The following is a 72,089-nucleotide window of genomic DNA, read 5'->3' on the forward strand; positions in this document are numbered from 1 at the left end:
GCTCAAACATCTTGGGGAGATCGGAGTCAGAGACGGTGCGCTTGCCTGGTTTGCTTCATTTCTATCGGACCGCTCCTTCCAGGTTCACGCCCCTCCCTACTCATCCAGCAGGCTTCCTCTCAACTGCGGGGTCCCGCAGGGCTCTGCCCTCAGCCTCGCGCTGTTTAATGTGTACGTCCGCCCCCTGGCCCTTCTGGCCAGGGAACGTAAGATTAAGATGATCTCTTATGCGGACGACACGCAGCTTATCTTCACGTTCTCCAATGACACCTCGCCTGACCAGGCCAAATTTCAGGAAGATGTAATGACCATCTCAAACTGGATGTCTGATAATTATCTCCAGCTTAACTCCTCCAAAACTGAGGTGCTCCTGCTGGGACGCAACGTACAGAAGTGGGACCACCAGTGGTGGCCCCCGGTTATGGGTCCGCCCCCTAAACCTAAGGAGGTTGTAAAGAATCTGGGTGTCCTAATGGACAGCGCATTCTCTTTTGAATCGCACGCAAAGAAGGTTGCTGGTACTTGCTTTGGCCCCCTACGCTGCATCAAACCTATACTGGGCTTCTTCGAGCCACCGACCCGGCAAGTTATAGTCCAATCCCTGGTCTTATCCCATCTAGACTATTGTATCGGACTACTACTGGGTACTAATAAGTCAGTCGTCAAAAGACTACAGAGGGCTCAGAACACAGCTGCTTGCACCCTCTTTGCACTACCCAAACATAGCCACACCTCTCATCTCCTTGACCGACTCCACTGACTTCCAGTGAAACAGAGAATTGAATTAAAGTCTCCCTGTTTAACTCATAAAATTCTCAACGGCCAGGGCCCTCAAATACTGCAAGGACTCTGCACCCCCTATACTCCCACCCGGGCTTTGCGCTCTGCTGATCGCCATCCAGCCTGCACTATCAGGGTTCGCAGGAGCAGAGCGGGTGGCCGCTCTTTCAGGTCTTTGGCCCCTGCTCTCTGGAATTCCATCCCCATTGAAGCACGTGCCATACAAGACCATTGACTTTTCCTTAAATTTATCAAAACCTGGTTGTTCGCTTCCATCTAGACAGCCGACTCCTCGGCTTCTCAGTATTCCCTCTGTTGTTTTCCGCTGCCACCCATGGTTCGTTTTTCCGCAAGCGCTGGGATGCCCTGCTGTTGGGGCAGCCATGCGCTATATAAGAAAAATTAACATAACATAACATAACATTCCCTGGTTGAGCGTCAAACCAGGACGCTCAAAACCAAACACTGCTGCAGTGTTGTGATTGTTCAGGGGCCTACTTCCAGTTCCTCAATGTGCTTGAGGAGAGCAGGAGCAGAGATGCGGAACCCGGCCTTCGGCAAGGTAAGTTTGTTTATTTATTTATTTAATATAATGTACCCCCACCCTACGTGATCCCCCCACGCCCACCATGCCACCCACGAGCCATGCCGGCCGCCCCTGTCCGCAGGTCATACAAAGGTTTCAAGCTTTAGCAATTAATGACCTAAGCCATCATGGGCCTTATTTAGAGTTTAACCAGCACTACAATTTGGGAGGATATTCTGTCCGCCATTTTACAAGTGGCATCGTCTACAATACAAATGTAAAATGGCGGATGGGACCTCAGCCATGTTTGTGATGGAGAGTCAATAAGAAAATAGGGCCCAGAGACTGAAGAATGCGTATGTCCACCTTAGAATGCAGCACCTCAAGTACTGAAAGAACGTAACTCACCAGAAAGGAACAAGGGTCTTTTTAAAGCTGAGTGAGGGAACAAGTGTCTCTACGAAGCAGAGTAGACATATAGCCTAATTAGAGCTCAGCTTTAAACAGAGCCCGGCAACACCCACATTCTAATTCAGTTTGTGAGGGGTATTAGGTAAGTTTTTACCCTGTTCTAAACATTGTTGAAGAATAATGTATGTAAAAAATACTTCTGCTAGCTAAACCTCTGCTATCACATTTTGCATGCAGTGTGACAAGCAAGGCGGTATTATTCCATAATTAGAGTGACCAGACGTCCCCGTTTTTCCAGGACGGTCCCCGTTTTTGGAGAAGTGTCCCAACACTTTTCTCCAAGTGACTCAAATGTCCCTGTTTTCAAACAGTGTCTGGGTTAAACACAGAAATGTCCCTGTTTTTCATTGTTGCGGTTGAGCATGCGCGCGCATGCTCTCTTTGCACTGGTTACGGCGTGTGTCGTCACTAGGGTGAGCACTGTAGCAGGAAGGGAAATCCTTTGAATAGAGACATTTTCTTTAGGGATTTCCCTTCTCTTTTTACACGCAGCGCCACCTACGTCATCGTGCCAGCCATATTTGAACAATTGCTTATCAACAAAACTGAATCTTCGCTAGAGGAGGAAATAGTGATATTAAGGTGCAACCCCAGTTTATGAATTTTCTGAATTTCTGTGATTTGTTGAGGCTGTGTGTTTGCTGCTCCCCCAGATGTCCTACCTAGAAGTACATGAAGCAGAAACTTTTAAGTATTTCTGAATGTTAGGATGAGTGTCCGATAACACATGTGGTGATGACGTCCCCAACGTCCTTCTCAAGCTCCAACCATTCATTTCTACCAGTTCCAAGATCAGAACAGAAATCCTGTGTTCTCCATATCGAAGCTATGACTTGACCTTTTGACTGACCTTTCAGATCACGGTAAACTGTTTAGCTGGAAAGGACTTAAAGGAGCAGTATTAACGCCTGTGGAAGAGGCGAGCAACGCTGCTCGAGCTTTTTGCTCAGGTCTTCACACTATTGCGCTATAAGATTATACCAATTGCTAGAGTGCACTATACATACCCCAATAAGGTAACATGACATCCCAGCAGTGACCACGCAAATGTGGAAGGACTGTGTGGTGGCCAGCCTTTGCGACCCTTAAGACCCTAAGGCAGTAATACCTGGAGAGAAGTGTTTTTCTTACATTGGTCCATGTCTGCCCTTTAGCAATTTAGCATTCTGCAGTTTACCTCCCATGCTTTTCGGTCATGAGCAACTAAGCAACATTAGTGAGTTGTACTTTACGTGGTCTGATGCGCAGCTATAGAAACGAGCATTGATAAAGCTAGTAAATCTGGTGTTTCCTAGCCTGTGATATTTTATTGATTTTTGGCAAATATATGCTACAGTCCTTAAAAGTGTAAATGTAATAAAAAGTACTAATGCTGCTGCGTAAAGGAGAGGGGTGCCAATAAAAGACCTCAGATTTGTTGTCTGTAATGCTTCATCTCGGTCTGTGGAGGAAGCTGTCATTGTAGTCCTTTTTCTGTGTCAATGACCGCTGTCAAATAGTTCTACTTTTATGTCGATGGTTACTGCAAACCGTAGTCCTACGTCTATGTCTATGACCTGTCCATGTTTTTTTGTTTTGAGAATCTAGTCACCCTATCCATAATGAGGTGGCATGGATGCAAGACGGTTTTGTTCCCTCGCTTTATTGAGGCCAATCCCCCCCCCCATGCACATGAGACAACCCTCTTTAAATAGTGTGGGGACAAAATGTGATCCCGCATGATGGGTATTATAGCAAGCGTCTGTTCATGCCATGGGGAATAAAATCAGGAGCATGCACAGAAGGGCCCAATGCACACCAAATTATTGGGCGGGCACAGCCCCCGTCATATGATCAGTTAATTGAAAAGGGATGAGTTTTGTGGCCCTGATTTGTAACGTTAAAAAAGGTGATTTTTCAAAGGGCAAAACAAATGCCCTGGTTACTTACCGGTATTCTTCATTACTCCGAGGATTGTCTTCCTCGCCACATGAGTTCACCACATAACTCTGGTGGCGAGGACGACTTACTAGGAGGTAATGTTCTGTGCGTATTGTGCTAACATTAGGACAATAATGTCTTAAAATGGTAGCCTTATGTGTGTCTCTGACACCCTCCAGCATCCTTTACACATCGCTCTAACAACTGGTAAATCAGAAATAAATTAACTGGCACTGGAGCGGAAGCTCACCTGTATTATTTGACCAGGTCTGGTGGCTCAGAGGACTAATGCATCCACTGCAGGGGCCTGTATTTGACCTCATGGTCACAGGTTCAAATCCCGGTGGGTCCACTCAGCCTTTCATCCATTTGTGGTCGATAAAATGAGTACCATTGAGTTTGGTAACAATATACATCTGTAATTTCAGCGCCAAGATACCCAGTTGCTGGGGTGAACGTGCGCCTTACAAAATGCTCCTGTTATGTTATTTAACTGCCCAATTCCCTCGGTTGCAGGTAAAAATTAGACAATGACATCTCTACTTCCACCTTTAGCCAGATCCAGCCAGAATAAACAACGTGAAGGCCCAGGACTGGCCATTGGGTCCAGTCCTAAATTATTGCTGGTGCTGGGGTTCCCTGGGCCATCATAACTCGTTGCCCATGCATGCATCTATTACACCCACCAGGACACTTCTGTAATCAGCAGCCACTGGTGTCCTAATGGACTGAACACTAGAGTGCATTTAGTAATTAGAGAGCTCACTTTATAAGTTTGAGAGTCGTTCGAGCGCCCATGCCCATGCTAGTTGGCATGAGGTGGTCCCCTGGTGCCCACGAAACAAAGGCATATGGTTTGCTGTTTATTTTTATGTCCTTATTTTGTTATCTTAAAAAGCTTCAGAATAAATGAATGCACTTAGCACCAATCAAACAGCTTGTCCAGTTCTCAAATGTTCTTTTAATCAAGTCTTGTAGTCCTGCGTAATTTACATGATAGAATGGCCATAAAGGCAAAGTAACTATCCTGGACTGGATGAGCTAGAGATGCATTGGTCTGTGAGGCTTGAGATCTTTGCATCACATAGTTAGTGTACACATTTGACTCTGCAGTCTAGGTGATGGCTGAGTCATGTGTGGGGTAAGGGGATGTGGCCGGGCCCATGGACAGGCACAGCAGAGGTACTTTCTGCATGTTATTGGAAGACTGGAAGTCCTGGCTGAGTCGGAGGGACCAATGCAAGAGGTGCCGGCTTGAGCTTTGCCGCCAGCTTCAGTTAGGAGATAGGGGCGCAGGCAAATCACAGACCATCTTGTAAAGTGTGGAAAAGGCTGCTTTATTGAAACAGATGCAGCTTATTCCTGGGCAAACCACCTTACAAAACTACCACCCGCTCACCCTTCAATTAACTGACCAATGTCCTACCCCTACAGTCCTACCTAAAATACCCCACTCCTCAAGTATCTCATTACTATTGAAGCGTATTTTTGCCTTCTTAACTTTAACTTACCCCTCCAGCCCAAGACTGCAAGTATTAAACTCTAAGCCACTAAACGTCTTAACCTTAAACTTCCTGCCTACTTTTCTTTCCCCTGTGTGCCACTTTAACCTCCTGGAAAACTTTCCAGGCCACCGCTATACTTCTGCCACAAGTAACAACATTTACAATCATGTCTTTCCCATGTGCACCTGTCAGAACAATGAGACCCAGGAAAATATAAAATATCATAACCTAACAACTCCAAAATGTTGTTAAAAAGGGGGATTGATGGGCGGAGGAAAAAGACTAACAGGGCTCTCTGCCACCAGGTCACCAAAAACCTAAAATGGTTGAAAGGAACCCAAAAGAATCCCCATGTATAACTTTATTGGGCTGCAATGGGCTCTGATGGGGCCCAAGTGAGGGAAGGGCAGTCAATTTTGACTGCACCCACTTCCAAAAACCCCAGGGGGCAGATCTCCCTGCAGTTGGCTACCCCCCAAATTCCCATTGGGAGATAGGGGCGCACACAAATCACTGACCATCCTGCAAACTGGGGGAAAGGCCCCTTCCTTGAAACATGCACGTTAACAGCTCATTTTTGGGCAAAACGCCTTACAAAACTACCACGTTGCTGAAGATCTAATTAACAAACCAATGTCCTACCCCCACACCTACTGTCCCACCCATAATACCCCACTCCTCAAGTATCTCATCACAATTAAAGCGCATTTCAACATTTTCAACTTTAACTTACCCCTTCAGCATAAGACTGCAAGTATTAAACTCAAAGCAAGCAAACTTCATTACATTGAACTTCCTGCCAACCCTCCCTTTCCCCGTCTTTCACCAATGGCAACACCACTCCAACCTCTATAACCTAATGTACAACTTTCCAGACCACCACCAGCCAGAAAATGGCTGCACACTGACTTTTTCTGTCCCCCACCAAACACTGTGGCTGACCTTCCCAGGGCTCCCTAAGTATCTACGGATATTCAGCGCTTGTTCCACTACTTCTTTCCATTCCAATAGGTACAACTCCATCCCAACCCGGGAAAGATGAACAACATTGCTATGAAAAAACTCAATGTTGTCATACCGAATATATGATTGGCAAATGCGGCGAAAACCGAAGTTCCTGCAAAACCAACTCAACTCCCTGTTAATCTACCAGTGTGCCCTGTCCACTGCTGCTGGCTTCTCAGCTCCCTTCCGCTGCTTGTTGGGAACAAACTCTGTCCAAATTACAAAGCAACCAGACTATTGCACCTTTCACTGCCGTAAGTCATGTTTCAGGCCCTCATCAAGACCACACCCTTCTCCGGAGCATGATCATTTCCCCCTAAATGAAGAACCAGCACATCCTGGCATCTTCCCACACCAGCATACCATTTAAACACCTGATCAATTTACGCCATCTCATGCTCCCTTTTGACCGCCAGGTAATGGGAAACAGGCAGTGGGTGAATCCCAAGTTGGTTCCGTAGCCCCTCTGAGCCACCTGATGCTCCGTCCATTTGATGAAGAAATGTCCTACAACCCTGATGGATACATCCTCCACCGCAGGTCCTGGAAATGAATCTGAAACAAAAACAGAAGTAAATATTCACATGTAAAGCCCTGAAGTGCTGCACTACCTGTGAGCACCTTGTGTAAAACAGAAAGGAGCTGGAAGGTTGAAAGCTTTTGCCCCAGACGGCACCCGAAAACTACCCCTGGTAACCTTGCATTGAGCAACCCACATGTCAAACCATGCCTCTAAGCAGAGCCCTGAAGCCAGGAGGGCCTGTAACACTGTGGACTTACCTTGTGTTCCCTGGTCTGTCTTGGAGCTGTTCAGCCACACCGCCAATCTGCTCTCGCTCCTCATGACATCCTCCCAAGTCACCCCTCCCCTGCCCCTATAGTCCAGCAAATCAGACATTCAAAAAGCACCAAAGTACATCCAGGACATCAGGACGGAAGAAACATACACCTCCTTGTCACCCTCGCAAACCAACGGCAAGTGCCGCAGCACCAAGCAGAAGAAATTCTGAGATAAGGGCCTCCGAGGTCTAACCAAGTGACCTTGCTCCCTCGTCCAGCCCTCAAGCATCCTTTGCCCAAGTTGCCCAGCTGACAGGGCATAACACGACAGCAATTTGCCCATGAAAGGAATACCCACTAGCCTCCTTGCGATTGTCACACACTACAAGGCCTTTGCCGTCAAATCCAGGATAAATTGAACCACATCTTCTGTCCTGCGCCACCCTGCCTCCATGCGCTGCACCCCTGAAGCCAAAAATTCCTACCAAGCCTGACTATAAATTCTCCTAGTCGATACAGCTAGGGATCTTACCTCCAATTGCACCATCCTGTGTTGCCTACTGACCACAGCTCCACTGTATAGGCATCTCGCATCTGCCTGCTTCCTTGGCAAACCCACGGAATCTCTCCCACTGAAAATGAGACAAAGCATCTACAATGTAATTTTATACCCCAGCACATGCTGCGCCCTGAAAGACAGATCATTCCCAGCCAATCCAGCAAGAAGACATGCAACAATTTTAGCAACTGCACATCACTTGCCAACTGTCTTTTTACTACCGACACAACAGCCATGTTGTCCACCCAGCATAGAACCCACTGGTGCACCAACTCTGCTGCCCACAGTGTAATCGCTGCCACTAGCAGGAAGAGTTCCAGGAACGCAATGCTTCTTCCTCCTGCCTTCCACTGGGTCCACCATTCCTAGGCACACCAACAACCCGGCCAAAACAATAGAAGCCCGGACCTCCAGCTGCGTTTGAGAATATCTGCACATTCCAGTCAAGCTCATCCTGTCAGGCCAACTGAGTTCCCTTGAGGGATTTCAAGAACAATACCCACACCCTACAGCCCTCTTGAACCCCAGCCGCTATGCGCACATAATGGAGTGGCAATGATCCCCCTGCAAAAGCCAAACCTAATCTCCTACAGAATGACCTCTCTGCCCTGTCCACCCAACAGGTGAAATTGAGGTGAACCAAAAGGAACTGCAATTCCCTCATCCTTCACCTTATCTCATGTTTGTCAATAATGTCTGCATAGCTTCCTTTTTTCCTGTGGCAGCCTTGTCTCCATTTCTTTGTCATCCAGATCAATTCCCAAAAAGAACAAACCCATACGTGGGGCAACTGGTTTTTCAGGGGCAAGCAGAACACACAGGTCACCCATGAGCTCCTGTAATCTTACCAACGCATGCTGGCAGTCCGCCGAGCCGGGTGCCCCCACGAAAAAAGTCACTGAGGTAGTGTGTCACCGATCCATGGCCCGTCTGTCATGTGAAGAGCCACTGCAGAAAGGAACTGCAACACTTAAAAAGTGCACATGAAATAGAACATCCCATCAACAAAGCCTTGTCCAGATACAATTTTCCTTCAAAGTGCATACCCAACAGTCAAAAGTTATTTGGATGAACCGGAAGCAGCCAAAAAGCTGAATTGACATCACATTTTGCCATCTGTGCCCCGTGCCCTTCTAACAACACGAGGGACAGGGCCACGTCCTTTGATGAATAGGACACCAAAACCATTTCTTCTGGAATTAACTCATTTACTGACACGCCTTCAGGCAAGAACAAGTGCTGAATTAGGCAAAACTGCTGGCTCCTTTTTGGTCACCATATAGGTGACACAACCAAGTCTGTCATTGGCCAATCCTCAAAGGGCTTGCCATTCTCCCCTCTGAAATTTCCTTTTCAAGTTCGTCCTGCACTGCATGTTTGTGTTCTTTTGCAGACCCCAAATTATCTGCCCACTTCCATATTGGGGGCCCTCATACCCCAGTCAGAAATTCACTCTGAAACCATCCCCCAAGAACCCCGCCTCTTCTGGCTGATCATAGAACGATTCAAAAGGGGGTGGTGATGGACAGAGTATCTGAATTAAGCAGAACACTCCTACCCAGTCAAAAGATCAGGGCTTGATCCATCACCGTTTTTTAGCTCACTGCACCATCCCAGTTCAGAACCTGGCTACATGCAAATTAGTCTGGCCCTGGCCCAGTACATCATGGGAACAGGGCAGACCAAACTACCAAGCCAATTCTTTACTGGAAAGGAAACAAGCTTCCGGGGACCGGTTTCTGGCATTACAGCCGTCTTCGGCCCGGCTTGTTTAAATCCTGATGGTGCAGTGAGCAAGGGACTCACATCTGAGCATACCCTTCCACACTTGTGGTGGCCAAAACGATTCAAAAGGGGGTGGTGATGAACAGAGTATCTGAATTAAGCAGAACACTCCTACCCAGTCAAAAGATCAGGGCTTGATCCATCACCGTTTTTTAGCTCACTGCACCATCCCAGTTCAGAACCTGGCTACATGCAAATTAGTCTGACCCTGGCCCAGTGCATCATGGGAACAGGGCAGACCAAACTACCAAGCCAATTCTTTACTGGAAAGGAAACAAGCTTCCGGGGACCGGTTTCTGGCATTACAGCCGTCTTCGGCCGGCTTGCTTGAATCCTGATGGTGCAGTGAGCAAGGGACTCACATCTGAGCATACCCTTCCACACTTGTGGTGGCCAAAACGATTCAAAAGGGGGTGGTGATGGACAGAGTATCTGAATTAAGCAGAACACTCCTACCCAGTCAAAAGATCAGAGCTTGATCCATCACCGTTTTTTAGCTCACTGCACCATCCCAGTTCAGAACCTGGCTACATGCAAATTAATCTGACCCTGGCCCAGTGCATCATGGGAACATGGCAGACCAAACTACCAAGCCAATTCTTTACTGGAAAGGAAACAAGATTCCGGGGACCGGTTTCTGGCATTACAGCCGTCTTCGGCCCGGCTTGCTTGAATCCTGATGGTGCAGTGAGCAAGGGACTCACATCTGAGCATACCCTTCCACACTTGTGGTGGCCAAAACGATTCAAAAGGGGGTGGTGATGGACAGAGTATCTGAATTAAGCAGAACACTCCTACCTAGTCAAAAGATCAGGGCTTGATCCATCACCGTTTTTTAGCTCACTGCACCATCCCAGTTCAGAACCTGGCTACATACAAATTAGTCTGGCCCTGGCCCAGTACATCATGGGAACAGGGCAGACCAAACTACCAAGCCAATTCTTTACTGGAAAGGAAACAAGCTTCCGGGGACCGGTTTCTGGCATTACAGCCGTCTTCGGCCCGGCTTGCTTGAATCCTGATGGTGCAGTGAGCAAGAGACTCACATCTGAGCATACCCTTCCACACTTGTGGTGGCCAAAACTATTCAAAAGGGGGTGGTGATGGACAGAGTATCTGAATTAAGCAGAACACTCCTACCCAGTCAAAAGATCAGGGCTTGATCCATCACCGTTTTTTAGCTCACTGCACCATCCCAGTTCAGAACCTGGCTACATGCAAATTAGTCTGACCCTGGCCCAGTGCATCATGGGAACAGAGCAGACCAAACTACCAAGCCAATTCTTTACTGGAAAGGAAACAAGCTTCCGGGGACCGGTTTCTGGCATTACAGCCGTCTTCGGCCCGGCTTGCTTGTATCCTGATGGTGCAGCGAGCAAGGGACTCACATCTGAGCATACCCTTCCACACTTGTGGTGGCCAAAACGATTCAAAAGGGTGTGGTGATGGACAGAGTATCTGAATTAAGCAGAACACTCCTACCCAGTCAAAAGATCAGGTCTTGATCCATCACCGTTTTTTAGCTCACTGCACCATCCCAGTTCAGAACCTGGCTACATGCAAATTAGTCTGACCCTGGCCCAGTGCATCATGGGAACAGGGCAGACCAAACTACCAAGCCAATTCTTTACTAGTTTGGTCTGCCCTGTTCCCATGATGCACTGGGCCAGGGTCAGACTAATTTGCATATAGCCAGGTTCTGAGCTGGGATGGTGCAGTGAGCTAAAAAACGGTGATGGATCAAGCCCTGATCTTTTGACTGGGTATAAGTGTTCTGTTTAACTCAGATGCTCTGTCCATCACCACCCCCTTTTCTGAATCGTTTTGGCCACTATAGGAGTGGCAGGGTATGCTCAGACATGAGTCCCTTGCTCACTGCACCATCAGGATTCAAGCAAGCCGGGCCGAAGACGGCTGCAATGTCAGAAACCGGTCCCCGGAAGCTTGTTTCCTTTCCAGTAAAGAATTGGCTTGGTAGTTTGGTCTGCCCTGTTCCCATGATGCACTGGGCCAGGGTCAGACTAATTTGCATATAGCCAGGTTCTGAGCTAGGATGGTGCAGTGAGCTAAAAAACGGTGATGGATCAAGCCCTGATCTTTTGACTGGGTATGAGTGTTCTGTTTAACTCAGATGCTCTGTCCATCACCACCCCCTTTTCTGAATCGTTTTGACCACTATAGGAGTGGCAGGGTATGCTCAGACATGAGTCCCTTGCTCACTGCACCATCAGGATTCAAGCAAGCCGGGCCGAAGACGGCTGCAATGCCAGAAACCGGTCCCCGGAAGCTTGTTTCCTTTCCAGTAAAGAATTGGCTTGGTAGTTTGGTCTGCCCTGCTCCCATGATGCACTGGGCCAGGGTCAGACTAATTTGCATATAGCCAGGTTCTGAGCTGGGATGGTGCAGTGAGCTAAAAAACGGTGATGGATCAAACCCTGATCTTTTGACTGGGTATGAGTGTTCTGTTTAACTCAGATGCTCTGTCCGTCACTACCCCCTTTTCTGAATCATTTTGGCCACTATAGGAGTGGCAGGGTATGCTCAGACATGAGTCCCTTGCTCACTGCACCATCAGGATTCAAGCAAGCCGGGCCGAAGACGGCTGCAGTGCCAGAAACCTGTCCCCGGAAGCTTGTTTCCTTTCCAGTAAAGAATTGGCTTGGTAGTTTGGTCTGCCCTGTTCCCATGATGCACTGGGCCAGGGTCAGACTAATTTGCATATAGCCAGGTTCTGAGCTGGGATGGTGCAGTGAGCTAAAAAACGGTGATGGATCAAGCCCTGATCTTTTGACTGGGTATGAGTGTTCTGTTTAACTCAGATGCTCTGTCCATCACCACCCCCTTTTCTGAATCGATCATAGAACCCCAGCCAGTATTCCAACCTGCCCAGTTTAACTGGAGTACAAGCCTTTCGCTCCAGGTGCTTGTGCCTCTCTCCCCCCTCTATTGCTGAATTGCTGTTGCTGCTGGTGTGGTCCCTGACTGCCTGCATAAGGTTACCACTGTCCAGTATTCTCTCCCTGGTACCCACTTGTGTTCCCGAAGCAGGGGATAAGCACATTTGGAGCAATCATGCCAAAATTAGCAGTACTTACGACTACACATTCCCTTGTTGTAGTCTCAACATGCTCCCCCTGAAACTCCCTATCCTTTGGATGTCTGTTGCCCACTCCCAACCTGGGTGGGACACCCTTGAAAGGGCTTGTAAACTATAGGCAGGCTGCAATGTGCCCAGGTATATCTGGCCTTATATATGACATCCATATATTTGAAGAGGGCAACACAGCAGTCAGGAAACTTTTCACAGCGGTGACTGGCGTAAATTAAAAACGCTGCTGTCCAAATCTCTATAGTCAGGCGGACCCTCGCCCTCTTGACCAACTCATACTCCTCCTCCTTTGACCCGTCCTTGGAGCACAGTTCCCTATGGAGGAGTTTAAACATCTAAACACACAAAAAGAAAGTAAGGTAACTTGAAGTCGCGATTTATGTCAAGTTGCAAATTATAGAACAGTGTATCAGGAGCACCATCACTTTGAAACAACTACCCTCACCCACAACATGTTGTGGCATGCTTCATCAAAAGGTTGCTGCAAAATACCTCTACACACTCCAACGCTAGAGGCAGAGCAATAGGGAGGGATAGACAATACAAACAAATAAAAAAGGAAAAGAAAAGAATCCAAAAAGGTTGAAGATTATAAGTTTTAAAACTAACTAAGGGATATCCTAATAACAATTCTATTCCTGGATTCCACTGTCAGGATTAAAAAAGGTAATAAAATGCCCCTGTATGGTAATGAGTAGAGTGTGTTATGCACTCTCCACCCCTCTGTTCTGCATAGAGGTCAACATGTTTCTGCCGGATCCGGGAACTCTGCCGTCATTCGTCAGGACAAAAGGATCCCTATGCTAGCTTTCCTTTGTGTCAAATATACCCCTAATCTCTAACTGCATAAAGTGTTACTCCACCTGTTATATATGGAGCAGTTCAGTACACTTACTCTCAAATAGAGATCTGTAAATGAAAAGAAACCGGTTTGTACATAGGAAATTAGAAAAACAACACTGGTAATACAAGTGTAAAAAGTGCTGTCTGTGATACCTTATGACTTAAACCAAGTATGGTGCGACTCAGGCGTTCTTTTGAATTAAATTATATGCCTCCTTCTATAGGGTAATAATTACCCTTTAACTCAAGTCAAGTCAAGTCAAAGACTGCTTTATTCGATTTTGATTAAAAACCATAAAAGCACAGTAAAAAAACAATGTGTGTTATAAAAAATGTACTATAAAATTGCATGAACATTACTATAAATCATTATAATACAATAGAAAAAGCAGCTCGTATTAAATACATCAACATTTTGGGCTGCCTCAGACAGATAATTATAAATTAATTCATTGTAATCCTATGTCTGATTACAGCTTTTAAAAAAGACGACATAAGCAACATGATCAGTTCATCCTCCAGTATTTGAAGCCTCAAAAGTGCTGCTCTACATTGTCTAAATCCCCACTTTTTCAGAATAAATATTAAGAATCTTCTCCTTGGCAAGTCATAAAATTTACAGAAAAGTATGCAAGTATGCAATGCAACATTGATTGAACAGAAGTATCGTCGCATGGACACGGTAACACATTTTTAGACCAAGAGTTTGCCTCTGGGAATGTAACCAGTCTAAAAAAAGTCCCCCCTCGAAAACGTGTCAGTAACATGCGTGAGTAGCAGCTTTGGATCTGTATTAGATAAGGTTGAATTCCCTGGCCTTGGAGCATCAAGTGGTTCTCCATAACTGAGATCTTACATTTCTCTATAAGCCAGCGCTTATTCTCTAGGAAGTTTAAACAGGTCTCTTTCAAGCTCTTCCTTGATACAGTTTCTAGACAGTTTGGGGAGTCAAAATATTCTGGATACCCAATGTCATAAAATAGTTTCTTTACATACTTAATCCAGGAGATCCTGGTAACCCCCTCTAAATTGAGGCAATCCTTGATTATATCTTTGTTAAGGCCAGTCTCATCAGTGGACCACACCTTATGCCATAAATGGAGGGGTTTAAGTTTAATAAGGTCCGAAATATATGGCAGGCCAAGTTCCTTATGGTATGCATAAGTAGAGGTGGAAGCCCGGGCGGCAAGGAGATAGCGCAAAAACACATTCTCACAAAGTTGTATATTGTGAACTTCTGCTATTCCCCAAATCCCCGCTCCATATATCAATGTGGATACACATTTAGATTTATATATGTCCAAAAGCACTGGAACTGGTTGTCCAACCAACTTGTTGGAAAAGTTACGAACAGCACCTATGGCTCTGGAGAAAGCCAATTTTCTTGCGTGTGCCGCAGATGACCAAGTACCCGATTTCTCAAAGTTAATACCCAGATACGAGAATTTATCAATCGTATCTATTTTCGTTTTTGAAATAAAAGTTTTACATGTGGTGGTTTTACTTGTAGTACAGCACATAGTAAATGTTTTGCTTATATTTATTTTTAGGCCTCTATCATTCATGTAATTTGAGAATTTGGTGATAGCTCTTTGGAGGCCTATCTGGGTCCGTGCCATGATTACTGCGTCATCCGCGTATAATAAAATGGGGACTGGGGCGTTTCTAATCTGAGGGTAATCCTGCTTATCCTGGACCAGGTGGGAGCCTACACTCTTTATATATAAATTAAACAAGAACAGTGCGAGTATGCATCCTTGTCTGACTCCTTTATTTATACTAAACTTAGCTGTGCACTCGCCTTGCTTCCCGTACCGCACCCTCGCCCCCGCCCCCCGATATAACTCCTTAATAAATATGAGCAAATTTGGGTCCACACCCATTTGTGACAAGGTGCTCCAAAGTTTGTCATGGTTTAACAATCGAAGGCTGAACTTAGATAGACAAACGTTAAAAACAAGTTTTGGCTGATAAATATTTAGCAATGATCAGCGCCAAGTTTAATCCTTTTTCTGTCGTTCCGAGTCCTGCCCTAAAACCGTATTGGAACTTTGAAAGTATGCCTCTTTCTTCCACCCAGAGTTTTAATTTATTTAATATGACACTCCCAGCAACTTTCATAAGTGAGTCCAATAATGATATTGGACGATAACACTTTGGTTCATTTCGGTCACCCTTTTTATAAATTGGAATCACTATTGCCTCTGGCCAGGTGGGAAAGAACCTATATTTATTACTGCTGTTTCAAACATTAGTTAAGAGTGGGGCCCATAACTCAGTGTTAGATTTATATATATCCACTGGCACGCCGTCGGGTCCTGGGGCTTCCCTGCAGCACTCTCATTTATAGCAGCTAAAACTTCTGCAAGTGAGAATTCGATGTTCAGGGGAAAAGGCGCGTTATTCACATTTTCATCTTGTTAAATTATGCCAGTTCCCTCGCTCTCAATTAAATCATCTGCCTGATAGAGATTCTTAAAATAGTTAACCCATCTGTCTTCCGTGATTGCCACTTCAATTGTATCAGCTACCCTATCCACAAAAAAAGGAGCATTTACAGCCTTCCAGAAGCCCGTATTGTCCTTGATTAAGCAGGCTTGGTGTAGTGCCTGCCATGCTTCCAGTTTCAACTGACTCTTGCGCTTTTTAACTGCTCGTTGATAGTCAGTTCTAGCCAGCCTCACGTCATCCCTGCTTCTCGGCTCACACTTTAATACCTTCAATAAGTGTGCATGGGTCTTGCTGCAATCCCTGTCAAACCACCCCTGTGCCTTAGTCATGCCCGGTTTCTGTGTCCCTGTGAGGGGTTTTCGAATTTCCTCAATAATTCTAAGGAAAGCCTCAGTGACTAGGGCATTTTCGCCTGTCCCGGATAGACAAGTTTCGAATTCCTTATATTCCTTATATTTGTTTTTTACAAGGGTTTCAAAAAAGGCCGCAGGTTCAACTTTATTCCATTTTATGGCATATCCATTAGTCCTTGCAAGTTTTGGTTTATAATTATATGAGTGTTCTATTACTTAAGATGTTTTTTTACTCCCTGCAAGAGAAAAAAGTAGCCTATATGGAAGGTGGTCACTCGTCACTATATCACAAGTTTCACAAGTAGAAACATGACGAGAATACCGATTTGACATGAGAACGAAGTCAATTACTGATTTGCACCCCCTCCCAATAAAAGTTGGCTCAAAGGGGACTGGGGGGATGCATAATTCATTTGCAAAGCCCAGGTCAAATTGAAAAGTTAGTTCTTTCAACCAGTTACCCAGAGTAGTATGGAAAATGTGTTAGGGAGTCCTCTTTATCTGTGCCCAACCCACAGATGCCCAGATGGCTATATGGGCATAGAGAACTGTTAAAATCGCCAACCCATATTACGCACATGTAATAATCACCCTTTAACTCAAATATGAACACTAAGTGCAAGTGTAATTAATTTAAACATTCTGTGTCGATGTCCAATAGCGAGAATAAACGCACCTATAAAAAATTGATAATGCTGGTAATCATGCCCCAACAGTACTCATAACATAAGCTCTATCCATTAACGTGCTGGAGATCACGCATTACACAACACTCCGCAAATCGTACCAAGTTTATTGAGTAGAGCACTAGGAATGAAACAGGAGTAGAGGACGACCCCCTGTAGTCACACACTGTTAGGAGAAATGGCTGTCAGGTAAGTATAATAAGAAAATACCAACAGTAGCATCTAAATTCCCACCGGAGGAGAAGCTTACTGCGACCAAGGTTTAGCCTGTGGAGTAGTCGGTCCGGTAAGGCATCAATACACCTACTCGGTCCGTGCATAGACCTGTTGAGACCATGGACCACATGATAGCTCCCCCCGGGTCATGGTACTTAAATAAAGGCAGCCATATGTGTGCTCGTACCCCCGCTTCCCTCTCCTTACTCTTTCAAGGGTGGTGCCCCGCAACCAAGTAGGTCCATCCAAGTGCCGTGTAGGTATGCAACTGGAGGGCTGCACCAGCACAGATAAGGCGAGTGATTTCCCGTCACGTGTATCCCCTCCCATAAGGCCTGGGAATGTGACATACTGCATCATACGCCTAGGATTTTCCCGACGTGTTCAAAGGTTAGAGCATAAACCCACGCTCTAGTCTTCACCTTATATAATCACTATACGGAGTCCCTACGATGTGTCAAAATGATTAACTCTACCGGAGTTTGAAGCATATGCCAAAGTGTGTAAGATTTATTGATAAAATCTACTGATGGTGCTGATTATCTTCTGTGGTATCCTCAGGGTGTCATAGAACACGAGGGTACACCAGAAAGTCACACGTATTATTCAATGGCTGGATGATGTTCAATGCAACTTTATTGAGACCATGAGCAAAACATTTTGGGGGACAGAATAAGCCCGATAGTGCTATTTATCTTCCGTGGTATCCTAAGGGTGTCAGAGAACACGAGGGTACATCAGAGAGTCACCCGTACTGGTCACTGGCTGAATGCTATTTAATGCATGGACCTACTTCTGCTGGCTGCGATGGGATTGCCCGCAGATGTACGGCAAACTGCTCAGGACCCAGCCATCTCTTCATCTCTGTGCCTGTGAGCCACACCAAGCTCTTTTGAGTCCAGAAAATCGCAAACTTCCACCGCCTGCAAAGAAGTGGACAGGACTGATGTGCTGGTGTCCCTAGCTGTCCTGTCTCCCCTTACGTCTACCTCAGGTACCCAAGAGCACTGGCCCTGCCCAACTCTCCCATCCGCACCAACTGTGTAGTACACCAACCTAGCCATGTCCTCTCCTCTCTTCTCCTCCTCACCCCAAACCCCTTCTCCCATCCTGGCCCACAACATCTCCTGGTCATCATACTCTGCCACTTCCTCCTCACCACTCCAATCCATTATGGCCACCACAAATGCATTGGACGGGCGCCTGAGTCACAGAGGGGCCCGCACTCCTCCCTGGACCAGCCTGCCATGGGCCGGCGAGTGACCTTCGCAGCCCCAGCTCCCAGGGGCCACACGCTGCCTAGAATTCCCAGAGTCCATGCAGAATCTCCTGTAGTCAGTTCCAAAGCCCCAGCCAGTGGTCATCCTCCAGTCTCGGGGACAACCCCTCACCCTCCGAGTCTGTACTTGCCTGATGGGGCAACAATATTGCTGGGGCTCCAGAAAATTGCACAGGGACTCCCGCTCCACCCTCTCTGCCCACAATCCTGCCAATCAGGTTTAGCCTAGCGGGTGGCGCTGCAATGGCCTCCAGCTTCCGCCTTACTTATTCATAGCGGGTGACTCATTTGATGCCTCCCGCTGGATTGGTGTTCATTGCAGCAGCCTCCCACCTGACCATTGTTCCTTTGCGGTCCCATACACACAACTGGAATGCGGACGGGCTGCTGCATGGTCCTCAGAGGGAAGCGCCACTTCACCCAGCATGGACGCCTCCCCCGTAGCTGCCACCTCGCCCCACCTGCCCCTCTCCCTACTGGGCACCGATGCAGATCACTGCAGTGCCTGGGCACTGATCTCCTGTTCTTTTCCTGCCCCCCTCAGTGAGACCACACCTCCCTGTGCACCACGCAAGGCCACCCACTGTGGCATAGGAGTGGCCTCGCATTCTCACCTCAGTACATATCACCAGCATCTTGCGGGGCCGTGAACAGGCAATGATGGCCACGTGGTTAGAGAACCGCCACGTTGGTCTCAACGGGCCAGTCGCTCTGCTTCCCACCACAACCACCAGATCCATGCTACCTGCTTCGCACAGCAGGCGCATCGCCTCTGCAACTTTTTGGGCGCTAGGAGCCATCTTCTGCCCTACATATACATTTGATACTTTTAAAGGAAAAAGACTAACAGGGCTCCCGGCCACAAGCCACCAGGTCACCAAAAATGGCGGCAGGGAGCCCAAAAATAGCCACATATATAAGTTATTAGACTATATTGGGCTCCAATAGAGCCCAAGCCGAAAGAGGGAAAGGCAGTCAATTTGGACAGCACCCACTCCCAAAAACCAATGGGGCAGACCTCCCTGCGGTCGGCTGCCCTAAAATCCCCAAAGCGCCAAGTCCCAATAGCTGAGATGTTCCCGAGTGGTGCTACCAAAACAGCCTCTTAATTGCCCTTGGAATTGCCTGGATTTAGTGAGTCTTCTCTGTTGAAAGGCTTTGAGCTCTCAGCTCTTCCACTCCGGCTGTACCTCCTGCACCTTGTTGAGTTAGTCACATAGATATCATCTTTAAACAGAGAGTTAGGGACCACTAGCCTCCCCCAGGCTACGGTGCATGGGTATCAATATTTGTGCAGTGGCACCAGGGCCCAGGAGAGTAATTAGACCATCTGCACCTCAATTGTGTTGCATTATACTATCTAAATGGGGGTAGAAGAGCCCATCTCCCCTGTCCCATTGCACCATTACTACACAACTAAGCCCGGCCTCTCTCAGACACCCTCTGCACAGACTGCAGCAGCAGTCCCCCTAGAAGCTGCCCAGTGAGCACATCCCTACTTGCTTCATTGTCTAGTTCACCTGATAGCCAAAACAGAAGTATACCAAACAAAATCAACATTTGGCTACTATCCAAATAGAATATTCAGTTGACAGGAAATGATTCCTTGATTACTTAGCAAAAGTCATACTATGTGGATGAAGGTGGGGCTGAGAAGCTGTTCTTTGCACCAACTTGTGGCTCACACTTCAGAAGCAGGAACTAGTTGCACATACATCATCAGCATATCTAGCCCTGTCATTGGCCTCACATCCCCACTTGCACTTGTACCAATAACCTCACCTGCATCTGAACTCAAACCTACACTGGCAAGTGTACCAGTAACCTCACTTGTGCATGTATGCACACTTGTGCTAAAACTTGCAACAGTAACCTCACTCACACCTGCACTAACACTTGCACTGGTACACGTACCATTAACCTCATTCACAATTACAGTGTCACGCAGTGGGGGTTTCTTCGCGAGGGCAGGGGGCATCAATCCTCCCACCCGCAGGAAGCCGCCAGTGAAAAAATAAAACTACAATGACTGAGTATTCCATGTCTAAGTGAGTTGCTTGTCAAAATGTTTGCGTACGGGAGGGGGGGGGTAAAAGAGTGGAAGTGTTGGTTCAATTTGAAGCTACTTTGGGGTTTGATAACAAGATGTCTAGTGGCACATTATTCATGGCCAATTTTTTGGGATGTAATGAACAGGGTAATTTGGACATAATTCTTGATCCCAATCATGTTGGAAATACACACCAATGTGGTGTGCAATGTGCATGACTGTAGGTGTCCTGGTGTCTTTACAGATTCTCTTGGGAAGCTGAAAGGATCGAAGCACCACATTGGATTAAAGGAAAACGAGGTTCCTAAATTACATAAAGTGAGGCGTGTACCTCTCAGTCTAAGTAACAAGCTCAAGTCTGAATTGGACAAGTTATGCAAATTAGGCATCATTAAATCAATCGAAGGATCAGAGTGGTTGGCCCTTGTCGTTTTAGCATCCAAATCTGACAAGACCTTAAGATTATTGTTGATTTGTGTGACTTGAATTCCAGTATCTGGGTGGATCAGCAATCACTCCCAAATATCAATGAATTGTTGTCCACACTGAAGGGTGCTGCAGTATTTACCACACTAGACATGCCAGCGGCTTACCACCAAGTGGAGTTTTGTGATGATTTGAGGCATCTGACAATGGTGTGGATTATCTGGGACATAATGCTTAGAGTAAAGGGATTGAGCCAAAGATGAAACTTTTAAAGGCAATTGAGAGGGTACCCACACCTATTGACAAGGATAATCTCGGATCTTTTCTAGGCTTTATTATAGCCTTATAGCCCACCGTAGAGGGCTATACCGGGAGAGGGACTTTAATAGCTGGTATAACCCAGCTGCGAAGGGCTATAAGCCTATTAGAACATTCTGCCACTAGAGGGCAGAATGTTCTAACAAAAAAAAACAAAGCCTTGTGGCAGCGTGAGGGGATTGGAATCCCCTCAGGCTCCCTGAAGCCTTTGTTCACAACCAGAGCTGTGAACAAAGAAACATTGGAATGTTGGAGCTCCAGGCTTATACCAGCCATTATAAGCCCGGAACACTCCATTGTTTTCAATGGAGCTCCCAACATTCCAATGTTCTAATGAATATTATGCCAAATGTTGGGTAATTTTCCTAGCAAAACCGTGTGGTGCGTCATTGAAGAAACAAGTTAAATATAAATGGAGTGCTGAGTGTCTGGGTGTTTTTGACCTAATAAAAAAGAAAATTGTCTCTGCCCAGTCTCTCAAGCCATTTGACACTCATGATATGTGTAGCATCACTACTGATGCTAATAACCATGAGCTGGGTGTGGTCTTGATGCAGAAAAGAGGTGACGGCAAGGAAGAAAGTACTGCTTTCACATCAAGGGTACTTTGTGGCTCTGAATCTACTTATTCCACCATTGAAAAGGAGGCCTTGAATTTGTGGGGGTGGGTTCATTACTTTAGAAAATTTGTGTGGGGCAATAAATTCATTCTCCCCACTGATCACAAGTCACTAGTGGAGCTATTCAATATTGGCAATAGAGGGAGAGCAACTCAGCGTACTGCGAAGTGGTAGTGTCGTATGCAAGAGTCTCATTATAAGTTGCAGTTTGTTCCAAGAGTTTGTAATTTTGCAGCCGATTGTTTGTTGTGCCTGCCGGTATAAGAGTAGGCTGATGTGGACATGGACAAAGAGGATGAGCTGGAGTTTGTGTGTTCTGTGAGTATCATCACTGATGGGGTGTTATCTAAAGAGAAGTGGCGTACTGCTGCTAATGATGATGAGGTGTTGCAGAAGGTTGTCAAGTGTGTGATGGGTCGGTAATTTCCTCTAGTCTAATAGCATGAAACACATGAGAACCTCTTTATATCACCCCCGCAGTAATGACCTTGTGGGGAAAGTGAACCGTGTAATCAAAGATCAACCTCAGCTAGCATTATTCAATGGGCTGGATTGGGAAAGAGTTATCCAGAATATGCTATGGGCCATACCAACTGCTCCGCATGTTAGTACAGGGATGTCTCCATTTTCTTTGCTCAGAGGCAGAGTTACATGTACCCGGTTGAACAGAGAGTGGATGGGGAGAAAGACTCTTGACAGCAAGAAGGTGGGAAGTGTGTTGTATGTGTGCAGGCATGCTCAAGAAAAGTATAGCACTAAGAGTAATGTCAGTTCCATCAGAGAGGTTGGAGTGTGTGTCGGTAATTGGATTAGAGTTCTCATTCCTCAGCATATGAGAAAAGGCCATTCTAGATTTTCATCTCTGATGTTAGTGAGAGAGATAAAGGATCGTGTGAACAAGAGTATGGTGGTCATGGTTCCAGGTCCAAAGGCTGGTTTTGTCTGTGAGAAAATGGGAGCTGATTTGTCCAAAAAGGCAAACCAATCTACGAGCATAGGTAAAAGTCATCTTACTTCTGCGGGAAGAAAATGTATACCACAAAGATTTAGGGCCATATTTATCAACATCCCCATTTGTGAATCTCAAATAGCGATTTTTTAGAAATTGCTATTTGAGAATTGCAAAATGGGATGTATGTAAAAAATCGCAAATTTTTAGCGATTTCTTAATATTCCTTAATTGCGATTAGCAAATAGCTAATCGCAATTAAGGAATACTTTCCTATTCATTTCTATGGGCCAGGACGCCCATAGGAATGAAAGGGAAGTAATTCTCAATTTGCGATTCGCAATTTGAGAATTGCAAATTGAGAATAATTTCAAGGGTGCAAGGGTGTCATAAGGACACCCTGATGCACCCCTGAAATTTACATGTGTGCGCATATGGCGCACATACATGCCCTAAGGGGATGTATGTGCGCCAAATGGCACCTTTACGAATGCCAAAAAGTGCATTTGTGAAAGAAATCGCAAATTACCACCAACTTCAAGTTGGTGGTAATTTGCGATTTCTTAATGAGAAATCGCACAACTTGGGTGCTTCACACATAGCATTTAAGGAATGGCAATTTGCGATTCCTTAAATGCTGACGCAAAATTAAGAAATCGCAAATGTTGCGATTCCTTAATTTTGCAATGCGATTTTAATCACACATCGCATTTTCCGAATTTTTTGTCGCAAACGCTGATTTTTTGCGAATCGCAGTGTTTGCGACTAAAAAAAACAGATGATACATATGCCCCTTAGTGAATTTGTTATGTATAAGCAAGTATCCAGTTTACATGCTAGGGGTGGTCTCTATGCATCCATTTGGATCTGTCATGTTAAATATACTTTATTCTATAACATTATAGTTTGTTTTCCTGTTTTTTTTCTTTAAGTATATTGTATTCCAACATCATATTTCTGTTTGTTCTGTTTTCATTTTCTTTTAAAGTTTTTCCCAGGTCCTGTTCCACATTTCAATTAACAATGTCAGGTGTAATTTTGTTATATGCTTAATCTTTGTGCAGTGTAAGTGAATGTAATATGTGGGATTTGTGCTATGCATTTCTGCACATGGTCTTCAGCGCTGGAATACAGGGAGAGTTGAAATGTTAGGGTGGGTTCCGAGGTCACCAGTGGCTGCCTGGTTCTCGTCGGACAAATAAACATACCTCTGGTATATCAACTTCCGTGTACCGCTCTTCTTTTAAAAAATGAATCCTTCCTAGCTTCTTGACACACCCCACCCCTGCCTTTGTTGGAGCTGCACAAACTTAAAAATACTAAAAGAACGTCAAACGTGCTGAGTCCCTCCCACATTTTATGCAGCTCCATCAAATGGTACCAAATTTATTAGGGAGTCAATTATTTTTTTGTTCTTCTGACGTTTAACTTTGTACCACTGGATCTTAATGAAACCTAATATACCTGCCTTGGGTAACACTTGTTAACTACTTGCCACACTTGAAACAGATTGATCAAAAGGTACTAAAATTATACGTAAATTAAGAATTGTTTAATCCCCTTTAACTATGCCCCCTTTAATGAATTGGCATTAAACATGATCAATAGGAAATTAATCATAGCTTCTGTCATGCATCACAGATTCCTCACACAGTGCCATACTTATTAGTAAATTAAGATTTTTTTCACCACCTCCAATTTTCTACAGGCCCCACCCTTTAAGGATATGCACAGCTTCGAAAATACCAATACTAATCTGAACATACAAGGGGGCCTATTGACGAGCTGGGTTGCGTTGTTCTTGCACCACACAATGTGGTGCAAAACCTTAAGTCAGATTGATGAAGCCACGCAAAGCCACTTTGCTCGGCCCTGAGTGGCTCCATAAATCTGGAGTAAGGCAACGCAACGCAAATCGCTGCATCGCCTTACTCTGCCCTGGGAAGGCATTCCATCGGTCTTGCATGGGTGTTCCAGCGCAACTCCCGTGGTTTTTGATGCATTTCTAGATTTACCAGAACTGGTACACATGGGAATGCCCCAGAAACTGTGTGCTCCAACCCACCGCATTGCCAACCTCACTAGTCCCTTATACTAACTAGTCATTTGATATATATTTTGTAATTTTTGTATTTGTCGTTTTTTTTTGCTATGAACAATTTTTCTATGAATGTTTTTGAATGTATTTATTGTAAAATGATATCAACCAATCAAACTATCCATATACCAAATAAGAGAAAAGAAAAAATATGATAAAAATAAAATGAAAACGAATATATTTTTATACAACACATGTTGATATCTTATTTATTTATCAGTGTTCATGCTATATATCTTAGCTTCTAGGTGTTTATATTCATTGTTGCCCCATAGGATATGACAGTCGTTTAGTTCTTTGTTTGCCACAGCCCTTTTTCTCAAAAAATGCCCCAGAAAGATACACCTTCCCAGGAGGGGCGTAACAAAGAGAAATATCTTTATTTCTCCTCGTTATTTCCTCTTTCATGGTGTGCTTCATTATGCAGCACACATAGAAAGAGTAAAATGCCTCTCAGGATTGTTTTTGTGCAGGAAGGTGTCCCTTTCTGCAGAAAATCAATCCTGCATGAAACGCAAGCACCCTTGCACCACGGTGGAAGGATGCCTGCGTTAGCGCTAGGCTGCCAAAAGGGCACAGCGCAGAAGAAAAGGAAGGAATGCGCCGTATTGCCTTAATCACAGTGCATTTGTGCCCTTTTGACGTCAAGCAGTGCAGCGCAGCACGGTGACTTGCTGCACTGTACTGCATAACCTGTTGACAAATAGGCCCCAAAGTGTCTGTCAAATTTCAGGCACATTTATCAAGTTTGTATGGTAATTAGCAAACAGCTATCAACATTTATCAACTTTATATGTCAATTAGCAAACAGCTTTTCAACTGACAACATATACCAAAGTGTTAACTCTTTCAAGCTCACGCAGCACCTTTTTCAAATGTTTATATCTCAAAAACTACTGAACAGATTTAAATAAATCAAAAGAGGCTTCCTTTCTGAAGAAAGTTCTGTGTTTTTGCCAACTTTGGTGTTGAAACGTTCAGCAAATTATGCGATGTATTTAAACAAAATTTCCTATGGGAGCTGAAATGGAAAATAATACACTTTTTTTACAATCCCTGAACCCATTCCCCCGTATTTGTATCTTCACCCGTACTTGTATCTTCACGAAAGGTGGTATACCGAAACCTATCTGACTGAGTAAGTAGATTTCCAAATTTCGTGCAAATTCGTCCACGTAGTCAAAAGTTATAGGTCAATTCAAAATTGCCTCTTTCAGGTGCATACAGATGTGCAGAGTATAATATGCTTGCTATCTGATAGCATTGTTGAGTTTGGAGGGGCTTCTATCATGAGAGGTGAAGTAGTTCCTTTACATTCCCATGCCAGATAATGATCTGGTCAATAACGGTTTGGCAAGGCAATGAAACGGAACTGCTGGAGTATCATCAGCTATTAAACAAGAATCTTTGTAAAGCGAAACCCACTTTAGAGTACAGCAGAAAGAAAATTTAATTTATAGATGTCAAATTGTATGTTCACAATAAATCTTTTAACACTTTACACAGCCGGATGCACAGAAAGCCAACTGCAGTCAACAGTCTTCTCCTCTTTGAATCAGATCATCCTAAATGCCTAAGACACACCGTCCCCTATCAAGAAATTTTAAGAGTCAAATTTGTAATAAACAAAAATATCACTATATAAGAAGTAAAATAATGATTGATAAGTTCATTGGGAAAGGGTATCCAAAGAAAATTGCAGAAAATGCCAAACACAGAGCAACAGAAATGGAAACAGAGTCCTATTTTCAGGAGGTCATCACAAAGCAGATCCAGGCCCTCAGAGGATGTGAGATTCATCAATAAAAATTGCAAAGCACTTGATCAAATATATTGTGGCCCAGATGTACTAAACATTCATGCAATGCAACGCAGTAAGGTAATTTGCTTTGCTGAGTTGTGTGAAAGGGAGAGAGCAGAATGCACCATATTTTCTAAGATATGGTGTACTTCTGCCATCTCAATGCACTGACACAATGCACTGGTGCCCTTATGGCAGCCTAGTACCAATGCAGGCATCCATCCGCCATGACGCAAGGGTGCGTGTGTTGTGGTCAGAATAGTTTTTCTGCAGTAAGGGATATTTTCCTGCACAAAAACTATTCTTAGAGGCTTAGTTCTCTTTGAATATGTACTGCAAAATTCAGCACACATGCAAAAAGGAAGTGATGAGGAGAAATAACAATATTCCTCTTCGTTATGCTAGTCTCAGCAAGGTGCACCATTTTGGTGCAAACACAGGTTAACATACTTTAATAAATCTGCGGATCTGTAAAAATAAATGGGTGGATGCACAGGAACACCCATGCTTCACCCATGTAATGCCTCATAGAGGAAAAGTAATGCAAGGCGCATAACAACAAATTGGGGTATGCGCAGCTTTGTTAATCGGGAAATGCATTTTGCATAGTGGTTGTGCCAAAAAAAGGGGTACATCCAGGACACAAAATATTAGAATATCTGGGCCTGTATTTCTAAGAAAAACTGGCATAATTTGACATAAGACTCATGTCTTAAAATCATACATTGGAGATGATCTTAGAAATTAAATATACCAAAAGTACAACCATTAAAAACATAATAAGCATAAGTGAATGAAAGGGGCAAAGCCCCAAGATGACGGAAATGTAGGATGGAACCTAATTGGCTCTTAGATCCTGTGAAGAAAACCTGCACTGGGTGGTGATCGGATGGTGCCTCCTAAGCCATTGAGGTTTTGAGGAGCTGTACCGATCAATTGGGCACCCCAAAAATGTCAGAAATTCACCAAGACCTTGGCGGAAAACACTAGAAAGTATTGGGTGGTGGTCATGCAGATAAAGCAAGTGCAGACCTAGGCCTACACATAATTAGCACAACAGGGAACAAAGCGGTAGCCGTCCAGGCTTAGGTGACAAGATTTTGAAAGTCAAAAACTGGGTAATTTATCAAAAATAGAAGAAGGACTTGTTGCTGCTCCCTTCATCACCCCCGTGAATCCTCCCCCTCAACCTTCCAGCACACCCAGAGACAGCTATTTATCTAGACCCAAACTGCCACAATCTCCCCATGACAACTCAGACCAATTCTATCTCCTAGAGAGTTACGCAGCTTTATATTCCGCTATGGCCTCCTCCTCTCTTCCCTCAATGAGCTCCCATATTTTCACCAACATCTCAGACCGCAGTCACTCACCAACATCATCCCGGTGAACGATTATCCCCTCTTAACTTGATACAAATCCCAACTTCCCTCCATCAACAGTCAGTCAAAAAGACAACAGCTTCTCCTTGAACTGCATGCTACACAATTGTCGGTCTGCAATCAAAAAAACTGTCTAGAGATATCGGACTTGGTCTTGGCCCATAATCACAAGATCCTGACCCTCACGGAAATGTGATTCAATGATTCTTCTAACCACGCTCCAGACCTTCTACTTCCTCCCAATAAGTCCTTTTGCATTGAGACCGGGAAGATAGACAATATGGAGGTCTTGCACTCATTCACAGAAACTCTCTCAGATGCAGGACCCTCCCAGCGACTCATTTTCAGTCTTTTGAATGCATGTTGGTGGAAATGTTCACATTCACTACCTCCAAAATCAGAATGAATGTGATTTACCATCAATCAGGTCAAAACAACACATTCATTGGAGAATGCACAGATCTCTTCGCCTTTCAACTTATCAGCTCAGACAATACTATCTTCCTTGGAGACATCAACATCCTCTAATAGTATTATTCATGACTAATCCAGCGGACTGTCGAATGCAGACAGCTGCTGAGGCGGTGGCTCTCAGACAACTTGGTAGTGCCTCTGGGGAGATGAGAGTAACAGCTATGTGGACACTTTTACTTCCTTTCTCAAAGGTAATGATCTCCAACACTGCCATAAATCCACGCACCACCATTTTGAACCTGATAATCTCCAATTCCCCCAATTGAGTCGACCCTCACTGAAAACCAGGACCTCAGCCAAAACTGCCGAAATCCGACAGAACAGCAGGTGAATGACCGGAGCTGTGCCGGCAAATCCGAGATGTCTGTCACCCTAGTCCGGGCTGAATACTAAATGTAACTCCTGCCATTATCCTACTAGAGCAGCAATGTGACATAAAGCCCGAGGGCTCCAACAACCAACCAAATGAAATTGATAAAAAAAAGCGAAAGTGAAGGGCCACAAACGAAAACCTTCCACCTGCCACTGTTTAATGATGGAGCTGGGAGACCACAACAGATAATGGGGCATAAGCTAAAAGGAGCAGCGGCTGCAGCCAACAAAACACAGTCCCCCAAATCAAACAGGAAATGTGTTAAGCAAAACATATTGAAATCTTGCATGACTGCAATGCCGTGCTAATTAAGGTGTGTGAATTTAATAACCAAGTTCACGCGGTAACCTCTGATCTACTGGGGGAGAGAAAAATGAGTGATGTGGTAAATGGTGCTACAGGAAGGGCATTCTGAGTCAACACCATCAAGAAATTATGAAATGAATCCTGGTTTTGCAAAGAAAACAAAGCCATGGGGCACAGAGGCTAGTTGGTGGAGAACTGGCAACCATGTATTATGACGAGCTGCTTCTTATCGCAAAAAGTTTAACTCAGAAGGAGGGACCACTACCAAAATGTGGAGAAGTTAGAAATGGAAGCAAATCTAACAACAAATCTTGTAAATATGGCTGAAGTAACACAAGGGATGAGGTACTACTTCTCTGGGAATGACCCACAGCACACCTCACTCTATAATCACTGGGATGCATTCAAATAACATTTAAGGGCTCAGCATTATCTCTGGCTGTGAGACTGCAAAGAGAGGGACACCTATTAGAAACCAAGCTCCACTTTTGAAGGAGTTAAATTATATAATTTGAGATGTCATCAGAGATCAATCAATGATGTCGATGAACATGCCATGAGTAATTTAATATATGTAATATGTAAGGTCATAAGCAGTGCCTGGAATGGGCGCAAGTTATAGTTAGCTCAGTACATTGTATCTGGTGAATTTCAGGTCCTGATTCACAAAGGTAAACTTACAATTTTGTATAAATGTATTATTATTAGGTATCCACAAAGGGATAGACAAGTAGTATCTTTATGTGTGCGGAGTCTCTGCATATAAAAAGATAGGACAGTCCTATCTTTTTATGTTCAATCACCAATTTGACAGTTTTCTTATGACATATGCAGATTGATTGGTCTTCCCTTCCAGTTTCCCAAATTTGTCAACATGGCAAACATTTGTTGGCCATAGTGTCAACAGATGTGACTGAAATATAGCAGCATGTTAGAGGGTCAGAACAGAACCTTGCAAGATTAAGTTTCTTAAACTCTGGGTCTCTACCCCGCAAGTTACTTCTAGGGGGGTAAATGAGTCATGAGTAATATTTTTTCAGAAGTTGATCTTAGCTGTTGTTACACCCTACTTTTCAATTAGATCTATTTTAAGTGTTCCTGTGGCTTTATCTGATTTAATGATTCTCGCCTACTTGTAGTTCGGTTTTAGGGGTTTTCCTTTGCTGTCAACCTAGTTTCAGCCCTCCTTTGCCTTTGTTTTATGATAGAGGTGCCTAATTTGGAGATTACAGTTTTTCTAATGTATGTGAGAGGCCAGTCCATATGAGTTGGATGTACGAGACACAAAATAAAACTCTTCGTCAAAGGTTTTGGTGGAAGAGAAAGAAGACCTTCTTCTAGAATTTCACATTCAAAGGAGTCTTCTATATTAGCGTTTCAAATGGGTTATATCTTGAGCTACATCAAGTCTGCTGTGAATTCGGATTAATCTGAATTCCTAGCAAAGCAAACTTAGCCAGTCATCCTTAAAAGGGCGATAAAGGGAGCATCATACACTTGGGTAATAGTAATGTTAGTGAATTATAATGTCCAAAAGGATAAAGCTGTAGTATTGGTTAATGTAGCAAAATTATTTATTATGATGTCTACTAGAGTTATAATCATCCTCACCAATATATCCACAGCAGGAGCTTATATTTAAATATGTGTTCACATGTTCTAATCCTGATGGGTACACTCACCCCTTTATCCTTCTGAGGTCAATACAATGCGCACTGCTGGGATGAGTTAAAAATAAACATCTGTTACCAGTGCTGAGCAATAACTTTGCAATGAATGAGTGTGCAAAAGTGTGTTTCTGTTGCGGTAACAACTGTAATTTCAAGCACAACTGCATTACCTTGAACAGTCTTGAATGCTGAAAGTATATATATCACGTATGTGTGCCAAGTGCTGCTTGGTTCTAAAATAAGACAGAAGTATACCTTATTTTTATACTTATCAAATTGGTCTGGATTCTGTCTCTGAGTGTGTGTATCAGTCCTTGATTGAGTGAATACAATAAATGCTTAACACACCCTCTAGATAAGTATAACTGCTTGCCCACACTATCACAAAGACAGCTGCCAAATCCCGGGCTCCGTTCCACCACGGCTGAGTGCCGATCGCGTGGAGAGCCTAAGGGGAGGTAGGTAGACCAATCGGGGGCCACCCACCGCGAGCCAGAGGGCGGAGCCATGAGCCCACACTTCCCCCCTATTTACCCCCATGTGCTGGCCGAGGCGCATTGGACGGGCGCAGCGGGAGCGACAATTGCGCGCCGAAGGTGCGCCTAAGGTAAGCCCGTCTGCGCCCGTCCGCGACCGGCCAGGACCAGGGGCCATACCCCCTGCTGGTCTCAGTCGAAACTCGTCCACGCCTATCCGCTACTCTCGTAGCGAGTTGCTTGCCTATGCTGATAAAAAGGGTAATAATGAAAGGCTATGTATTCAAACTGGCCCAGGATCATCCTATGGACCTATTTCCTGCCTCGCTTGTCGTTGGTCTAGTTTGGGTCAATTCCCACTGGGCCATCACACAATCCATGTTAACAATCACATGACTCTCAACTGTTTATATCTTAACGCCAGATCTTTACCTAGACATGCTTTGGATATTTGGGATTTACTTACATCCAAGACCCCGGACCTGGTATTCGTCACCGAAACTTGGTTATCTGATACCAATGCCCCGGACCTAGCAAACGCCCTCCCCTTTAATTATAAAATTATTACGCAAGACAGATCTGGTAAAAGAGAAGGGGGGTTGCTGTAATATTCAGGGAACATTTAACATGCCTTGTGGAATCAATAACTGCCCACTACGAACATCAGACCCTACCCTTCAAAGTACTCCATGAGGGTTTCACCATCTTAGCCGGAGCAGTAATATACAAACCCCCTGGACAACAAGCCAATCTTGGCGCTAAATTACTTAATCAACTCCTGCCACTCTGTTTAAAATATAAAAATTACCTAATTGTGGGCGACTTTAATATCCACTGTGAGAAAATAGATGCTCTGGGAGCTTCTAAATTGGAATATGATATGGAGATCCTTAACCTTAAGCAATGGGTAGTGGGCCCCACTCACATAGCTGGCCATACACTGGATTTACTTTTTACCAACGTTGAATCCACTAACATACGTGAGGTCCAGCCCCTATCCTGGTCGGACCATTCCCTCATATCCTTTACACTCGACCTTCCCTGCAAATCTCTGAAACCAATAACAGTTTCTCAGATCTCTAAACGAGCATGGAGGTCGGTTAATAATCCTAATTTTGATAACCATTTCCAAGAGCTCCATTTTAAATTCCCGGACGATTCCTCCGTTTGTACAGATGTCGCCTTGCAAGACGCTGGAATACTGCAAATATTAAACAAACTAGCCCCGATGGGGGAATCTAGGAAAAAAGCTAAAACAGAGAAAGGGTATACCCCTCATTTAAAAAGTCTTAAAAGGGAGTGTCAAAAAAAACTTGAACATCTTTGGAGACAGTCCAAGGACAGTGTAGACAGACTAAATTATGTCCTTAATCGGAAACTGTATACCCTTGCCATAAAAAATGCAAAGAAAGATCATTTTACCCAGCGCATCCAAGATAATAGTAACTCAGCTAAGGAACTGTTCAAAATAGTGAAGGAGCTTAGCAAACCTTCTAGCATCTCTCAAACACTCACCCCCTCGGTTGAGGTCTGTGACCGTATTAGCACCTTCTTTTCTGAGAAGATTAAGAAAATCTATTCTACCTTTACCCCCCGACACGCTTACAGCAACATAGATAAACCCTCCAACACTGTGATCATAACAGAAGCATCAACAGCCCCGCCACCAGACTCGGAAACTACACCCCTCTTAGCTGGTTTTGAACAACTCTCAGTGGACGAGGTCCTAGCAGCCATGAACACAGTCAAATCCGGTTCCCCCTCGGACCCCTGCCCCCATTTTGTGTTCTCAGAGATTGCGTCCACGCTCTGGCCCCTGATCACACAACTTTTTAATAAATCACTAAGAACTGCCATTTTCCCTGATGCTTGGAAGCATGCTTCGGTAATCCCCCTCTTGAAGAAAGCTGGATCTGACATTCTCAACCCAGAGAATTATAGACCCATCTCCCAGCTTCCCTACCTCTCCAAGGTTTTGGAGAAATTGGTCAATGTACAATTGACAAGGTACCTGGGGCCTCATTTATGAAAAGTGACGCATCGCTGCGTGAAAACAGCGATGTGTCACTTTTCATTGCGCCCTCCTTGCACCACCAATGATGCGTCATATTTATAATATGACGCATCATGGCGCAAGGAGTTACAGATACGTCAGTATTTCTGACGTATCTGTAAGCGCAAAAGTGACGCATTGCTGGAGTGTGTCACAAAAGTGACGCAACTCCAGCAATGCGTCCTTTCACATGGGGCAAGACCCATGTGAAAGGGCCTGCGTCAGTCTTACGCCTGATGTGAGGCAGGCGCAAGATTTTGACGCAACGGCATCCTAGAAGTGACGCAGTGAAATCACATAGATTTCACTGCGTCACTTCTACGACCCTTTCTTGCGTCAATACACCCCCCTTGCATACATTATACCTGGCGCAGGTATAATGTGGCGCAGGGGTTTACAAAGTGACGCATCTACTTAGATACGTCACTTTGTAAATATGGTGCAACAAGGCACATTTTTTACGCTGCTGGTGCGTCACAAAAAGTGACGCACCGGCGACGTAAAAGTGACGCATGGGCTCATAAATGAGGCCCCTGGAAACCAACCTCCTTCTGGATCCCTCTCAGACGGGCTTCAGAGCTAACAACAGCACCGAGGCTACGCTGCTGGCAGTGTCGGACAGTATCAGATCCTCCACCGATCAAGGTGGAGCAGTGGCACTGATACTGCTTGACCTGTCAGCGGTGTTTGACACGATATCCCACAATTGCCTATTGAATATACTTCGGGGCAAAGGAGTTCAATCAACTGCACTGAGCTGGCTGCACTCTTTTTTGAGCGACCGTACTCAGGCAGTACATATGGGTCAGTTCCATTCCAGGCCTAATTCCATCGGCTGCGGGGTCCCCCAGGGTGCCTCGCTAAGCCCCACCCTTTTCAATGTCTATATGCCTTCTCTTGCCGACATTGGAAGGAAGTGGGGCATTGGCATCTGCTCTTATGCGGATGACACGCAACTGATGGTGGCCTTGGATGAGAAGCCTGATATCACTAAAACCAAATTACACGACTGCCTCTCAGAAATGGCCCAGTGGATGCATTCACACTGTCTAAAGTTGAATGCAGGAAAATCTGAGATTCTTCTGTTTGGTGGCGCCAAACATGTGTGGGATGCCTCGTGGTGGCCAACCTCATTGGGCTTTGCCCCCACTCTGAAACAACATACCAGGAACTTGGGGATAATCATGGATGACACCTTGTCCATGAAGGATCATGTGCGATCCCTCTGTGGCAAGGGTTTCGCCATCCTAAAACTTCTCGCTAGGTTATTTCCCTGGATACCCCTGGACTGCAGACGTTCCGTCACACAGGCCCTATTGGTTAGTCGTTTAGACTATGGCAATGCGCTGTTTGTAGGGATGAATGAACATCTGTTCTCTCGCCTACAGGTACTACAGAATTCGGCGGCCAAACTTATTTGCAGCAAAGGCAAGCTAGACTCGGCATCGGAATGTTTGAAGAAACTCCACTGGCTCCCGATGCGCCAGAGGGCTGCCTTTAAATTGCTTAGCCATGCCCATCGGGCTCTGCATAAGACCGGCCCCACTATTCTTCAAGGGAAGATCGAATTCTATGTCCCCACCAGGAGCCTACGATCACTTCAATCTGCACTGGCTAGGACTAAACGCATTTATAAAGTCAGAACAGGTGGCCGTTCCTTTTCTTATTTGGCAGCAAAGAGGTGGAATGAGCTTCCCATCGACTTAAGACATACCACAAACTATCTTCTCTTTCGGAAAAAGCTGAAAACCCACCTCTTCCCCAATTTCTAAAACTCTCCTCAGTATTTGTCATCAGCAGTTTCTGCTTGGTATAAGCGCCGTGATATCCCTCGGGATGAGTGTTGCGCTCTACAAAAACCGAAAATAAATAAGCTGTTAGTACTTACCTAACTTAGCCTCTGCTATATCTCTGGGGACTCACTGGACTCTGTGCACACTATACCTCATTTTGGTATAGTATATTCAGAGCCAGCTTCCTACATTGGCAGATCAGCAGTGGGATTTAAAGCATTGCATTTATTGGACTAACTTAGTCAACCTCTGATCACAAAACAAGAATCCAAAAATTGTCTTTATTACAAATCATTTTTTAAATTGACTATTTTTTTCGAAACTCTAAAAGTCTTGTTAGAGCATTGTGTTAAGTACCTGTAGCATTTTGTTTTTTAGAAAAGTAAAGTCATTGAGGTTAGGGAGGAAGTATCTAGAACTGCTAGTGTAGTTCTTCCAAAAAGAACCCCACTTTAGAAAAATAATGAGCACCCCAGGGAATATGACTGAGGAGCTCAACCTCACCCCTTACTCCAATCTAGAGGTTCAAGACTTAAGGCTTCTCTGTAAGGCTAAGCTAATAAGAACAGGGTTGGTTCAACCCTACCAGAATACAACTCCAGGAGTTTCTGGCAGAGTATGACAAGGACCACCCATCCCCTGAAGAGGAATACTCACAGGGATGTGGGGAAGGTAGTGAAGTGGATGAGATCTTTAAACCTCCACATCCACTACTTAGGGAAGGAGGGAACTTTTAGCTCCCCACCTCCATGCCAGGGAGTAGAGGGTCTAGAACCTACAGTGGTAGGCCAAACTCTGTACAAAACAGTGAGGACAACTTCACTGAAGAGGAAAACCTTTTAGCAAGGTTGGCCAAAAGACTAGAGCTAGAGACTAGGCTCCTGGCTCTAAAAAAAAGAGACAGCAGAGATGGGCCTAGAACCAATCAATGGTGGCAGAAATGTAAAAAGACAAGAGAAGGAAGGCTCCGATGATCCTAAAATCCACAAATGGATTGTCCCTAAATTTGAGAATGATGATGACATCACCAAGTAGTTCACAGACTTTGAGAGGGCTTGTGAGGCCAGTAATGTGAGTGAGACTCACTGGGGGGGCATTCCTATGAACTCATGAAGGGCACCATGATTGAGGGATTTGGACTCACTACGGAGGAGTATAGAATTACATTCAGGGGAGCTCAGAAAACCCAGAGTCAGCCCTGGGTGGAATTTGTAGACTACTTAGTAAAAACACTAGGTGGCTGGTTGACTGGAAGTAAAGTACAAGATTATGATGGTCTTTATAATTTTTTATGAAAGAACACATATTAAGTAACTGCTTTGATGAAAAGGTGCATCAGTATCTTGTAGACCTAGGTCCAATTTCTCCTCAAGAATTGGGAAAGAAGGCAGGCCACTGGGTCAAGACAAGGGTGACTGAGACGTCCACTGGGGGTGACCAAAAGAAAAGGGTTATAAAACCTCCACAGGGGAAAGAGGGTGAGCATCCTAAAGATAAATGTAAGGAGTAAAAACTGGGTACCAAGGTAAGAGTTGGGATCCCAACAAGGGATGGTGTCACAACTGTCAGAAGACAGGACACCACACCAAGGACCCTAGCTGTTCTAAAAACAAAAGCCTCCTAATGTAGCCACTGAGTTGCCAGTGTGGCCTATGGATGTAGTCCTTCAGAGGAGGAAGTCCACATAGCCTTCAACTGAAAAGTGGGCCTGAAAGGTGGGTCAGAGATTCCAGAGGGGAGTAGACGCTTCTATCACCTACTGGTGAATGGAATCCCAACCACTGCCCTCAGAGATACCTGTGCCAGTCACACCGTGGTTCATGAGAGGTTAGTACACTCAAACCAGTATGTCCAGGGGAAACAAAGAGAGTAAGGGCTAGCCCACAGGATGTCACTGTTGGGCCTGTGGCTGTAGTCCCTCTAGAAATAGCTGGGTCCTTAGATGGAGAAAGGTGGTAGTCAATAAAGACCGACCCCTTAATTGTCTTCTTGGGAATGACCACTCAGAGGTTGGTCTGAGCCAAATTGAGGTACTGGTCCAGTGCCAGGCCTCATCCAAGGAACCCGGGGGGGTGGGGCGGGGGGCTGAACCTGCTGTTAGTCCAGATAAGTCCCAAAAGAAAAAGAAGAGACAGTGTAGGGAAGTGAACAACTGTTAGCCACAGTTCCAGTGAATCAGTGAGATTTTATCCCAATAAGTGAGAACTCCAAAGTTGGCCCTGATGAAGTCCCCCATAGCCAAAAAAAGAACTGACTGGTCAGGCAACTGTTCGGCCTGAGTTGATGGCTCCTCAGGTGACAGACCAGAGGGTGGAAGAAGCGTGTTCACTACAAAGTGTAGTTGCCCCCTACCCTAACACAGCAGACAATCCGCCAGAACCCAGAAAAGCCTGTAAGTTAGCCCATTCACCTACCAGTGAAGAGCTAAAGGTGTGTTTCGGGCACTGACAGCTCTCAGTGGCCTTTGCTGGGAGTTTGCCTTCATGGTAGCACTGTCCTTGGCATGATGGACTGGCCCCTTGCCAACTAGCAGGTTAGCCCCCCTGACCCTGTTGGTCATGGCGGGGTACTCAAGCTGTGGGTAACCTTTGTGGTGGGTAAGATAGGGCTTGCCCTAGCTAAGTTAGAATTTGCAGAGGTAGGCACCTCTGAAGTCAAACTAAAAAGATGGCGTAAAGACACTTAAGAGCTAGGAAAGGGACATTGGGAATTAGGTCCTGAAATTGTTGAGGTAGGCCAGCTCCCTAAAGAGACTGACCTGGACAGAAGGATGTAAGGCAGAGTAGATCCTGCAACTTTCAAACCACTACCTCTACTCTTCCTCGCCTGAAAGACTAGGAAGGCTCTCCCTGGCTTGACTGAGTCTCCTGGTTCTTAGGCTGGGGAGGGGGGGGGCTTGTGTAGGAAAATGGGTTTCTGCTGCAGTAATCCCCCCTCCACTTTTTGCCAGATTTCTAATGCACTTTAAATTGATGTGCCCTGGGTCCCTGCCAATCAAGTTCCCAGGACCTGTATTCTTTCCCAAAGCTGTACTATTGTTTCCACAATTGGCACCTATCTGGCCACATGTAAGTCCCTTGTAAAAGGGCACTATGTCCAGGGAATGCCTCTAAGGGGTGCATCACATACTGTAACACCCTTGGAGGTTCTGTACCTTAACCCACACTCTGCCATTGCAGGCTGCGTGTTTTGTTGCAGAGAAAAGTGAAGAGTCGACATGGCACACATACCAGTGTGCCATGCATGCAACCCACTTCCCATGGTATAGATAAGTCATCTCTCTAGAGGGGTGCACCATACCACTGTTGAGGGTACAGTTCCATGAGCACTGTACCCCTACAGTGTCCAGGTCAATTCTTAGACATTGTAAGTGCAGTAAAGCCATAAAGAGCATATGTCTGGAAGTTTGTCATTACGATCTCCACAGCACCATAATGGCTTTACTGGATTCTGGGAAGTTTGGTAGCAAACTTCTCAGCATAATAAACCCACACTGATGCCAGTGTAGGATTTATTAGATAATGCACTCAGAGGGCATCTAAGAGATGCCCCCTGAAAACCAACCAGCCTCTGGTGGATTCCCTGACTGGTAAACACCAGCCTGCCACCATGAGACAATTTTCTGGACCTCTGGGGCAGGAGTCTTTGCTCCCTGGTCCCAGAAACAAAGCCTTTGTGGGTGGAGGTGTTCACACATCCCCACTTCAGGAACAGCCATCTGTGGCAGGGGAGCTTCAAAGGCCTTGCCTCCTTTGCAACACAACCCCCAGTCTCTCCTGCAATCAGGAGAAGGCCCCCTTCCTGTCTCAACCCCGTTTGGGGTGTAAGACAGGCAGGAAAAATTAAAACAGCACAGAAGGTGTGCCCACCTCTGCCAACCCCACCCCTCAGATGGGGGAGGCGAGGTAAAGCCACTCTTCAGTGCCCGCCATACTGCAGATGGCAGTCACTCTCCAATACGGATTAGGGATTGTGCCCACTCCCCCACGTGGGGTGAGCACACCAAGGGTGTAATCACGCTAAGGTCAGTAGCCCATTGGCTACTAACCAAAGACCCCTAAAACGCCCCTAAATACAGTATTTAGGGGGCAGCCCTAAACCCAGAAGATGATTCGAGAAAGAAAGAAGGACCGAAGAGCTGTGGTGACTCACAAAGGAGAAGAGGCCGCCAACTGCCTTGGCCCCAATCCTACCAGCCTGTCCCATTGACGACCTGCCTACAGCAAGAACCCCAGCGATTCCAGCAGCCAGCAACCCCCAGTGCCCGGATTTGTTCCACCAAAGACTCACCTCCAGAATCCGGATTCCGGAAACGCAGCGATTCTGCACCACACACCCCGCACCAGACGCCCACGGCCCGAGTCCGAGTGGCTCCTGATCTCCTTCAAGCCTCAAGCTGATGCCTGCAGGCTCAACCTGAGAGGTCCCCCGACCGCGACCGGAGCTGTTTCTGAATCCAGCCAATCCTGGAGCTGTTTAGCAGCTCCAGGATTGGTCCTGTTTTACAGCCGGCCAATCTGTCAAGCGCACTTGAAGCAGTCATCCTGCAATACGCAGGAATCTGGCTGCCCTGTCCCCAACATCACGCTTGTGCTAGCGGGCCTAGCGGCACACAGAATAATAAAATGATAAGGTAATTAGCATTTTTTAAATCTGTGTGTACCTGCTGTGCTCGCAGCAGGCAGGGCGACGCTCCTCTCCCTTACCTGAAGAGTTTCTGCTGCCTGTCACACAACGCAGCGCAGCAAGTTGTCTTGCTCTGTTGCGTGACTTGTTAGTAAATCTGCCCCCCTATTTCGCTGGAGGATCCTTAAGCAGCCAGTAAAATTTCCTTTCAGTGTTATTCAGTTTTGAGCAAAACTACCGGCCTAAGGAGCTCTGTGTGCACCACTGGACACTAATTACATAGCACTGGTGTTTCAAATCGGCAGGTGATGTCCAGTACTGAGTAACTACACTTCTTTAATTTGAAAAGGAGAGTACCTGCACTTCTCGGCACTGCTGCAATATATTTAATGGTAGAGTACTGGCACTTCTGACTGAGGAGCAAACTGGTACTCTATTTAAAGCATTGCATAGTACCCTTGGGGAGGAAAACCCTAACAACCACCACTGTATTTAGTTAACATTCTGTTTGATTAGCTTTTTATTAACTATTTGTGTCAGATTTTGTAATAAATGTAAAAAATTCATTGAGGGCTTTCAAAGATGACTAACATCACACAATGTTTCCCCAAAATTTCCTGGAGCCTGAAAACACCTCACTAACCGAAAGGCCACCTGTGTGTGTGTTTTTTTGTTTTTTTGTTTGTTGCAGTTACAATAGTGTGAACTTGACCTGAAGGTATTGGAGCGCTTTACATGAACACCAGTTACATTCAGTGGCATAGCAAGGGGGTGGGGCGTTCCGCCCTGGGCAGCAGGAGTTTGGGGGCGCCGGCCTCCCCCTTCTTACCTGACGTCTCAAGGCGGCAATTGCCAGCGCCAACCCCCCAGAGGGATCACGCAGCTCCTCAATGTGGCCATGGGACAGCAAACGCAGGGACCGCCATGGGCGGCCAACGGTCTAGCCACGCCACTGGTTACATTTCTCAAGGACACTGTGTATTTCTATACCCACCCTCAAGCCTGTACTCCTGGTTACGGTGCTGTCTCGCCCTAGTATGGGTGCGAGCTTAAGGAATAGAATAGTCACTTCACTGAACCACGACCTCCCCTTGGACCTCAGAGTCTTACCATCGCTCCAGCAATTCAAGAAAGACCTCAAGACATGGATGTTCAACCAGTAGGAGAACAGGCAGCACTATCGACAACGCCTCGAGACCCTCATGGGTGAAGCAGCCCGCTCTGTAAATCATGATTGATTGATTGAAAAATGTTCTTGAAAATGCTCACTCCAAGTTCCTTTTTAGGTCTCGCCTACGCAGCGCGCATGCGCTTCATAGGAGACCTTTAGCCGTCATGCAGCTCTTTTTCAAAGCACATACTTGTGCTTGTGGCGCCATACCCCTTGCAGAAGTGCACAGCGGTGCGCCACAGGCATGAGTATGTGCTTTTAAAAAGAACACACTGCGAGTGCACGCATACACGCACGCACTGCATTGCTTTAAAATATCAGCCTTATATCCGCAATTTTTAAAATATCAGCACCACTCCAGGGCAAGAAATCTTTTGGGCTCCTTCACTCCCTCTTTATTCTTTCTAATTTCCTGTACCTCCCACCTGACTCCTGCTTGTAGCTCCCTTTAGTGCAGTTTGTCCAATTTTCCCCTTCCGGCTCTCTAAATTCCTTTCATCTTTTCTCTCATTTGTTATTCACAACCTCCCCCTGGTCTCCCTGTCATGTTGTAGCAGCCTTTGCACCCCTCTCTCCTTCGTTTCCATTTCACGCTCCCTCCCAGTAGTTCCTATCATATTATTTCCCTCCCTACTTCCTTTTCAACGTCTTTCCATCTCTTATTTCAGACGGCTGTGCCCCATCCCCTTTTTCAGCATCCATCATGCCCTCCTCACTCTTTGACGTGTGATCTTCGTCCACCCTGTTTTCTCCCCCATGTGCCCTCACTCCTCTCCCTGTTTCTGTATTGGTCCTCTCCTCTATGCTTCCAGTTCACCCGTTTTGTCCCCCTCTCCACCAGCTGCACTCTTAATCCCTGTCTGCCTGACCCTATGACTCTGCATACTTTAGGGGAAGAGAGGGGTAAAGAACTGGCGAACGAGCGCATTGACCTCATCGGACAGAGCCATGGCAGGCTATGCCCAGACATGTGTCCCTTGCTCACTTTGCCACAGGATTCAAGCTAGCCTGGCTGATGACGGCTGATTAGCCAGAAACCGGTCCCAGGACACTTGTTTCCAGTCCAGGGAAGACATGGTTTGGCCGTTCGGGCTGGACTGTTCCCATGAGGCACAGGGTCAGACTGATTTGCATATGGCCATGTCTGACCTGGGGTGGCGGAGTGAGCTAAAGAATGATGATGGATTAAACCCAGATCAGTTAACTGGAGGTGAGTGCTTGGAATGTTCAACACTCCATCCATCATCCCCTTTGGTTTTGCTTTGTTCACCCTAAATTGGCAGGGTATACCCAGACGTGGGTCCCTTGCTCACTTTGCCACTGGATTCAAGCTAGCCTGGCTGATGACGGCTGGTTAGCCAGAAACCGGTCCCAGGATTCTTGTTTCTGGTCCAGGGAAGACATGGCTTGGCGGTTCGGGCTGGGCTGTTTCCATGAAGCACAGGGTCAGACTGATTTGCATATGGTCATTTTTGAACTGGGGTGGGCGGAGTGAGCTAAAGACTGATGATGGATTAAACCCAGAGATGATGGATTAAACCCAGATCAGTTGACTGCGGGTGAGTGCTTGCAATGTTTAACACTCCGTCCATTATCCCCTTTGGTTTTGCTGTGTTCTATTTGACCACATCAGCGCGGTGCAGATTTACCGCGGTGCGCTGAAGATTGCGAAAACCCGTGGTTCATGACGAGCTCAGCTCGTCATGAGTGTACGAGAGGTGTACCTCATGACGAGCTGAGCTCGTCATGAGCGTCGAAGGGGTTAAGGCATTACATTGAGATGAATGACTTCATGATTTAATTAAACTTTCCAGCTTGGAAAAATAATCCTAACTCAAACAAACAGGAATGTTCGAGCATCTGGGAGAAAATATGAATGTTATAGTTGTTGCCCTGGTTACAGCTCTCATGAACTCCTGGGCATTCAACATTCCCAGCATTAATTAGTCTGATATAGAAGTGAACATACGTGTTAACTGGAGGGTAAGTGTAGGGTAGAGTAGGGTGTTCAGTAGTTGGGTGTAATTCTCAGAAAGGATATGCCTGCTTCTTTTTCTACCCTCTTTGCTTAACCCATTCAGCGCTGTGAGTTGGGGCGTCTATGGTAATGTTGCAAATAGCAGTAAACCCTATAAGGAACATTTCTGGTGATTGTTTTCCCTTGGAAATTTGATATTCTGACAATTGCCACCTTCAGCCGCAGGACTTTTTTCTTGAGCCTCTGCCTGGATTTTGGACCACGAAGGAATGGAATCAACTACTTTCAGTATATTTGGGCATGAAGCAGGAGACACCTGTCAATGAAAGAAATAGCTTTTCAGGCGCTGTACTTCGAGAGGCTTACAAAATATCTAATCCGACATGCTCTCTACTTTATTTAATGCCTCCTCCCTCACCATTTCCATAAAGGAGGATTTTGTTTGCCTTGAAAAATAATTGGTCATCAGGGAATGAGTCTTTAAGGAATACTCCGGTCTAGCTCGTATATTAAAGAATCAAGCATACAAGAATCTAGAGAGACCTTAGGATGAACAGAAAAATATGAAACATTCAGTCATTAGCCAGAGTGATTTCTGGATGTTGTGCCATCCACTTCCACAGAACCCTAGAGCTCCTTACAGAAAACATCAGTAGTTCATTAGTACTTGAGCTGCCCTTGTTGACGAGTAGCTCATTGGCCTGATGTGTGATGTGAAGAAAATGTATATAGCGCACAAATGCCCAAGGGCGTCTTGGTGCTAATAGCGGCAGAAAGAGGCCTGAATACCTGGATTGGATCATTTAGATTGAGTAAGTTAGTTTGAGAAAAGCCATGTCTATAATAGCTTTCTGAAACCGATTACAATTTCTCCTTGTAAAAAATTATGGTTTTCTCGTTTCATAGTCTCTTTTTGACCTCCTGTCCATCTTTCCATCATAAAAAAAGACTTTGTTAATGCCTAAGGGCAGAGGCATAATCAACCCTCCAGTTTAGCAGTGGGGTCAGTGGTGGCTGGCATCTATGAGGCAGGGGGCTGGGCACGCGTAAAAATACTATAAAAAACAAGCATTGGCATAGCCAATAGGTCTCGCCTTTGGGACCTTATAAGTATTTAGTTACGCAGCACAATTTCCTCGGTGCGACAATATCAACTGTTGCATGACTAAACACTTTTAAGGATCCAAAGGGGAGACCTATTGGCTATGCTTGTTCCCGTTGTGCCTGTTTCTCGTATGTGCCAAATGCCAGCGCCCTCCCCTCCCCCACACACCGAATTATCTGCGAGGACGCTGCAGCAGCCCACCCAATCTCCACCGTTATATTCCCTGGGCTCAGTGTGAGTGGAAAAATACAGCATTCAAGAGCTCTCTGAATGACAAACGTAATCTTGCAGGGACAGAACACATCGGTGGAGTTCACTTCAGGTGAGGATGCGGATTCCGAGACCCAGAAGGACCTCGGTACACGCAACTGGCGCATTACTGCCACCTAGCGGACAATTGCCACTTTACTGCAATGCTCATGTCAAGCAACGTTTCATTGTTGGAGCTGCTAGTTTTCAATGCCGAAACAGTACTCTTTTGTCATTGAGGCAATACAAGGGATTCAAAATGCTGTACGCATTAAAAACGCCCAGTATACACATACTGAATAGTCGCTTGTATTATAATGATGCACGCATATTAAACAGAAAATGTCATATATCAGGCTGAGCTATGTATACCACATGTTGAGACTAAACTAAAACATTGTACATCTTACGTGTCTCAAGCCGGGAATTTGTATTTATTTTACAGTAAGAAGTGTCTGATATGGAGTTCAATTCAGTATTCCTCATCATCAAAAGTATACAGTGCTTAAAAGAAAAAATCGGGACAACTAAGCACTACTGTTATTCATCTGTTAATGCGACTCTGATCGATGACGTCCAGATTATGCCGAAAATTAATGTTTCCTTGTTCTCCTGATCTCCAAGGCCCTTATTACAAGGGTTTTTTTCCATTCCAGTCCTAGTGAAAACCTCTGTCTGCTCAGCGATTGGAATTCCCAATACTATGGTAAACACTGAACACCCAGCAATTTGCTCCTGGGAAATGTGGCAGCTCTATGGTAGATTCCCGGGAGGGAGGGTTGGGGTTTGAGGGGAGAATGTGTGAGGTGAATCTGATACATGAATAGTTTAGAGCAGAAAACATCATTTCCATATGTAATTTCTCATTTCCAGAGTAAAACTCTGGGGCATATTATCAAGAACAGGCGATAAAATTATCTCCGCTTTATCGGCAGGAAACTGCTGCTAAAGCTGCGCTAATGGGCTTGATAACATGCCCTTGTGAATTCCCATAGCAGCCTAGGTTCTGGTGTTAACCTGCGCTGCTATGGGAATTCACAAGGGCATATTATCAAGCCCATTATCGCCACTTTAGCAGCAGTTTCCTGCCGATAAAGTGACGATAATTTTATCGCCTGTTCTTGATAATATGCCCCTCAGATTTAGAGCTATTTACCACACTTATATATACTGGAGCTACTGTGTTAGTATTCATCAGCCACTTGTTAATAGGGTTTTGGAGTGGGCCTAGATTTTGGGGCAGCTATATATATCTATATCTATCCATCTATCTATCTATATATTCACTGAAAAAACCAAAGGTTTCAGGCACGTTATAGTTAGAAATTAGCATTTAAAAAACCTTAGAAATTCACTGAAAAAACCATAGGTTTCAGGGACGTTATAGTTAGTTGGACATTTCTTTCGTACAAAACCATTGAAATTCCCCCGTTATAGTTAGTTCAGCTAACTATAACTCGGGCGCCCGCAATGCACTGCTGATGATGTCACATATTACATCACTCATGACATGGTCAGTGGCATCACTCATGACATCACTGATGACATCTCAAATGACATCACTGTTGACATCATCCAGTGAATGTGTGTTTTTCTGAAAATTAAATATGTTTTATATATGCACATCACAAGGCCGATGGAAGAATAAATGGATATATAAGTGTCTAAATGGATGATTTTTTTAAAAATTGATTGTATAACTAACTGATTAAGTGTATCTTAGAGAACACATGGGTTAGTGAGTAATGTTTAAAAATGTAAATATCTCTATCAGTCTCTCACTTTGTGTATAAGTGGTTGCATGGGTTGGTGAGTAGCTACATGAGTGTCTATATGGGTTATTAGTTGTCTTTTTTGAGTATCAGTATGAGTGTCTGAGTGTTTGTATGGTTCGGTAGGGGTATTACTTAGTGCATAAATGCATGAATGAGTGACTCACTGTTTGTATGTGTTGAAGACAGTATGTGTGCAGGACTGTATGGGTAGATGAGTGTGTGTATGGGTGTGTTAGTGAGTGAATAACTGTCTCAATAGTGTCTTTAAAAGTAACAACATATATTTTAAACTAGTATATGTGAATATTGGGGTATCTAAGTGAGTATATGTGAGAGTGAGAGATTGGAAGTGTTCCTGTATGAATAAGTATGTGTTTCTATAAGTGATTGTTTAAAAGAGTAAGTATGTGTAAGTTTCTGTAGAAATAAGTGTGGTGGTGTGTGTATAACTGTATATGCAAGTAAATGGATGTTTGATTCTTTGTTAGCATGTGTGACTATGTGTGTGAGTAACTCTATGGATGAGTGGCGGTGTGTAACAGGATGTTTGAGTACATATGATAAGTTAGTACATGTATGAGTGACTGTATAGGACTGTTGGTGAATGAGTGGATGTGTATGTAGATCTTGGAATTACTGAATAGGTTGTTGTAACTGTTATTGGTAAGCCCATTGCTTTGAAAATGTTAGTTTCCATTTTTGAGTGTGTATATCAAAGGTTATATTAGGATGAGAGGAGGTCTGCCACTCTATCACAAGGATGATGTCATCAGTGATGTCACTGACCATGTCATGAGTGATGTAATATGTGACGTCATCATCAGTGCATTGCGGGCGCGCGAGTTATAGTTAGCTGAACTAACTATAAGGGGGAATTTCCATGGTGTTGTACGAGTGAAAGGTCCAACTAACTATAACGTGACTGAAACCTATGGTTTTTTAAGTGAATTTCAAAGGTTTTTTAAATGCTAGTTTCTAACTATGCCTACAGAGGTAGGACATGTGAAGAAAAAAGAAAAAACACAGAAAAAAAAGAGAAATGCAAAAAGAAGCAACGGAAGTCCTCAAAGACGAAGAAAAGTGCAGGAAGAAGGAGGATGTGCAGAAAGAACAAACAGAGGAGGAGAAAGAGACCTTGTTGCAAAATCATCATGTACCCTCAACTTTTTTAGATGGGTACTGGTGGTAACTGAGTCTGACTAACCAGTCCTAGAGCCAGTGCTATCCTAAAAGACTTAGAATACAGTGAAAACACCTACAAGCGCCTTGAGACTCTTCCGGGTGAGTAGCGCGCTATACAAATGTTATGATTGATTGATTGACATACACTAGGGAACATTATGTGTTGCGGTACCCCTGTGATTACCATGGCCTCCTCTGTAAGACTCTAGTACATTATAGGGCAGGGGGATTCAAACTACCTCTTAAAACGCACCACAGGGCACGTTTGCACACTGGTGAAGGGAGGGGGGAGGCCGAGGTGACATGTGTGCAAATACGCCCTCTGGCCATATTAATTTGGGGGATGAAGTCCCCTTGAATCATCCTGAGAGTCCCGAGGGTCAAACTAGCCCACTAGGTACCTCCAGTAAGCGCCGTTGCAGAGAGGTGTAAAAAGGGGCACGGCCTGGACCGCCTCTCGGCAACGCAGCGCAGTGGCACTTACTGCAAGCACCTGGTGGGTTAGTTGGCCCCCAGGGGTCCTCAGGAATGAAGGGGAATTATTTCCCCAACTTAAAACACACCGCTGGGCATGTTTGCACACGTCACCTCAGGCCCCGTTCCCTCCCTTCACCACTGTGTAAACGCGCCCTTTGGCCATTTTAAGTTAGGAAATTAAGTCCCCTTGAATCCTGAGGGTCCCTAGGGTTAAACTAGCCCACTAAGTGCCTCTAGTAAGCACTACAGAGCTGCGTTGCAGAGAGGTGTAAAAAGGGGCATGGCCTCTGAACACCTCTCTGTAACACAGCTGCCTGGCGCATACTGGAGGTATCTGGTGGGCTAGTTGCCCTAAGGGACCCTTAGTTGTGAAGGGGAATTACTTCCCCAAATTACAACTCGCCAGGGGGCGCTTGCACAATGGTGAAGGAAGGGGGCGGGGCCTGAGATGACATGTCTGCAAACACGCCCTGTGGCGCATTTTAAGTCGGGAATTTAATTCCTCTTCAATCCTGAGGGTCCCTGGGGGTCAACTAGCCCACCAGGTACCTCCAGTATGCACCAGAGAGCTGCGTTGCACAGAGGTGTTCATAGGCCATGCGTCTTTTTACAACTCTCTACAACGCAGCTCCATGGCGCTTACTGGAGGTACCTGGTGGACTAGTTGGCCCCCAGGGACCCTCAGGATTGAAGAGGAATTAATACCCAAACTCAAAACACACCACAGGGCATGTTTGCACACATGTCAACTCAGGCCCCGCCCCCTCCCTTCACCACTGTGGAAACGTGCCCCGTGGCTCCTGGGACTGGCCCTCTCCGTTGAGGACCGTGGAGGGGTCCCCAATCGTCCCACGGTCCCGCCGGCTTCCCGCCTCCTGCGGGAGACGGCATTGCTTTTTCACACAGGGAGCTGCTAAGATGCAGCTCCCTGTGTGGAAAAACAATCTGTTTTGGTATTTGGAAGACAGAGCAGGTTTCATGCTCTCTCTTCCAAATACCAAAGCAGAGTTTGCTATGGCGGGGTGGGAGCCGATAGGCTCCCGTCCTGCCATAGCAAACTGCAGCGTCCCGGGTGTTGGCACCCCGGGACACTGCAAGAGCTGGCCCTGGGGGGTGGCGATCCCCAGGGCCATTCGAGGGCTCCAGGAGTGGCGCCCCCCTCCCACCATTAGCAAAGCCCCAGGGAGGTGGTGCGCGTCCCCCGGGGCATGTGGGGGGGGCTCGAGCCCTCCCACACAGGTTAGGATTTTTTTTCCCTCAAAAATAAGCCCCAGGGGGTGGCGGTCCCCCCGCAAATATTTTAGATAATCCCGGGGGGTGGTGGTCCCCAGGGCTGGGGGGCTGTCAGCCCCCCAGCAAATATGTTTTTAAAGCCCCGGGGGTGGAAGTCCCCGGGGCTGGGGGTTCCTTTGGGCCCCCATTGCAATACAAAGATTCCCCATGGGATTTGGCCCACCCGGGGGCTAAATATTAACGAAGCGCAGGAGCCCGCGCTTCATTTTTCTTTTTTCGCGACTGGGTCCGCGCATTTTGAAAAAAAGAAATTGGGGGCCCTGGTGGTCCTTGTGGTACCCCCTAAGCAGGCCTAGGGGGTCAAGGTGTTTCTACCCTGCCCCCTTGTCTTGTTTTTTGCGTTTGTTTTTTCTGTTTTCTTGTGCCTCGGTTCTACCGAGGCGCAAGATGGCTGCCAAGATTTCCTGGTTTGGAGCATTGACAGTCAATTAGAATACAGCTCATGGTCGGGAGGGTCCGCGAATCCTCCGTCAGCATAGGTATCACTATTTTTTCACCTTTGATTTTCTCAGCAACTACTGAACAGATTTACACCATTGTGAACCTGCTTGCAAGCTGCCAAAACTGAATACATGGAGTACATTCTATTTCTTGTGGCCTCCATTCAAAAGGTTCCTGTTTTGGATTTGATGTTGACGGCTTGCCTCGTCGTGAAAGGAGGCTCACCGCTGCCGCGGGTCCTTGCTGATGCCCGATGGTTTCAGCGTGAGGAAAGAAAGATCAGATGTCCTACAGGGGGGCATCAGTGACGCTTCGTTTGGCAGCTACAAAGCGGGGCAGGCATCCGCCTGAGCTACACGTCAACCCACTAGGGAATTACTTGTTGAACTTTGTTGTTGGGAAAACGCACCCACTGTGGCAATACAATTCACGCACTACATGCCCCACAAGGCCAGAGTGATGGCCACGCCTATCGGCAGAGGTATAATTATCAGGTGTTCGTGAATATGGCGATTAACCACTTCATGAAAGGACGCTGCTGATGAAGAGATCACTCCCGAAACGCGTTTGGCGTCTCAACTGTTTGCTGTGTGCTTGGATTGTGAACCTGCTTGCAATCTGCCAAAACTGAATACATGAAGTTCATTCTATTTCTTGTAGCCTCCATTCCAAAGGTTCCTGTTTTGGATTTGATGTTGACCGCTTGCCTGGTCGTGAAAGGAGGCTCACCGCTGCTGCGGGTCCTTGCTGATGCCAAATGGTTTCAGCGTGAGGAAAGAAAGATCGGATGTCCTACAGGGGGACATCAGTGACGCTTCGTTTTGCAGCTATAAAGCGGGGCAGGCATCCGAATGAGCTACACGTCAACCCACCAGGGAATTATTTGTTGAACTTGTTGCTGGGAAAATGCACCCACTGTGGCAATACAATTCAAGCACTACATGCCCCACAGGGCCAGAGTGATGGACACGCCTATTGGGAGAGTTATAATTATCAGGTGTACGCGAATATGGTGATTTCCCGCTTCATGAAAGGACTCTGCTGATGAAGGGAATCACTCCCGAAATACTTTTGGCGTCTCAATTTTTTGCTATGTGCTTGGATTGTGAACCTGCTTGCAAGCTGCCAAAACTGATTAAATGAAGTACATTCTATTTCTTGTGGCCTCCATTCAAAAGGTTCCTCTTTTGAAATATATATATATATGTATAGCTTCTTACTCGAATTAGCAATTACGATTCTTTGCAGACAAAAACGAGCCTGGTCCCAAGTTATTGCGCTTCAATTACTTTATTTCAGCCACCTTTGCCATAACGCGTTTCGGGCGCTCCCGCCCTTGGCCTCCATTCAAAAGGTTCCTGTTTTGAAAAAAAATAATATATATATATATATATATATATATATATATATATATATATATATATATATATATATATGTGTATGTGTGTGTGTGTGTGTATATATATATATATATATATGTGTGTGTGTGTGTATATATGTATGTATATATATATATATATATATATATATATATATATATATATATATATATATATATATGTATATATATATATATCATGCCCCCCCCGCGTCCCACATATATAACCTATAAATGGCCTAATGGTATGTACCCTCACTACCCTCTATATTTACCCTCCAGCCACTCAAATTGAAAAAATAATACTTGACCTCATTTCCTCCACCCTCAAAATCCTTCATTCCCCTTGCCCAAATAAAAGAAAAGTTCTGCCCTTGGCACGCTTACTCCTGCCCATATGTACAGGAAAATGTATTTACCTCCTGTCACCTAGCCTCAACCCCTCCCAACCCCAAAATAAAAAAAACATTGCCACACCCTCCTGTGCTACCCTTTGCTCCAAAGCTGTGCTCCACTTTCACATTGAGAGGGGAGAGATGACACTGCGCTAACAGCAGCTGGTGAGAACTGGTGCTCAGCGTGGAATGTGTTTTTTTCTTGCCAGTACTTCGTCTACCAGGAGAGTCGGTAGAAGCTGCACGCCGCCCCAGGTCCGGTCTTCCTCTGGTCTCTGGAGACCCAGAAGAGGCAATAGAAAGTGATTGTGACCACCAGCCACCATCACATAGTCTTCCACATACCCAAGCGACTAAGCGAGGCAGAGGAACAAAGGTGATATCACAATCTATGTTTCCAGTGTTAATACAATATAGCAGATAATAACTGGATTTTGATCTGGTAATTCACGCTAATGCCTTCCAGTGGACGGTTTGAATAAAAAGGTACAGCTTCATGAGCCCACAGGTATGTGCTCAGGCCCATCATTACTATAAACAAACTAGCTTCAGGTATCTGAGAACCTGAAGCCTTTGAGTGTGATTTTCAGGTCTCTCTCGTGGTGCAGCGCAAAGCGCTACTCGCTGGGCGAGAGATTTTGTAGGAGAGTAGAATTGAGAAGGGGACTTGAAGCTTCACCTCTCATTTTCATTGGCTGGCATCACCAATTATGCTAAATGGCGGCCTGCCATTGGAAATGAGGGTGTTTTAGTGACGCCCTTTCACCTTTTTGTCCGGCGGATCCAGACTGGGTTGTCTGCTTTGCTGCTGTCGCAAAGCAATTTCTTATCTTTATACGGGCACCATCTGTTTTCACTCAGCCCTGTGTTTATTTTTGTATGGAGCTTTCACTGAAAGTGAAAGCACCATGCAAATATAAACACAGGGCTGAGTGAAAACAGATGGTGAGGGCTTGTTCAACAGTACTCTCTGGAGTTCCCCGGTCAATTTGAAAGTCATAGAGAATTTTTTTTTTTACCTTAAAAAGAACTTAGTAGGAAATGTACCATTCATATGCATTGTTGCCTGAAAGGTCGACAGTATGTTTTACGCTTTTTCATTTAGATGAAATTACCGGAATCTTCTTTAAAAGTAGTAAGACGCAAGAACCTAATATCGATTAATTATTTTTCCCTTAGTACTGGACACACCTGCGATCCTGATTCTCAGTGGGCATGTATTTCCTCCTATTAAAAAGACATTTGAAGAGTGTACCCTACCAGCTCTGCCGCCAAAGTGATGCACTAAAACTAAGTATGGGCGAAGTGAGTGAATTTGCGTTCTGCATAATCCGCGAATTCGTGCGAATTTGCAGATATTTTTTCTGCGTGTTTGCGGGGTTTTTTGCGTGTTCGCGGGCCGCTTGTAGCGCATCGACCGCGAAGTTACCCATGCGGTCGTACATGGGCGTGGCCATCTTGTCCGCGTTGCTTATTTCCGTTTCCGGACGCTATTTGCAAGCTCGCATTGTGTGCGGGGCGCAATTACGTGTTCACGTGTGTTTTTGTGTGCTCGCGGGGGAAATATCATGCAAACTTACCCACGCGGTCCTCAATGGGCGCGGCCATCTTGTTTTTCATTCATTGCTATGGTTCTGGGCATGGTTTTTCAATCCTTCCCTAATCTTTGCAATCCTTTGATTCTTTGAACTTTTTTTGGATCTTTTTTACTCATTATCTATCCCTCTCTTTTTCTACATCTATATATTGTGTTTTTTTCTACTTTTGGTTACTTTAAAGCTACTTTTTTTTAACTCTTTTCTTTTCTTTACTTTTTCCCTATTCTTTCCGGTTTTTATTTTCAGCTGTCCAGGACCATGGCAAAGGGAGGCGGGAAGAGCAAGGGGAAGGGTCCTGCACCCCGTACCCGGCTCCCATGTGGGCGCTTAAGGGGGGAAGCAGTAATAGCCCAGGAGATTTTCAGCGTGGTGGAGGTGGCCACACTGATTTTCTCCGTTCAGCGCCACCTCCCCAAAACCGTCGTGGCAGGCAGCAGGCTCGGTGCCGGGTACGGGCTCTGGGAGCGTTGCCAGCTATAGGGGAAGGTGTGCCGGGCCATGTATCGTGCGTCTGGGGTCCGGCACACCTACAGCCAGGCGACGCACCGGTGGTCCGACGTCCTGGACCGGGAACACGACCTACTCGACCTGCTAGGCCTCGAGATCCCTGGGCTTGGTGAGTAGTAGTAGCTATTTAATCACTACTCTGTTTTCTCCTGCTCTATGTTATCATATTGCAAATGTTTGTTTTTTCTGAAGAGCAAGAATGCTGCAGATTACATTGCAGGTAAATTATGTTTCAAAAGTTTCTGTGATTGCAGGTGCTGGCCTGCTCACTGGCGGTGCTACTATGCTTACTTGTTTTTAATTTTGTGTTCATTTGGCCTGGGTGATGATTATATATCAGTGTACTTTACAGAGCTGCGTAATGCTAGACATTAGAGACTCAAGTCCAGTCCTTCCTTTGTACTCCTGCCACTAAGAAGAGATAGTGGTGGTGATCATGACACACTGTGTCTGTCACTTCGCGTGCTGCGGAGTGCTGCCTGCCAGTCCTAGTAGAACCTTTTTGTAGTTGGTTTAGTGAGTAACACAACTTTTTAAGTAGACGGTCCGCGAATCCAGCAATATCCTAGTAGACCACATCAGATAGGTCAATAAATTTAGTGCAATTGTTGTCTATTTCCCCGAAATAATTTGGTATTGTTTTTTTGAAATGTTTGATGTGGTTGACAACAATCATCCATGTTTGTGTCTTTCTTTCATGTTGTACATCAGCTTCCTCCAGGGGCAAGGGGACACAGGAGGAGGTAGCGGCTCCGGCGGAGCAGGGACAACAGCAGGAAGGCCAGGATCGGTCCGGCGAGGGCTCCTCTGCTGGCCCCATTAAGTTTTCCTGTTAATATTAATAATTATACTTCCCTATCTTTTACAGCACCTGTATTGTTTCCAAAGGTTCCTCATTCTATTTTTTCCTAAATCGTTTTTGATCTTCTTGTAGACTGTTTCTAAATTCTTATCCTGCCTTTAGTATGACTCCCTGTGGTACTACTAGATTATTATTAGTCTGTCTGTGTAGCTAACTAAGCTTGCACAGTTAGCAAAAGGTGTTAAACAAAACTCCTATTCAATTCAGCAATAGCTCTATGCACTGAGTGCAGTCCTCTGGGTTGTCCTTAATGTCTATTGACGTCTTCTAAATGTTTATGCTTTGACAATTCCCAACAATAAAATGTCAATGGCCACCAAGAATAAGATACTAGTTTACTTTTTGATTGGATAGGAGGACAATCCATACTACTGTTGTTGCAGGGACTATTCTGCGCAAACAGAACTATGGACAAGAAATAGGGCATTGGTTATAAATTATAATAGGCGCAGTTAGACTTTCCACATACCTCAGTCATAACAGAAGTTGAACCCCTAATCTCCTTACTGACTAGCTAGTGTGTCAGAGTCATTATTTAGCTCCCGAATGCAGCGATGATTGATCCCCAATGATTATACAACCCAGGACATAAGACTACGGAGTCAGAGTCCCGACCTCTCCGAGCCACGGACTCATGCTTGCAAATTGCAAACCCTTTTGCTCACTCACTCATGACCAAAAACCACAGAGTCTATGTAAACTTTAAAGCTTTATTAAAAGTAAAAACATTTATTAAAATTAACTTCATCATATAAGATAAAAGGTGAAGGATTCAAAACTGAAAAGTGGCTGATTTCACACATTAATTGTGGAGGAGCCCTCACCTGGTTGGAACTTCAAGTCTTCTTTGTGGGGATGAATCGTTGCTGACTCCAAGTGATGATGATCTGATCTTGCTCTTTTTCTTAGAAGGGAAGCTTCTGTCTGTTTTGAGAAAAGTGGTGCGTGTTAAAAGCAAGCATTCATTAGTTGTGCCAAAAAGTGTAGCAATACATGTTATGGCTAAGCATAAATAAAAAAAAACCTTCCCTGAAGAAAGGGAAATTTGTAGTTTAGAGACTAGAGAGTCACAAATTATTAAATTTGTTTATGTAGTACTAGTAACATTTTTGCATTCCTAGACAAAATAGGGAGTAGTGTATATGGCATCTAAGAATATGAAATGTATTTTCTAGGCGGAACATCAGCACAGCCATCCACCATTGCCGAGGCCAGCACGGAGGTTGGCACTCCTGGGGCGGAGGCGGTGGAACAGCCATCCGGAACTGCTGTGGGGGATGCCACGGTAGTGGCGGGCACTGGTAAGCTATTATATTCCTTACTTATTGAGATTGCAGACTGCAGAGTGTGCTCTCTGCACAGGTGTATATGTTGTACAGTACAAGTACACTTTACTGTTAAGAAGACTTACAAATTTAGAAGTAATTTTTTGTCAAACCAGGTAGAAGACATTCATCCTTGACTTCGCATGAGCAATAGTATTAGCGGCGGGAGTTGACGAGTAACCAGTGACCAATGGCCTCCTCTAAATTTGAATTCAACTCAGCTGTGAAAGTTTTATCGAGAAGCCAAGTCAGATCAGAGATTAACTTGATGGATGGGATGAACGAAAAGGGAAAGAAGGGTGTAAGGAAGGACGAGCGAGTTAAAAGTAATGACTGGCAAAGAGTGATACGTGTTTTTGAATGCTGCCCGAGGTGGCTGGGAATATGATGCATGGCCGGTTGAAGGCTGAAGCAAGGATGGGTGGAAGGAGAAAGGGAAGAAGACTGCCTGGGTGGGTGAAACAGAAACTGTATGTGTGCGCAATATATCCTTTGGTTCAAATTCAAATGCAAGTCAAGCACGGATTCATGGCTGGCGGTTTCCAAAATAAAATAAAAAGGTTGTTTTTCCATGAGAAAAACGAAGGTTTGTCCAGTTGAGACATTAAGAAGAATGATTGACATTTACTTTGAATGGATGGATGCCTGGATCATGGTACTATCTTACTCATAGATAGCATAGGTGTATGTACACAGAGAAGACGGTCACTGGATGAAGTAAGTGTTACTTTGAAGAGCATTTAAAACCGCACCCGCACGTCCGTTCCAGTGTAGCAACGGTGAGGAAAAGAAGTTGTAATTTTTTAGAAAACTACCATGACTAGTAACAGTAGTTTGCAAGCACAGCATATATCCTACCATTACGGGGGCCACTCACTACCTCTGTTAATAATTTTATTACAACTCTGTCATTCATGTGTGGCCTATCAGTGTTCACTCAACAAAAAACAAAGCATCCCATATGTAAGCAAATATCCTGTGAAGGGATAGATAATCATTTTATTTATCTTCTTCATTTTCCTTTTCTAGTAGTCATTGGCACTGCAGGGTGAAAGTTAAATTAATTAAGCAGTAGCCCTTGTAACAGAGTATGGCCAGTGCCACCCGTAATAGAAAAGTAAGAGCTTCACCACCTGCATGTGCTAGAGTGGTACAGTAACGCAAGTCTGTGTCATCATGGCTTGCGTCTGTTTTTCTTGGGTGCAAGTTGACTGCGCTGGCATTATGCCGGCTTCCAGAACTTTACGTACCATTTTCGCTAAACAAGAGAGAAGAAGAAGACTGGTGTACTATCTGAGTCTAATGTAGTGAGTCCATATAGTGCTAGTAGAATTGATTCCTGAAACTCCCACTAATGTTAGAGCAGAGGCCGATGAAGTGGGAGGTTAGATAGATACAGGCCACAAATGTTATGTACTGTGCTTGCAAGATGCTAGTGCTACTGTGACACAACTTTCTGCTGAACTATTTTGTGTTAATCTTAAAGAGCATTGGTTACAGTATGTTTTTCTTTCTTCATATAGATGCTCCTTCCAAACCAACATGGAAGGAGCTGGCTAGACGGGCCCGGCAAAGGAAGCTGGAGGCGATTGTCTCAGAATATCGGCGGCTGGTGGCCCAGGAGGAGGAGGACACGCAGTCTCAGTCCACAACATCCACCACGACAGCTGCATTCTCCTCCGCGCACCCTGGGTCAGCCAGTAGGCGCAAGCCTCCAGCGGTACGAAGCCGTGGTACCGCAGCCACCCGCCACCGCCAAGCAGCCAAAAAATCAGCTGCCTCCCACAACAGGTGCAAGGCACGCATCCACTGCCTAACCCTCAGGGTGTCCAACCTTAAGCAGAAGATGGAGAGAGTCAAAACCCTGCTCAAGAACCTCCGCAGGGAGCAATGTGACCACCTGACCAAAGGACACCACCGGCGGCAGTAAAGGAGGAGAGACTGTCCCTTGCCCCTTTTTTAAAGACTTTTGGGGGGGTGGGAATTGGGAGTTGGGTTTTTTGGACTTTGGGGACTTTTTTATTTCACAGACATTCTTTGGGGTTAGGGAGGGGGTGGGTCGGGTCTTTCGGGATAGTTTATTTTTGTTAGGGATAAAAATACTTATTTACTTTCAACTTAAACATAGCATACGCGTCTTTACTGTTTTGGGGGGGAGGCGGGGGGGGGGGGGGTTAACTGTACGTTTGTTTTCCTGAAACTTAACTGGCTGTTTGATTCAAATTGTCTAAGTAATCGCCCAAATGTTCACAAAAGTAAGTGCCACTCACAGAGTTAGTGAATTCAATTGTCCTACTACTTTACTAGTACTACCATCAGTCTCTCCTCTCTCCTCCTACTCCATTATTCTTCCTCCCCCAAACGCTTATCTTACCTGTGATGCGTGTTGGAGAATAGGGCTAGGCACAGGGCTGGCTGCATGGCAAATGGCGATTAAGATTGGCAATCCTTGGCGGATGAAATCGCATTGTTGTGGTGGTAGTAGTGGTGGTACACAGTGGCAGTAGCAGCATATGAAAAAAAAGAAAATGAAACCTTGAGTGGCCTGAGCAGAGCATTAGAACAGTACGATAGATAGCACAGTACACAAGAACAGTGCCATAATTTAGCCTAACAAATGCTAAAGTATTCAAAGTATAACTACTAGTTGCGTGGAGTTTGGCTTTGGCTACTACAAGAAATAGTACTGAAGATGAAGGACACAGCAGAGTAATCATTCGCCACATGTAGGAGGAGGATGTTCTTGTTGATCAATACAGTTGATGGCACCCATGAAGATCAGATTTGATTTGCTAATTTGGAGTTGGCCTAACGGCTAGGGCGCTCGATCTCGTACCTGGGGATCTGGGTTCGAGTCTCGGTAACGACGCCAAAACCTCATGTGATTCTGAGCAAATCACTTAATCTCCCCGTGCCTAAAAATGAAAGTGTGTCCTCATGTAACGTAACTGGAAAAATATGTAAAGCGCTCTGATACCGGATTCGGTTCGGGTCTAGTTCGCGCTATATAAAACTCTGCAAAAAAAAAAAAAAATAGTCATGGGTCTGTGTTAAGCTGAGTAAGAATATATCCTTGGATTTCTTCACCAGCCTTGAAAACGATTTTCTGTTGCTTTGACCTTATCCTCCTCAGCAAGTGTGTGGAATTATTGTTGTCATTTAGTCACACCTCAATGAAAACCAAACAGCCCGGGGGAAAAGGCTTAGAGTTTGAAAATTGGATGGGAATGGGGTTTTTTGGGAAAGTTTTGTGGAGAGAGGAAAAAAACCACAGCATGGACAAACAAAAAAAAAAAGATAAACAAATCTTTGGATACGAAGATATCCATAAATCTTTTAAGGGACATAAAGGAAGTGCATGCACTACTGCATGCATGAAGTTGATTGCTAAATGGATGGTTAGGTTACTTAAACTAAGTAGTACTTTCTACAACTTACTAACTATGAAGAAACAATGTGACAGTACAGGGCTGCAGTAATTACCCAATTTCACTTGCCTATCTGCCCTCAGAGAGAAGAACCAATTAGTACATTAAATTAGTTTAAAAAATAGCAAAGAAAAACGTATACAATGGCTGGAGGGATGAATTGAAGCAGAGAGCAAACAAATGCACAGAGTCACAATCATAGAAGTTCACAGCAATAACATTACTTAAAAGATAAGTAGAAATGAAGATGGATACTGTAACTGTATGTTGTAGTTGTCCTGTTGAATTTGGGAAGTTGCATGCATCCAGCCATTCCTCTTATTCGCGGTACTCCTCCATTCCATGTGACGCTCCGTCGATCAATGTTGGTGACCAGAAGACACCTTGTCCACTACCTGCCTGGCGGATGCGGAATTGCGGATCGCTAATGGTAAGCCTGAGTTCATCATTTTTCCCATTGCACAGGGTAAAAGACGGCCTGTCATTGTTTATGGAAAAACAGTAAGTGATATTAAAACACCACGGAGAAAAAAATATAAGGTACGCTGTGTAGTGCAAAAATATCAGTTTCAGAGTCGACAGTATTACGTACAAGCATCATTTCGAAAGTGCGTACTCTGAGTCTCCTTTTCAAGGATAGTAATTAGTAAGTATGGGCGAATTTTGTGGATCTTTCCCCTCAAGCTAGGTTCAAACTGCTATTTTAGAACAAAATTAGACCTTCCCAGCAGTGCTCCCAGATCCCCAAACCCTCTCCCAAAAATCGAGAACACCCCACAGTACCCACTCAAAAACATGCAATACTGCTACCTGGCATGAGCCCTAACTTAAAATCGTGCCAAAACGCACCCTGAAACTAGGCCCAAAACCCCCCTTTTCCACCATGGATTTTCTTCAAACCACTTGCAATCAAAATTAGACCTTCCCAGCAGTGCTCCCAGACCCATCAACCCACCCCCAAAAATATAGAACACCCCCAAGCAGCCCCCCAAAAACATGCAACACTACCAGGCCTAAGTTTAAATTGTGCCAAAACGCTCTCTGCAACTAGGCCCAAACCCCCCTTTTCCACCATGGATTTTCTTCAAACCACTTGCAATTAAAATTAGACCTTCCCAGCAGTGCTCCCAGACCCCTCAACCCACCCCCAAAAATGTAGAACCCCCCCAAGCAGCCCTCCGAAAACATGCAACACTGCTAGGCCTAAGTTTAAATCGGGCCAAAACGCTCTCTGCAACTAGGCCCAACCCCCCTTTTTCCACCATGGATTTTCTTCAAACCACTTGCAATATAAATTAGACCTTCCCAGCAGTGCTCCCAGACCCCTCAACCCACCCCCAAAAATGTAGAACACCCCCTGTCGTGTATTTCTATAGGTTCTGAATCAGTCCCCCTATTCCTGACCCTATTCTGGTTAAACTAACTATCAAGTTAACTAACAGTCAGCCCATGAGGCAAGATAACCCCCATGATGCAGATACCGTTATCTGACGCAGTCACACTACGGCACAGGAACGTGTTATCTGATTAGGTCATAACGCTTGAGATCTAATTAGACAAGCGACATTCCTCCAGCCCCTGATAAGGCATACGACGTTCTCATAACAAATCAAACCTATGACAACCTGGATAATCCGTGCGGCCATTGTTTTGATTTCACAGAGAACTTTAGTAAAGAATGTGCTAACGAGCAAGTCGTATGACATCTTTATTGACGTATCTATGTCCATCCTTACGTCAATCTCGGCACCTTTAAGGTATAAATATTGCCGATCTTGCCCTATGCAAACACACGCGTGGTGACAAGACGGAGCAGCCATACTTGCCGAAGCCGAGAGCAGAAGCAGACCCCGCTGGCGCAGCCCCGCCTTCCTGACGCGCTGAGAGACGCGCTGCTATCTCAAGCCGAGAGACCCAGCACCGGCGCTTTCGGGCAGCCCTCGCAGGCAGCCTGGAATATCGAGAGCAGAGAAAGAGATACCATTCCTCATTCATCCTAAATTCCAGGTACAGAACTGAATAACCCCTCACAGAGAATTCTTTAGTTATTCACTTGGCAAAAACAAACTTAACTTAAACTGTAACTTTCTATTCCCGCCCACGCATTAGACTTAGGTCAGGTACACGGGGTAGGCGTATTTAGAAACACCAGTTGAGTACGTTTAGTCAAATGTATATGTGTATGTAAATATATTTTAATCATTTTCAAACATCATATGGCTCAGAAACCATATCAATGTTTTTACAGTATTATTTTATACTATTGCTTTTAATGTATGCACTTTACTTAACTATAAGTATTGCAATAATATCGATCCATTTCTCATGTATGAGAAAAGAGACTGATCAATAAATAACACCTTTTTATTGAACACGCCCGTCTCTTCCTTTTCTCTACATTCTGATGAGACTAAGAATGCACGTACTGACTGAGTAAAATAATTGCCTTGTGCTCACACGACTCTCGAGATTGACTCTTGATTAGGGGAGAGCAAAGTTGTCATGTTCTATGGTTGTCAGAAACTAAATCCCTTCTTGTCTAATCAGGGGAGTTAATTCCTTCCTTGAACATTCGAGAAAGTTTCTAGCGAACTCTGAGCTTAGCTGGCAAACCCAAAAATTAAGTCTAGTATCGACAGTAGTAGACCTAGTTAACGTCTGGCCTAGGCCTTTACTGCTGTAGGTATTATTCCAATGCGCAGAGCCTATTGGGAAAATAGGAGCTACACTACATGGCGCCCAACGCGTTTGGAAAGGGCGATAAAACTAACGTAAGACATTTAGAGTAACTCAGTCGTGCTTTCTCACTCAGACCCCTTTTCCGAAATACTCCAAAGACGTCTGGAGTGGGTGAAAGGTTATATCCTCCAAAACCTCGCAGGAGGGAACTCCTATGTATGGTTCTTGGTCAAGTCAACGTTGAAGGATAAACAGTTCCAAAATATTGTGCATCTAATCTCTGTTTCCATAAAGAAACCTGATCTGCAAATAAACATAATACCATCCTGTCTGTAAAATGGCAGAGAGTGATGATGAAAGAGAGGCAGTTAGATTAGCAACTGAAATCGCAGATGCTGATGCTACCATGCAAGCAGCAGACCCAAATATAACACTCATTCCGGTCATTAAAAGGAGATCTATAACCTTAAAACTTATAGAAAATGGACTGACACCTAGAGGTGGCACAGTCATATTCGTAATTGAGGCACACGAATATCGGCAGACAGAGGTATACTATTCATGGATACATTTTCCGGCAGCAAATGCTGTAACAAAGTACTTCCACTATTACAAAGTAGAGGAACCTCCTGAAACGTACACTCCTTTCGAGGAGGTGGAAGTACCACTCAAATTCCAAGAGCATTTGCTCTTATTTGATGGCGCCCTAAAACATAACAATCACATTACAAGGCTCGGTCCTTTAGGAAGACCAGGAGCAACGTGGCCGGTCTTAGCCGGATACACACCACATCCAGACATCGAAAGAATGCCTGCAGCAGAGCTGTTAATACAGCTAAAACAACTACTAAAAATTCATAGACAATTAGTTCAGTATGTAATGCGGACTTCAACAATTCAGCCAGCGATTAAACTTCCACAGCTGACCCCTCACCAGGGGAACACAAATAAAATTACACCACAGAACATCCAATCCTGCCTAGGTAAAGTTCCAGCTAAACGGGAACAGATACCATTCTGGTTGGCACAGAAAATTACCCAAATAGAGGCGGTGTTTCCTGACACCACCCCATTAGAAAAACACAGTATTCTGACTATATGTCTCCCAATGGGAATCGCACCACACATTGAGGACTGTGACACTTGGGGTACAGTCTTTGCTTCCATCTACACAAAAACGCACGGTGTTCCATCCATTTCGGTAATACCAGATGTGCTAAAACAAATTCAAGATGAATACGGTCCAGAACCTGCTTTAACTCTTGGTATGAAATTACTGAAAGACTTCAAGCAGGTCTCGGCTATATTACTAGCCAACATAAAAGGTGAGGCAGCAAACGTGGTGATCCGCCAGAGGTTAAAAGAGACAGATATAGCAGACCAACCAGCTGAAATTGCCAGAATCATAGAAAAATCCTATGAAGAACTAGGCAGAGATAGTCTAGGTGGAATACCAGTAAAACCGCAACTGACTACAAGTCCAGAAAAAATATTTTTTAATAATAATAATTCACCAAAAAAGAACTGGGATGGAAACAAACAATCCAATCCTAAAGAAAAGAAATTCCAGTCCCGAGGAAGGTCTCCTAGGCGAAGAGAGAAATCTCCAAACCAAAGACAGAGGTCACCGCAGAGTGACCCCTCGGGGAATAGATATAACCTTAGAAATAGGGATAATATTAAAAAACCTTATAGATATCAAGACATTGATACACGTCCCTCTCAATCTTTTCAGAATTCCTCGCAGAAATCGGAAAGAAGAGGACGATCAGAAGAGCACGCCAAGTCCAAAGACAAGGAACCTGCTCAGCTAAAAAAGAAATTACAATTTCCAAAAAAGAAGGTAGCCAGTATCAAGGTAGTTAAAAATGCCGAGAAAACTGAGGACACAACTGAAAAACGGAGAATGGGCTCAGACAATGCTAGACAGCGCAGCAGAGGTGAGCATAGCTCGCAAAGTCCTTATGAATCATCTGGAGACAGTGGACACGAATGAATATCTTCAAGTGGAAACTGCAGACACCAGAGTTAGCAAACCCCACAAGATATACGAGATAACATTACGTATAGAGGGAGATAAGACTAGGAAAATAAGGGGACTATTTTGGGATAACCTCTCAAAGGGTTATGACATCCTTCTAGCTGAAAAAGACTGGCCACCAGAGTTTGTCAGGGAGTGCCCTCATGGCGAAGAAGTAATTATGCCTGCCTTCTCGAATCAAATACCGATTCATAAAAAATACACACTTGCTAGAAAGTGGGCAGTGGCCTTAGCACCTGCTTTATATAAAAATCATGTAGGATGGGATGAGGATTCTCCTCCTCACAAAATCCAGTTAAAATCACAACCTACTGCACAAAGGCAGTACCCAATTAAGCAAGAAGCTAAAAAACAAGTAAATGAGAAACTAGATCAGCTAGAATACCAGGGGGTGATTGAAACTTGCACCTCACAAATGAACAATCCTTTGTTTCCGGTCTCCAAACCAGACAATTCATATCGTCTAGTTTTGGATTACCGAAACCTTAACACATGTTGCAAAACCTTTGCAGTGCAAAACTCACACAGTGCTGCACTAATGAATAACATAGTGCGCAAAAAATACAAAACAACCCTAGACATCTCCAATGGATTCTTTTGTCAAAACATAGCACCAGAGAGCAGATCTTTAACTACATTCTCAGTAAATGGCACTCAAAAACAATTCTGTCGGTTAGCCCAGGGGTACAAGAACAGCCCGGGGGTATTCTCAGCGAGAGTAACAGAATTACTACAACTATATGATGATGAAGCATTATCTTATGTCGATGACATTTACTTAACAGATGATGACTTGGATACTCACTTGAAAAGAGTGAACACCATAATACTTGGGTTCGCTGCAGAGGGTTACAAATTCAACTTTAAAAAATCCAGAATTGCCCATCTGACAGTCTTGTACGTAGGATATGAATTATCAAGTATAGCCTGGTTGACAATTTTCTAAGAACTAGAAGAATTAAAAAATCTAAAATATGAAAAGACGTATCCTCTGCCAATCGACATTCTTCCTCTACGACATTACGCCTGTGTAATCTATACAGACGGACATGCTCAACCCTCCGTTTGGGGAGAACAAGCATACAACCCCACATGTGAGATTACAAAAGAAGTGTGGCGCGGAGGTAAACTAAGACCTCTATTAACAAAATCACACTCAGTAGAAACTAATTCAGAACTACAAACTGAAATAATAGCTTTGAAAATGGCGCTAGATAATGCGGATCGCGAATTCCCGACACTTATAGTGTCAGATTCATATTACTGCGTCAAAGCATATAACAAGGATTTGCAGACATGGATTCAGAACGGTTACAAAGATGACATAGATGCACCAATAAAGCAGAAACTGCTCTGGGAACAAGTAGCTCTTTTGAAAAAAGAACTACCAAAGACTCACGTGACACACTCACTGAGTCATCAGCGTGATGGCGTTCACTTTGTGGGGAATTCATTGGCTGAAGCAGCCGCAGCGGCAGCCACTAAACCGGCTCCCGTAGATCGAAAAAAGCGTACATTAAAATACATTGACGGTGAAACAATGCTGGCGGTGAAAACGTCATCAAGAGGCGACTGCTCAGCGTTACCGATCAACTATCCACTCAATTATACATACATAATCGATGCAAACTCCGTCCCTTTTGCTCGAATCCCTGGAGTGGGGGATAGAGTGATTCCAAACATGGACAGGAGAAGCTTGTTAATCGCAGACGCACACATGGGCGAGGGTCTCAGACACCTCAAACTGAAAAATTCTCTGGAAGAATTACAATCACGGTACTGGTGGCCAGGCATGAGCCTGCACTACACCATGTTTGTAAAAAACTGCCCAAACTGCAACAGAGATCGCAGTGGGGAGAGAAACAGTTTAATACCTCGTCGTATCAAGGCAGATAATATTACCAGCAAAAAGAATGGCTTGCGATTAACATATACAGGCTAGTTTCCACTTATAATGTAGATCCTCAGCACTCGGCTGACGTCCGGACTGTTATACAAAGATTTGCGAGTCTAAATGGCATATACGCTAAGAGCATGTTACGTTTGACCATTATTTTCACTCAGGCATACCAGCCTGGGGAGAAACATGGCCAAATGAGCACAGCCCAGCGGGAATCTTCTCACTTCCTTCCTGAGGGTACGGGATGGTGTAAAGAAAAAACCAAGGCAGAAAGCAATCTATAATAGAAAGGATATTAGGTTCGGGAGCTGGGTGGGTCAAACATCTAATAAGTGTCCAACGTAGTCTAAATAACTTGCCAAGAAATTCTCTGAAGGGATTCAGTCCGTACGAATTATTATTCGGAACTAGGATGTTGATCTCTGACCTTGATAGTCAGACTTCAGTGGTAATAGAAAAAACCTTTGATGTCAAAGACCGTTTGGCTATTTTGCAGAACTTAAACAAAACAAGAAAAGACCTATGCAACATACAGTTGAAACAACAGCCAACAACCACTGAAGAATCACCACCTGTCCCAGCAAGACCTGTCTGGATTCCAAAAGTCGGGGATCTAGTCAGGGAGAAGATCGCGGTAAAGAAGGAATTTGGGCCTTCTTACAGAAAAGCAGTTCCTGTCTTGTCTGTCAACGGGACAAGATCAGTTGTACTACCGCCACTTGCTGGTAAAAAGGAGAACCGAGTTGTATCCATCGACCTGGTAAAACCACAACATGTGGCCGATAACAAACAGTAGGCCAAGTGGACTCCCAATAAGTAGCAGAACACCTAGGTTTGCTACCAGTACAGAGGTCCTATCAAAAAGGCTCATCACATTCGAAACGCCTGCAGAAGAACAAGAAGGACTATGCAACAATGCAATAGAACTCAGACCTCTGAAAACCCAAATAAAGACATTTAGCAGAGACACACCAATCTATACTGAAGTACCAAGTGAAAATGCAAAAAACAGAAATCCTGAACCAATTGGAACAATTGACAGAACTGCATCCGGTTACTTCATCAACTTCGATGATTCCTCTGAAGGCTTCAGTGAATCAAAGACACAGCCATCATCAAAATCCTTTAAAGACAAAGCTAAGGAACTTTTGAAACATCTGAAAGAAACATATCTGGTTTCTCCATGGATTGAATTTTGGGTGGGTTTTGGTGCATTTATCCTCATACTTTGGCTCATCATGGTATTTACTTTGGGACGCTTCATTGAGGGAAAATATGCTAAAATGGACACAGCAAGTAAGAACATCAACTTGATCCTCAAACCACACACATCTTCACACGTCGAGAAAAGAGAACTTTCTTCAGAACTTTCTTCAGCCAACTTCACAGCCAATCCTATACCTGGTGGGGTAGCCTGGGACAACACTGACTATGAAATTTATGGTCCGGTCGAGATCCTGAAATATCCACACCAAATCAAGATCTCCTTGAGTGACTTTGCAAAACCAAACTCATTTGCTGATGATTGGGACTTCGAAAGTATTAACAACATGATGTCTGACTTAGTAATGTCTGCTAAATTTACAAAACATGATTATTTGCAAGGTTCTACAAATTATGATAGTATGTATTGCTATAACCATTATGGTAACCATTTTTTGCATAAATCGGCACAACCTAGAAATGTTTTAAATTATAATCAATGGGAACATTGTGCTACACCTCCAAAAGGAAGCTCTAGAACCGTATATGACAAATATTCATATTTTTCAGGTTTTAACACAAGTAATGCTGAAACATTTTATTTTAAATTGTCAAACAAGACAGGGATGAAAACCATGATAACCAACACAAAATTGATATATTCAGATTCATTCTTTGAAAAAATGAATACTTTTGGATTTGATTATTGGGACAAAAATGTTGATCTGAAAAGTGTTTGGGGTACAAAAGAATGGCAAGTACAGGGTATAGAAGCTTTGTTTAGAGCCTGCATGTTCCCAGAACAAATGATATTTTTAAATGACACTGTTCAACAAACCACCTGTCTTGGTTTTGCCAAAATCAAAGATTTAATTAAACCGTCTATTCCAAAGCCAACAATGTTTAGCAATAGCTCTGATACAGATGAAGAGATAGACGTAAACCATATATTAAACCAAAACAGAACACATCCTGATTGGAAACAATGGTTGATCTGGCCCACAGATACAAATAACTGTCAAGATAGATTCCTGAATAAAACACAGGGTTTCAAAATGACCAGGCCAGACCCTAGATATCCCCAAAGACATCACCCAGGGATAATAACAACCTACAGTGTGGGCAAATTATGCCTTCAGTGGCTACAAACTTCCACACTGCCTGAAATTAAGCAACACCTAACTTTACTTACTGATGGTGCTGACTTGCGTGATTTCATACTGGGACCACGCAAACAGCGTCAAAAGCGTTTGATAGCAGCCTCTGTATATGCAGCATACAATGAGGCCTGGAAGGTTACTCAAATTGAGACAGCAGAAAGAATACGGGAAATTGACCGTATCAATTTGGAAAAATCACTTTCTGTAGTGGACAATGGGTTAATGACTCTGTCCTCCAGAATTTTTTCATTGGACAGCATTGTGTCTTCAGCAATCGATATATTATCGCAAGACTTACTGTTATTACAACATGGTCAGTCACAATTGCGTTCCATTGTACAGCTTGGCTGGACGTTACAAAATCTGCGTTCAGGCTACGTGCCTTGGCGTTTAATCAACACAACGTCACTATTCCAAATCTTTAACCTTACTGATAGACAAATCGGTATGGCGCAAAAGGGTGCTGATTATACAATCTTGAGCATTGAAAAACTAGAAAGATTACCAATGACAATGTCAGAACGACCTGTCAGTGAATGGATAATCCACGGAATCATAAATATTCCAATCTCAACCTTCAGGTTTCAATACTGCCAAAAATATATACAGGCTGGCATGTACGAGAAATTGGGAAAGGGGTACCTTAAAACAACTTGGAACCTGCCCTATTCACATGCATGTGTCAGTAATAAAGGACAGAAAGTGTTTCTTAGTGGCAACAATTGTGCTATGTCACTAAGCCGCACGCTTCTGTGTAACGGAATTAGTTTGCATGGAGCCTGTGAAGGGAATTCATACAACCTTTCATGTCACCAGCAAGGCGCACCTGCAACTGAAATAGAACCATTCTTTCAAAGACTCTATAATGGGAGTTACATTCTTATTGTAGACCGCAGATGTTGTAGTCTTATGCCCGGGACTCCTTATCTAGTAACTACAACGGCGAAGGTCAAGTGCTGTGGACGTTCTTTATTCCCCAGCTCCTTTCCAGACAGGGAGGCAAGGGCATGGCCCAGTTTGAAAATTACTTCTATTCGAATAGATACTTTAAGCAGAATGAAAACAGTGCTTCTTCAGACGCCTACAAGGCTCACGTCATCAAAAGAAACGTATGATCTACAAGTCGCAAGGACGACTGCAGAGATACATACATTATTATCAACTAATTCCCCCGTACATTTCGCGGAAATCCTAAGCGAAATCTTAAATATTTCTGATACCAATGGGATCTCAGGGGTATTTAAGACAGTATTTTCGATGGCATTAACACCATTCAAAGCCATACTGGGTATTTTTCCAGATTTCGTCCATTCGATTTTTGGCGGACTTCCCCTGATCTTGGGACTAATTGCAGGAATCCTATTCCTAGTCCTTATTTTTCGTTATGGCAACCCATGTCACAGATCAAACTCTCGCGACAATGGAAGATACGATCCTAGCCATTGGATACCGGGACCGGATATCAAAAATCCTGGGACTCTCCCGGCTTAGAGACCTAAACATGACTTGGTTTCTATCATTTCGACCAATGTGGCAAAGGTGTGTTTTACCTGTACTAAGGTGTCTGCTATGCGGAGAAGAATGCGTGTTAGACACCTGTCTGACGCTACAATCGGATGCGCCAGTGGATGCAGATACACTGTTGGTTCCTACCAAGGTTCACGCTTTGTGCTGCCCTCAAAGGCTGCCAATCCTGATGACGGCATTCCTGGAATCTTCACCACTGCGATTGAAGAGTAGTGAAGTTCAAGATAAAAGCAGCATCGAACAGGTACGACCTTCTGTCAGCAATGCGAATCAGAATGTCAATGGAGACAATCATGCGCACGAATGCATGGTTACCCCTATTTCCGACTTAGTGGAACTTTCCCATGAAGCTGTTGACAGTTTTTTCGAAAGCCTGAATGATATGATGTTCTCTCCAGAACAGAAATAGAGACTTTTGAGTAAACTCGCACACGGCGTTCCCTGAATTCGGCCTTCAACTTTAAAAATAAAGTCACATGAACAATTTCACTCCAGCTCACGGACAGCAATATTTTTCAGCAAGCCCCTTAAAATATTTTTCTACATATTTTTTCCCGGGACACTGATCTTCTGCTTAAAGTAAGAAACTATTCCTAGAGAACTAAAATTTCTATTTTTAGATACTTTATAAAACTTTAGTTTCCCGCTGGGATGTTCACGAATATTTTATTATGTGATGAAGTGGTCTCGAACTTCCTTTCTGTATAGCCATATTAAGAGCCATTTCATGTGTATTTCTCATATACCAATAAGCGATAATGCATAAAAATGCGTGTTTACTTTTGCATTTAATTCATAGCTTAAGTGCATACAATATATATGACTGCAATTTTTCAGTATATTTGAAAATTTCGAAATGCATTTATGTATTTTGGGGTGGTAAGGTATACACTATACTCTATAGTATGTTGTACTATGTTATACTATGCATAGATTAGTAGATATGACCATAGTTAGCGTGGAGTGAGTGTCGTGTATTTCTATAGGTTCTGAATCAGTCCCCCTATTCCTGACCCTATTCTGGTTAAACTAACTATCAAGTTAACTAACAGTCAGCCCATGAGGCAAGATAACCCCCATGATGCAGATACCGTTATCTGACGCAGTCACACTACGGCACAGGAACGTGTTATCTGATTAGGTCATAACGCTTGAGATCTAATTAGACAAGCGACATTCCTCCAGGCCCTGATAAGGCATACGACGTTCTCATAACAAATCAAACCTATGACAACCTGGATAATCCGTGCGGCCATTGTTTTGATTTCACAGAGAACTTTAGTAAAGAATGTGCTAACGAGCAAGTCGTATGACATCTTTATTGACGTATCTATGTCCATCCTTACGTCAATCTCGGCACCTTTAAGGTATAAATATTGCCGATCTTGCCCTATGCAAACACACGCGTGGTGACAAGACGGAGCAGCCATACTTGCCGAAGCCGAGAGCAGAAGCAGACCCCGCTGGCGCAGCCCCGCCTTCCTGACGCGCTGAGAGACGCGCTGCTATCTCAAGCCGAGAGACCCAGCACCGGCGCTTTCGGGCAGCCCTCGCAGGCAGCCTGGAATATCGAGAGCAGAGAAAGAGATACCATTCCTCATTCATCCTAAATTCCAGGTACAGAACTGAATAACCCCTCACAGAGAATTCTTTAGTTATTCACTTGGCAAAAACAAACTTAACTTAAACTGTAACTTTCTATTCCCGCCCACGCATTAGACTTAGGTCAGGTACACGGGGTAGGCGTATTTAGAAACACCAGTTGAGTACGTTTAGTCAAATGTATATGTGTATGTAAATATATTTTAATCATTTTCAAACATCATATGGCTCAGAAACCATATCAATGTTTTTACAGTATTATTTTATACTATTGCTTTTAATGTATGCACTTTACTTAACTATAAGTATTGCAATAATATCGATCCATTTCTCATGTATGAGAAAAGAGACTGATCAATAAATAACACCTTTTTATTGAACACGCCGGTCTCTTCCTTTTCTCTACATTCTGATGAGACTAAGAATGCACGTACTGACTGAGTAAAATAATTGCCTTGTGCTCACACGACTCTCGAGATTGACTCTTGATTAGGGGAGAGCAAAGTTGTCATGTTCTATGGTTGTCAGAAACTAAATCCCTTCTTGTCTAATCAGGGGAGTTAATTCCTTCCTTGAACATTCGAGAAAGTTTCTAGCGAACTCTGAGCTTAGCTGGCAAACCCAAAAATTAAGTCTAGTATCGACAGTAGTAGACCTAGTTAACGTCTGGCCTAGGCCTTTACTGCTGTAGGTATTATTCCAATGCGCAGAGCCTATTGGGAAAATAGGAGCTACACTACACCCCAAGCAGCCCCCCAAAAACATGCAATACTACTAGGCCTAAGTTTAAATCGTGCCAAAACGCTCTCTGCAACTAGGACCAAACCCCCCTTTTCCACCATGGAATTTCTTCAAACCACTTGCAATCACAATTAGACCTTACCAGCAGTGCTCCCAGACCCCTCAACCCACCCTCAAAAATGTAGAACACCCCAAGCAGCCCCCCAAAAACATGCAATACTACTAGGCCTAAGTTTAAATCATGCCAAAACGCTCTATGCAACTATACATTTTGTTTGCTTTCGATACTTGCACAAGTGCCACTATTGCCTACTTAACGTTTGTTCTTGTGTTTGAGTGTCCTCCATTTATTGCAGTATTATACCTCTATTTGTACTTTGTACACTTTT

Source organism: Lissotriton helveticus, chromosome 9 (genome assembly GCF_964261635.1).
Source record: "Lissotriton helveticus chromosome 9, aLisHel1.1, whole genome shotgun sequence".
NCBI classification, from domain to species: Eukaryota; Metazoa; Chordata; class Amphibia; order Caudata; family Salamandridae; genus Lissotriton; species Lissotriton helveticus.